This window comes from Melanotaenia boesemani, chromosome 12, assembly GCF_017639745.1.
Source record: "Melanotaenia boesemani isolate fMelBoe1 chromosome 12, fMelBoe1.pri, whole genome shotgun sequence".
NCBI lineage: Eukaryota > Metazoa > Chordata > Actinopteri > Atheriniformes > Melanotaeniidae > Melanotaenia > Melanotaenia boesemani.
The window spans coordinates 7,445,809-7,498,338 of NC_055693.1; the positions used below are offsets into that span (position 1 = coordinate 7,445,809).

The window sequence follows — 52,530 nt, forward strand, 5'->3', positions numbered from 1 at the left end:
TAAAAAATAAGCACAGGGCTAAAAGGGTTAAATGCTGATTTTATATCTTTCACCCAATTTCTTCAGTCCTATTCAGCAAAGACTAATTTTTTTTTTTCCATAGAAAAAGAGAGACAATAGACACAACCAAGACATACAACCATGTATGCTCACATTCACTCTTTGAGTTGAGTTAATCTAACATGCATGTTTTTGGACTGTGGGAGGGAGAAAACCTGGAAATAAGCTGTCCTTGCATTGAGAAAACATGCAAACTAAATACAGAAAGGCCACTGGTAAACAACCTTGATTTTTTAAAATATATTTTATATGTTTTGATCTCACGTGGTTAAATGATGGCTGGGATTTGTGGAACTTATAGTGAAGGTTTTATTGATTTCATTAAACCTGACCAGCGATGCATTTTTTAAATAAATCAATTATACAATTTTAAGGACGTGACGGATACCAAAGGCAGTCTATTCTGATTGGCTATAAAACTTAAATGAGATGGGGAAGCTAAAAATGGGTGCAAGTGAAACCTTTTCACTTGGCAAGCTAGAACTTTACCAAACAGACGTGATGACGAATTAAAAACGATTCAAGAGTGTTTAACAAACCAACAGTGATTATTGTTTTCCCACCTTCTCAACAAAGCATCTCACAGCAGGATAATATGCTGCTGGCGTTATGACATGGTGCAGGTTGGTGTGGCAAACTGATCCTTTGTGGTGAAAGTAAGAGATAAACAAACAAACATTTTTGCCGAATGCCATCGTCTCCCTGCTGGGTGTTTGTTGGTAAGGGTCAAAGGGGTAGAGGGGAAAACAGGAGTGGAAATGTCATAAATCAGAAGGATTTTAGAATCTGATGACAAACCTAATTCCTGTCTGAAAAGAGCCAGGCCGTAACCCCCCCGACTGTCATCGAAGCTGGCCTATAAACATCGCAGCTGTCACCCAAGCTCGCTCGGACTGCGAAGGACATGCCATCGTGCCTCTCACATGCTCTTACCCTGGGCCAATTCTGGATTGGAGGGGGCGGCAAATTCCGCTTTGCATTTTGTCACATTCGGCCACAGTTGGGGCTGAACCAGGACCCCAACTGTAAACCACCACCACCACCACCACCATCCACCATCCCCTGTCATGTCTGACCATCTGTTAAAGGGCATGTACTCCTGCATAATCACTTCATCCTTCTATAACTCTGAAAACTGTTTGTAAAGTCTTAAAAGGGAAGTGTGGGTGAAGCTGAGTGGTGGGGGGAGGGAAGAAAGAGGGCGGTGAGAAAGAAGGTGAGTGGGGGTGGGGGGGCGCACCACACAGTGCTAAATGTTCTCACTGCGAAAGGTGAGTAGAGGAGCTTTAGAGGCCATTTTCCACTCAACAAACTCTCTGACTGCCACTCTCCACCCTCTGTCTTCTCCAACATGCACACATAGACACAGGCACTAGTAACCAGATAGCTCCCTGCGAGCCTGCTCTATAACCTGCACAACTAAAGCTGGCAACTCACTCACTAGAGATAAAAAAAAGAAAAATCTAAAATTACACTGGGGCATCCAAGCATCTGAGCAGCATGTCTCACTGTTCCAAAACTGTTGCTTTAACTTTAACCTAGAGCCAGATTAGATGCTTTTGCATAGTACTTTTGATATCCAGCTGGCATAAACTGTCAAAATTACATTTTCCTGACTTGAAATATACAATTTATGTTAAAATGCTTTGCCTGAAAGCCCCAACAGCATTCTGTGCATACACTGAACAACATTTAATGCAGTTTTTTTCATTTAAAAAAATAACTCCCAATTTTAAGTTTCAGTGAAGCAACCTGGGGTGTAAATATCAAGTTTGGTCACAAAATATTATTTTGAGTCACTGAATAACAATTCAGTGTTTGCAGATATCCAGAATTCTGCCACGATACAATTTTAATTCCTTTAAATTTAGGAGATATTTGTCTATGATGCGATTAGCTAATTAAACCAGTGGATCAATTCTTACCCTCCCTAGCAGCAGCGGTTAATATTTAGCTAGATTACGAATATGAAGCAGATTAAATGACAAATTATAAAGTTCTTTTAGTGATCTTTGGAATGACAGTGAAGCATTTTCTTATCTGCAAGAAAAATGTTTTTTAGTTTCCCAAACTTTGTCAAATCAGTAAAAACATTTATTAGACAGTTTTTGTTTTGTTTTGTTTTGTTTTGTTTTGTTTTTTGTTTGTTTTTTTGCCATGAAATCTGCATGTTATAGTTTGGATAAGATTAACTGTATTGTCTGTCACAGGTGACAGAAATTTATCTTTGACAGGCCCCAGATAAAAACACTCAGATCATCATCAAGACACACACACACACACACAAGATTACATCACACCCAAATGAAAAAGAAAAGAAAAAATTGTGTGGTATCTTTGAATCTCTAAAAGTAGCGTCCAAATTTGGGTTTTGTTGCATTATAAAAAAAAGAGAAATCATCTCCTCACTCACCAAAGTGGCTTTATAAATTTGTTGTTGCATGACTTGATCATTTATTACCTTTTATAAATATGTTTGCTGCTAGAAAGCTTTAGCTGTATTTAAAGCAACTGCTTAATATCAAGTTCTTTTTCTACTACCATGACAACTGTGACCTATTCAGACATGAACTCTGAACAGTCCTGGTCCTGTGGTGCATGGCACCAGGACAATGACAGCAGCACCACTGGTTTCTGTGGGTTGTGGCTCAGGCCTTGCTCGGATGCACAAGGTGGATGCTCGATCTCACTGGAACGTTTGGTGTTTTGTCAGCTGATTAACACCTAAGGTTTTGTGTTATGTTCCTCAGTCCAGACCTTTTCCAGTTTAACAGTGCTCTGCTCAGGGAGATGTTCCATAGGGGAGGGGGTTTGATCTTGCCTGTGATTTATTTCAGAGAATCTTCCAGACAAATGCTGAGACCTAAGGTTTAACAATATAACATTAGATTTTAAGAACGATCAATGACTAGATGGATTCTGAATGCATTTGTTTTTGTTTTCATTCTTTTCACATTAACATAGTTTCCCCAACACAAGTGGCTGACATTCCTGACTAACTGCTGCCCTGGATTTCCCCCTCTTGGATGGTTTAGATGTAAATGGCCACAACACATCATAAATAAGAAGAATGCCAAGGGCCTACTTCCTGTATAATTAAATCAACGTGTTGAACTATGTGTGCCCGTATGTGTGCACACCACATGTATGATAACACACACACACTCTTTGTCTATCTACCTACTTTAAGAAATAAAAAACATAAACTCCCACGGACACACTTAAATGTGTTGTATGCATGAACATAAAACCGTATGTGTATCTTTTAATGAAGACATCTGAATCTTGTTGGCAGTTTTAGGAGCCATTGTGGTTGTTTGCTTTTGCCTTTATAGATAATCAGTCCAGATGACTTTATCAGTTGCATTATTCTTTAAAAACACAGTTTTAAAATAATAGAGTTTTGTCCAAACAAGAATTTTGGGCCCACACTGCTTTTTAAAAGAAAATCTGGTCTGCTGCATTACCATAAATCTCTTTTTTAAGGGATCTAAAACTCAGATTTATCCAACCATACATTTTCTATAATGCTTATTTCGGTACAAGGTTGTAGACTGAGTTATGTAGATGTTAAAATTAGCAAATGTTACAAATTTAGACTCTGGGATGCAGTTAAAATCTACATGTACTGTAACTCAATTAAATAATCATGTCCTTATGGTCTGAACGTAAACTAAGATGTTTTTGAATTGATAGATTCAAAAAGAGCCCTTTATCTTGTGACAGCATCTTAACCAAACCCAACACTTCCCTTATATGTGTTTTAAATTAAGCTGTCAGTGTGGAAACGCTTGATGTGTCTGGACATCAGCCCTTTGACCTCGATGCAGACTTGCAAAACACTTTTGGAAACTCATTTAGCCAAAGTAGGAACTCATCCTTCTACACCTTTTGCCACTCTGTAGCCAAAACAGTAATTATACCAATCACTGCTGCTGCAACTAATGGAGATAAGAGCCACATGGGAGAGAATTAAGTCCAGAAATGTGAGAGACAAGGGAGAGGACCAGAGCTTAGAGCTGGTCCTGCTGCGAGTCACTCCACTACATGTTCCATTGTCATTGTCAGAAAGGCGATCACACTAATAGTGTTGTAATTGGCTTTAAGTGGATTAAGTGCCAGGCAGTGCAGCAGCTTAGGCCAGAAATGCACAGTCCAAAACACAACCTGTTCTCCAGGCACTGACTGAGCATGAGATCTCAATCTGGACAACAGACATGGCTGCATGAGTTGTGTGTAAGACACTGTTTAAAACACAGCTTATGCATCCGACTGGAGTGGTATTGTTGAATAACCAATTAGAACATTCCCATGACCACAAAACAGCAGGCTTACTATTTTTGAAATAACACAAAGTGACCACTTTGTTTAGAAGAAGATAAAGTAAAAAGAAAAGGGATCATCATTTAAAGTATGAAGGTTTTATTGTAGCTTTTCTAGCTGTTAATTCATACTTGGAAAATGAATATACAGGAGCTGAAGCAACTGTGTTTTAAGACTGTTTGAATGTGGTAAATTCTGAGTTCAATGTTTAGTTCAAACAGGTCAAATTCATTTCACCAAAACATACATATAGACATCTAACAATATAATTGTTCCCAACTGACAATACAGGAGAACTATCCAACAATGACTTTTAATGAATCAGTAATAACGATGATTATGCAACCATGTCAAAACATTGCAGAAAAAAACATTCCCACCAGATCTTTTCTAGTATTTGCGAATTAAATCAGGTATTTCTGTAGTAGATGTGAGGAATTACGATGGGAGTGTCATAAACTGTACACATTGTGAGATATTTTATAGATTAATGTATTATGTGTGTTATGTTAAATTATACATTAAGTATTAGCTGGAGTACATTTAAAGACTGTAAAATGGTACATGAGCAGTACTTTGACAACAGGAGGTGCTACAGAAGACCAACGTAGATAAATGGTAGATACAGATAGATTGGTAGATAGATTGGTAGATGAATACTGAAAGGTGTCCATGGTAGAAAACGTTGAAACGTGTCGGCACGCAAGCTTTGGTTGGATATTTAATGCATCTGGCCAAACATAAAAAAAGACAGAAAAAGATATGGATGGACTAGATGTGTTTATTGCCACCATGTCAGTCTTCAGCTGTTCTGGATTCTGCACTGGAACTACTCATGTTAAATAAGGCTTTATATTAAAGCGAGGGATTTAAAGCAGGATCAAACATCATAAAATAAGTTTACAAAAAAGTCGCCAGGAAAAGGTGTTACCATTATCAGTTTAAAGTAACGGCACAATACCATGCAATATGTTCAGTATTTATGTTAATGGCAAAGGTATTGCATTTTTATATACTTGTGTACAGTTTGTCTAACCTTTATTTATTTATTTATTTATTTTTTTTTCTAAAGGGGTTTATCCAGCAAAACATTAAAATATGAACAGGTTATAGTGTGGTCATGAATGACATTTCATTAGCATTTTCATTTTAGCTCAAGTTCTGCTCGTCTTGTTGTTTTGCCTTGAAAAAAAGTTAGGGACTTGAGTACCTGGTTAAGTTTGGGAAGGAAATATATAGCACCTGGTTCACATTTGAACATTGACTAACTGGAAAGGTCATGGAAAAATAAATGGGTTGGCCTTACAAGGACAGAGAATATATGCATACAGTCCATGTGTTTAAGAAATACAAACTAAACTAAGTACAGAATAATAAAAAATGTAGTCATATTTATGTGTTTTTGTAATCTAAAATGCCAGCATTGTTTCTTGCTGCAGCACACCTGAATCAGATCACTGGGTCAACATGCTGGGCAGAACCTACATCAAGTTGTTGGAGAAAGCCATTTAATTTGAATCTGGTGTATTTGAGGATCTACAACATCTAAAACCTGCAGGACTTTGGCCCTTAAAGACCAGAGCTGAGTATCCCTGGTTAAAGAGCTTTGGTCTGTTGCATGCTGCATCCTGTTTCAAGATCCATTCTCTCTATTTCTGATCCAAAAATAGATGCAGCAACATGGTCTACTAGAGAATAGCTAATAGTTAGATTAATTATAACATAATAAGTAGCACTTAAGGTAATAAAAGCTGAAGATAGTATAACCACCCTTCTTTCAAGAATAAATAAAGACTTCAAAGAAAATTTAAGATTATGTAACGAAAGAATTAGTCCAAGAAAGAATACAGGTTTTCATGAAATGTACTTGAGTGCAATACAAAAGCATTCTTATCTGATAAGCAAAGCAACTGTCCATGATTTATACAGTAATACACACCCATAACACCTGTATACTCTCACTCTGCATACTGTTTTTGCCTTTGTGTGTCCTTGTTTGAATACTGTAACTAAATGCTGAAGCCATTCACAGAGCACATACATCCCCAGCCAGCTTTTGTCTTCCAGCTGTGCATGTCAGGGACTTAAAAGCGGATTTTGGCAGAGTTGAAGCAGTTGTTCAGTGTATGTTTTTGACAAAGGTTTCAGGAGCTCTGTGAACATGTGCAGCCACTCCAGATTCCACTGGAGGAAAGAGGGAGGACCTCAGCTTCCTGTTTCCCTTTCTGAGCATACGTCGTAATGTGACCTCAGCCGAGCTGCTGGGCAGTACAATGAGCACGGGTGTGATTCAGCTTTCAACAGGCATGTTACCAGGGATTAACTCACTGTTGTTTAATAGTGCTATCCAGACCATAATAGAATGTTGTTTTATCAGAGTAATAAGTCAGATACTTTGCTCACCGCCGGCTTCAGAAATGTTACCGTGAAATTTTTGCGAATCTGTCCCTGGCCTCTGCCCAGCCAGTGCAGGTGAGGTCCATGACAGAGAGCAGCTGCCACCCTCAAACTTGCATTCAGACACGCACCGGCATGTATGGCTCCCATAGATAGACTGATGGTGATGGTGGGGGGGGGCTAAGGGCTCCGTGGCTGTCCTGAAATCAGGCCAGCTTTAACACAGCGGACACGCTTTCAATCCCACAGACGTAGTAGCATTTTATGTGACAAGCATTATATAAGGTGATTTATTGAACACATGTGTGTTCGGCTGAATAATACCCAGAATATTTAGCTGGGGTCTTAGGTCTGCATTTTCAAAACCGTTTGGTTGTTCACAGCATTGCTACACTGACTGTTAAACAAACTTCCTCTGAAAGTAATGAGAGCTGCAAATGGAAATCTCTCAGAGGTCCCTACAAAGGGAAGCATGCTGTTCCATACAAATATTTAAAAGATTTGTTGTTTTAATAAGATGTTTTTTTTAATGTATCATATTGAACACTGTCTTATTCTATTCTATATCCATGCAAACTTATATTGTGCCAATGCTGCTTCAAGCCCATAGATTTAATGTAAAAATGAGTCCCTGAGTAAAATGAGCCCATCTCTAAGCTGCCTTTGCTCATTCACACATAAACCAAAGAAGCCGGCCTAATCCTGTGCCAGTGTGTCCGTTTACAAATTGTTACGACATTGCAAAATCAGAGGAAGCATGACGTTAACTTGACAGACTTAGCCAGCAATGTGACATATAAAATTGGCGTCTGATATAAAACTCCTTCTTTCTCCTGTTAGCAATAAAAAACACACACTGTTACACTTGATTACCATGTGGTGTAAAATATTAAGTCTCATGGCATTGTAGTTTATATGATTTAGTGCTGATTGTTTATTCTTAAAACCTGAAACATGCTTGTTACATATACCATGTGCCATTAAAGTCTCACATAAGTTGATGCCGACTTGAAAGCTCACACAAGGTGGGCCCGTTTTGCCTCTGATACTTCCTCCCATGCCTCCTCAGAGCTGTGTCAAAGGTGGGTCAACTTTGACCCCCCATTCCACTTCAACCTCTTTCACAAATCACTCTGATCTGCAATAATGGTGCATTAGTCCCTGCTTGAAAAGGTATGTGAATGGGGCTAATGGCTTTTTTTTTTAGATGATGGTACACATAATTAACTCAGATTTGGCTTTTTCTTTTATTGCATATGCAAAGCAGTGAACATGAGCATGTGCACAAGCTGCATTGGTCCACACTACAAAACACAGAAGTTACAAACTAAACGTTCAAACATCTATATCTATATCTATATATAGATATATCTATATCTATATACAGATATATATTGTAAAAGTTTGCTGCACAGGCAGGAAGAATAAGGATCTTAACTAGAAAATTGACAAGAGGCAAAAAAATAAAAAACCCACACGGATGGCTAGACCAAACACAACAAAGCCATGAAGTGGCACTGAACAAAGGAAAACCTGGAGCATAAATACTGACGGACTGATCACAAATGAGATGTAGGTGTAACAATCATCTCCAGGCCATCATAGATGCTGGCTGTAAAGAATTTGGGCAGAGGTTGACTCTCTCTTTTTCAGTTTGTAGGACGCAGTGTCCCTTATTTAAATAAGATCAGATCATGACTGGTCAGATGAAGGAACAATTTTCCACTTTGCCTCAGCACATTAGAGAGACTCTAAAACGTAAATTAGAAAAGCATATCGTTCACTAGCTGTATCCACTTCGAGCCAGAAAAAGATTATCTAATGAGACTGACTGCTGTCTTCCAAGATATGTCATAATATTCTAGATATAGAGGTTAAAATAATTTCTAATCAAGAGCTTTTCTTTCTTTCTTTCTTTCTTTTTTGTTTGTTTTTGTTTGTTTGTTTGTTTGTTTGTTTTGTTTTTGTTAAATAGTGGATGTCCACTTCATTTCTTTGTTTTCTTCATCCATTGGGTTTGTTTCTGGCCAGGACAACTACCCGTGTGACCGTTACGAAAAGCGTTGACTTAAATAAAGAGTTTAAATTACTTTTTTAAACCACTTTATATTGTTTTTATTAACATTTAGACAACATTAAAACTTTTTGGGGGCTTGGAAGTCTTTACATAGGAGACATAAGAGACAGATCTCTCATATTTTATTATGACCAGTTGTAACTTACAGTAAATTAATGTTACTGATATACATTTCAAACAAACATAGCAATAATATCCATGATGTTAAAAAACTGATAAAGAGTCAATGCATTGGAAAAGTGATTGCATGTATTTTCTGAATAAATCCTTGATGTTTAACTGCTTTTATAAGCTCTTAATCAGTTTTGTGACAGACCGCTAAAAGGTTTGTCAGTTGCATTTTGGCACAACTTGACTTGGCTTACCAAGTCAAGCACTGCACACCCTTCTCATTGCCCCCCACTTCAGTTCTCACACTCTAAAATCATGCCTCCATCGGGGTTTCAGTATCCGGGTCACCTGCCCGGTCAGTTATCCAATCCCCTGGATCTCTGAGGGCCTGATGGCACAGCACCACACGGTACCGGACCTCTCTCATTTAGACCCTGCGGGGCATCTTTGTTCTCAGCAGGCACAGCACCATGGGACAGCCCTGGACGGGTCTGTCTCCATCTGGGCCTGAGGTCTTTATCAGAACCACCTGCCTGAGAGGGTGGACCATATCACAAACATCTTTTTTTCCCCCTCTTGAGGAAGAAGAAAAATCAAACTGTTTTCCTGTTGACCTGCATGCCATGGCTGAGGCCCTGTTCTGAGGGAGTGAGAATATTTGTGTGGTTTTGTTTCTTCTCCTTCTTTTTGTCTGTGTGTGGATGAATAAGCAAATAGAAGCTTAAAGTATTTATCTGGTGTAAAAATAAAAATGAGACCTGATTTAAACCCAGGCAAGAGATTAGATTAAAGCCTGTCTTAATTTGTATGTACAAACATTATTTTTTTATTTGATGCATTATAATAAAGTTGCAGCCATGATGATCTGTGTGTAAGTTCCATGTATTATATTTACATCAGACATCAACTAATACTATAAAGAAAATATAGAACATTCGTTCTTTCTCTTTTAATGTCAAATTCAAAGTGTTTTATGTATTTTGAATGTATGTTTAATGTAGCATTTTTAAAGTATAAGTTTAGTTTTTTTTCATGTGAACGTAGCTTGTGTCTTGGAGCATTTTATTGTCTACTGATTGTGCTCATTTGCCCTTATCTGTGGACTCCATGGCATCAACAGGGGTTGTTTATTTCTGTCCAAGATCTACTTCATTTTCACTTTTTTTCACACTTTTTTGTCCTTTGTGCCCCTGTTGCAGCTCTAGATCTGTATTTAGGCATGTACTGCAGCATTAATGTGATCATTGTCCTGTAAAATATGTTATATTTGACTTTCTTTATAGAACTAACTCTATTTCCCAATGCTTCTACCTATAGGTTATCATTCCTGAAGTTCTGTGGTGTTTGTAGAACAATTTTAATTAAAAGTTTGCGTAAGCATTTCGTAAAGTGATTATTTTTTATGTTGATCCAGACCTGATTTTTTGTTTGTTTTAATTTATGACTTATTCAGTATTGGTGAAGAAATGCCATCTCAAACTGCCGTTGTAAAAATAATGATGATATAAACACAACAATGGACATGTGCAGCATTAAAACTAAAGTAAACAAACCAAAGTAATAAACCTGCATAGATCTGTACTTACCTGTGCCATGGCTTTATTCATCCTAGAATAGTTTCAAGATGTTCCTTAGAGGAGAAAGAAATACTTTTGTAAGGTGGCTGAAAGTATATGCAAGACCTTTGCAAAGGATCAATGATTTAGTGCCTTAATACACATGTCAGGCACACTGTAACACCTAAGAAAAATGTTTTTAAGTCTACTGTCAGCAATAATTTATTACGAAGATGAGCCAAGCCAAGGAATCTCAACCATAAGAGAGGATTAAACACAAGAGGGCAATATTTTACCAAGAATTTTTCTGATTGAACTGACTGTTATAAACTCACAGTCAATATCAAAACCAGATTTACAGATCTCAGAAATTAAAGCAGCCTTTCTGGTTTCTTTTGCACATGGTCATGTCAGCTGGACCTCCATCCAGTAAAGTTCCTCGGAGAGCAATTTCTAAGTCTCTTAAAAAGTCTGAAATGTGTTTGGAGGGTCAGATCAATGAGATGGCAGGATAATAGGATACTTTCCGGTCAACGTACTGTCATTCAGAAGAAGCTCAAAGCAGCTTCTCTGTCAGAGGACCTTGTTAAAGTAGCTGGCTCTGGATCTCCTGTTGTTTTAATTTTACAGCAGTCTGGCCACACTCTTCCATTAATCAATCAATGGTGCCATATTACCTATTATGTTTCTAATTGAACACACCACGATGAAAGGCTTAGAGGGGCTGTTACTCAAGCCTAGACATTCTTTTCCACTTGAGGACCTGATGGATAGTACATGGCTTAAAATCAGACCTGCTGTGCATTATGTCATACCACTGCTTTGTAGACTTGTGCTCTGATCCTCTTTACAAATACATATAGATTTCCTAATTTTACAAACCCCAAGGTAAATTTTCAGTGAAGACTGGAGAGGGCAAGAGTGTAGTTTCTAAATGTTGCTGGAACAAGAGATGAGGTGCATATCAGACAAATAATGTGAATAATTATTGGAAATAATGTCCAGATTGATGGAGAACAGCCAAATTATGAAATCATATGTTCATCTCCGGTACATCACCCTGGTCATTATTTTAAGTCATGCTTGGAAAACAGGTGTTCCTAATAGTAGGTCGCTGTCTCCACAGTTCCACACCCGTTTCATTTTCTGATGAGGGTTCAGATATGATATTTCAGGGCTGAAGCTGTACGCATGATAGGAGGTGATTGGGGAGAGCTGTTCAGAAGACATCCGTGTAATGGATGCTGATTGGCCCTGGTTAAATCCCTGGGATCTGTGCCTGTGTAATAAGAGGGGGACCACAAAACTGAAGCAATAATTACCCTAAATGCAGCGTGTTTTCCCTCTCTTGGAGGTTTAAATGATTACAAGGGGATTTCTATGTCTTTTTAAACAGGTGCCATATTTACAAGCATAAAGCACAGCAGCAGTGCAGCTGAGTTCAGTTGGCACAGGAGTTTTTTTTTTTTTTATTCTAATGATAAACAGAACCAGCAGGGAGAAAATTTGTCTTTTTTGAGGGCCTTTTTCTTTTAGTTTGGTTTATGATTGATGCATTGAGTCAGTGTTTGAAGTCTCTGTGTGATGTGGAGCAGGGCAGATGTGTGCATTTTATAAGCAGAAAGCACTCTCTGTGTGATTAATAAACTTGTCAATTGTTGTTCTGTGGCTTCAAGGTTGTGACTGACAGGTAAACCAGCTTCCATTGTTAAAATGCTTGATGCAAAGAAGTTGTACTGGTTAAAAAAAAAAAAAAAAAAAACTTTAAGGTAAAATTTCCAGTGATTTCTGTAACTTAATTTGAGCGAAAGTCAATGCTTCATGACTGCTTGAGTGAATTTTCTTTCTTGCATTGAGCAAAAACATCTACTGAACTGTCATGACCGGGACTTCATACTATCCTTCCCTGCTCTGTTAGAGTTGTGTTTTAATGTCATTAGGCTACTCCCCATTAAAGTACACAGCTTCTTTCTACATGTGTAAGAGGAATTGGAAAGAGTGCAAACTAGTTGGCCCTAGTGTAAAAAGAAGAAAATTAACTTAATTAACTGTATTTTTATTCCAAAATTCCATTGTACCAATTAAACTCTTATCAGGACTGTAATCATTTTTATTGCTTTGCTAGCTCTTCTGATGGAAAGTCAGCATTTGAAAATAAGATTCTGTCTGAAATGTTAACATTGCAAAGTTTTGTTGATAAATTTGTTTCACTGTAAGTAGAATGTAACTGTGGGTCTTGCACACCATACATCTTATAAGGATTTATCTCTTGTTACCACTGCCTGCTGTCATCATTTCGTGGTTAATTTTTGTTTTGTAGGGCTAAAAACAAACAAATGGAGAATGGAGGATTTGTACAGAGTTAAAGGAAAGAAAATGGATCTTATGAGAGTAACTGATTACTGATCATAATTTAACTAGCTGGTAGGCTGATTGAAAATCAGATCTGCTTGCAACAGCTGACTCTTTTGTTAGGCCAATTTATTAAGCATTTGAATTACAGTACTTCAAAATAAATTCAGAAGTGTGTTTATTTCATGCATTGGGTTTTATGAGTGACTATATTGATAATAAGGATCTGTTTAATTTTAGAACTCATTAGAAAAATGGACTGAGATATGATTTGAGAGATTGATCCTACTGTTTGCGTGCATAAAACACAATCTTGGAGATAGAATTCAGAGTGTGTGCATGGAAAAGACATCTTCAGAGCAAAGGAAAATGCACCACGTCACGTTATTTTAACAACATAACAAATTTTCTTGTTTTTACAAGGATGATTTTTTTTAATTAAAAAACACATACCTATCAAAAGAGGAAAACAATCAGATTCATAAACAGGAAGTAAAACGTTTATTGGGTTTTTACGTGCTTGGCACCTTTATTTACATTTGTTTTAAATGCCTCAAAAAAGAATTACTTTGCTAGTACCCTTTTCCACACATTTTTATAACAGACTGGGTGGTAAAACTGCTATATCGCTCAGATCTTAAATACACATCTCTAATACACATCACAACATACTTTACTCTCTTTTGCTATTGCTTATTTTATATATTTCACACAACAACTTTTTAAGCTTATGTTATTGGCTCCATATATATATATATATAAATATATATATATGTATATATATATATATATATATATATATATATATATATATATATATATATATATATATATGTTAAAACCATAATTCACTCAAACATAGTGAAGCCATTCTATTCCGTGAAAAAGTCTCATGGATGAAGTTGTGCAATGCAGTCCTGATCTCTTGTGTCCTGTTCATGTCTGCTGGAGTTTTTAAAAAGTTTATCTGTAAAACAAACCTGCAGTGACACTGTTTGGCACTACAAATGGCCGCCACAGCGTCCAGATATTTCATCTCCTTCATGAATGTGGAGCGGTGAGTCATTCTGTGATCTTGTCCAGTTGTCCCTTTCATTCTAGCCAAAACCTCAGACCATGACAGCAAACCACTGACCTTTTGACATTCCTATACCAAAATGGCACAAGTGCTGCGTGAAGTAAAAACTTCTGGATCACAGTAAAGATTCTTTGGTTACAGGGTGGCAGGAAGACTAGATGGCCTATGAGTCCCTAAAATTAAGAATAAGTCATTTGAAGGGACTGTTGCTATTATTGCACCATAACAAATTGACATACTTTCTGAATCAGAACATAGGCACTCCTTCCTTTTTCTTCTTACACTGATCCGAGTTTGCTCTTTCTTTGCCATCAGTAAGAGTCCAGCTGTTGTACCACTGTTTTTATTTATTAATATGAGGATAATTAAATAGTAGTTTTGACTCACTCTGTATTGTAGTGAGTGGTGGAGTGTTTCTGAAAAGTTTCATGGTACCTCAGCATCTAAATGCTGCATGTAAAAATGCTGGTTCCTCTTCAGTACCATCCCTTACCGATTAAAATTTTGCTTTTCACCTGAAAGACTTTGGTAACATGGAGCTCTGTGAGATGCATTCTCAGTTCTTACACCATGTGCATGGACATCTGAGAAGAGGAGCCATACTGACGTCCATCACAAGAGTTGCTGCCCTGCTGGCTGCCGGTGGAGTTGCTGATCATGTGCATAGTGTCCATGCTACCATTAGACAAGTACTGGCGCTCAGCGAAGGCCCCTGCAGGAGCGGAGGAGCAGAGCAACCCCCCTTGGGGCTTTTCGGGGCTTGCAGCCAGTCGAGGAGAGGTGGGGAAGTTGTATCCATATAAGTTGTAAGGGTTGTGGAGGGAGAAAGCATTGTAAGAGCCCTGCTGCACATGGTGGTGACTTCCGCTAAACATATGGGCAGAGGAAGGGGAGGAACCTGATGAAGAGGACGAGGCAGAGCTGGAGCTACCGCCAGCCTGCATCACGTACTGAAGCTGAGAGGCTGGGAAAGAGCCGAGCTGACTGCTATAGGCATCCATCTTGCTACCTGTGCTGTTGCCACTGCCACTGCCGGTCAGGGAGGCATGAGTGCCACCCTGCATGCCAGCAGCAATCAAGGAGGAAGTCCTCTGTGGCAAGAAGGATTCAGAGGGTTGAGCAGAAGCCACAGCACCCCCTGCAGCTTGGAGGCGTCCATAGGAACTGTCAGCCAGGCCACCATAGCCCTGCAGTGCTGCCATGTTGCTGCGAGCACAGGCGGGGTACTCCGTTAAGCCCAAGTTGCAGAGTTGACTTTCTCTGCAGCCCACATTGAAGGTGTTTGGGGCCAAGTGGAAGGTTGGGGGTGAACAGGAAGGAGACAGGAGGTGTGCTGCACCAGAGGGAGAAGGAGTTCCTGTGCTGGAGGTGGTGGGAGAAGTGCCTGTGCTGCCACCTGGAAAACAATATGCAGAGAGAGTGAGAAATTCTGATTCCTTTATCTGAATCAAGAGCATTTAAATTAATGTTTTTAAATATTTGTTTCAAGACTGGTGGTAGAATGAAAATGTATTAGAAATATCTATAAATAATGATACGTTTAATACATTCTGTTGTTTTTTGTTCAAGAAATTATTGTGGATTCCTTCCTGTCTACCTTTGACCTTCATACTGGGTGGCAAGAAACAAACAAGATTCCTCTGTGGGGGTAGTGAGTGGGGGGGTATTCATATCCATTTGCCAGACCTCCACATTTTTTTCTTCCCTGTGGCAGTGCAGAACAAATCTGCTCCACAATTTGTTGAAAATTTATAAGATTTTATTTAAAACAGGTGTCCTCCACCACATAACGAACCAAGATTTTATACTCTGTGTTTTATGCACAAAGTTTCTGTAAAAATGCTCAAACGTGAGCATGTGTTCATCTTACATTACGACTCTCCTTGTCTCTTTCCTCTTTTACATAGCAGACAGAAGCATACTGCAGACATAATTGCCAATGGAAGCATTTCCAAGTAGTACAAAATCAGACAACTAAAGTAAGCAGAACACACACTGAATTGATCTTCTGCCAGTTAAATATACAACCTTCTTAAACCAGACCGACTTTTCTAAAATACGTTCTTTGCTCTTCATCACTTTGCTGGACACAAGAGCATGAGCAGTAACTTAAAATATATGGCTGCAATGTGAAAATATATTCAGTTTTGACTATGTCTGCTCAACAGAACTGCCCCTTACACATGTACACACATACACACACACATAAATATACACTGTAAACCTCTGTTGGCAAAAATGATATCCACAAGTCAGGTCGTTCAGAGTGAAACGATACGGGGATATCAATCACAAAATTCTCTATTAATGAGAATTTGGCAGGTGTTCATGCTGCTGTTGGAGAAATTAAGTCTGAAACCAGAATGAGAAGGAGGCATAACTAAATAATCCAGGACTCGCTCAGCTGGAGTTCTGATTTTGCACCATATGCCTTCGATAATATCACAGCGCTCTGTTTTGTTCAAGGAGATAGAGAGTTGGTGGATTGTAGGGAAGGAGGGAAATAAAGAAAAGAGAAAAGTAAAAAAGTAAGCCAGTCATATGCGGATAAAGGAAAAAGAAGAGACGATAGAAAGATAGTTTGGTGATGTCATGTTTTCCTGTAGTTAATAAGGCTTGGGGTGTTTTAGTACTGAGGGAGAATAGTCGATTACTTGAAAGGAAAAGGGTGTCTGCTGCCATAAGGGCAAAGCTGCACATGCACATACAGTTATTGCACCACAACACAGTGTCTGAAGAGTGACAAAGAGTTCATTGGCAATGCAAGGACTTTAATTAAATCCTAATCACTGGAGAGGAGTTTCTGGATAACAAACACGTCATCTTGCTCAGACAAAGTATGAAGCATCACGTCATGCTGACCTCCAGAGGTAACCAAGAGAAGGTCAGTTAGGAATCAGAGCTGTTTTAACACAACAAGACCCTTGATATGAGCCATGACTAAGTCCTTGTTACTGACGCTAGAACTGACAAAAAGAGAGGTGGCACGACTGAGGCTGACTCGGGTGTCGGGGCCATCCAAAACCCATAGTTAAACGATTTTATTTTCATGGGCTGCGCATGATGTAAAAAGTTCAGCAGACACAGGCAGACGTGCCAAAGGAACAGCATATGGCCAATCTCAAGTGAAGGACAAGCATGGCTGATTCAGTGTGTGGTGATATATGCAGGGAAAATATGCAGATAGAGTTCAGGTTGGGATAACAAAGTACTGGGGTCATGCTAACTACCATAGCACACTACAATGAGTCTGTGCAGAACCCTGTAAATAATATTAAAAATTAAGGAATTGTACACAAATAAATTCCCATTTAATAAAATACTAAATTAACAACAAGCATAGCTCCTTCATTGTTTGGGATAATACATTTTGTTTGCTACTCTCTTCTTTCCAAGTTATTAAAGCCAGAATGGCTCACTGTAAAATAGGTCATCAGGCATATTTTAGTCGATCAGAATAAAACTAGTGTATTCTGTTTTGGACTTGCCATTATTCTTCCATCTGTTTTTGCTTTTTGCATAAAGGGTCCAGACTTTGTATTGAAGTTTGACTTAAAATTAGAAGGAGACTGGACAGAGAAAGGGATCATTTTCAATTACTTTCACAGAGAGATTATATGCAACTGCATACCTTGCTGTTTCTGCATATTAGTAAAATCTTCAAATGTGAGGGTCCTCACTGGAGGTCTCCAGAAAGCATATGTCTCCATGATCGCCTCCAGGCCGGTCCTGACAGAGAAATATGCAGACAAGGGTATTTCAGGTGACACATGCACACACAAAAAGACATGAAAAAGAGGGGGTTTGATATTCAGTGTGTGACTTTTCTGGCACATGGGCAACATGTACTCCTTCCCTTTTATTACCAGGGTTGATCAGTAATGGAAATTCAAGTTCAACGTTTTCAAACAGGCACAGCCAATGTCATAGCGTAATCTATAATTTATTAAATAATGGATTCCCATTACTATTATTTCACGCTTTATTACTGAGTGAAATGTACATTCATAATTTATTAGAAATGAAACTATTTGTATAAATTTATTCAGATTTTCATTTATGGGGCTTCTTTGCAATTTGACACACCTACTTAGGCACAAAATCACTAAATTTTTATGCATTTTTTCAGTCAAATTCACTTATATTTTACAGCATTTAAAATTGTTTTTCCTGCATCAAACGTTCTTTCAAAAGCAACATTCTTATCCATTCAGATCCATAATAAAGATCTATAATCAAGTATCAAAAGGAGCTTTAAATTTTGTTCTGTAGATAAATAAATAAACATTCTTCCTCCTTTTGTCCCATAAAAACACAGTTAGATACATCTTTCCAGAGACTGTACTTGACTGCAACATCAACTTTATCTGATAACCTTAATTAGCTTAACACTTAACTAGAAGCACCCAGAAAGCGCAGATCTCCACCAAGCCATTGTATTTTTTTTTTAATTTATTTATTTATTTTTTTTTTTTGCCAATGGTTGTGGCCAATATGTTTTAGTTAGAAGCTGTAATGGCAAATTATCTCCATCTCCCAATAGTAAAAAATCCTTTAAAAAAAATCCCTAGATCCAGTCAGTGACCCAGATCACCCCCAAAATTGGATCCTTGCTCCTTTATTGCATTTCTGAGATTTTTTGAAAATTGTATTTCAATATTTAACATATTATTCAGGTAACACATCTGAGGACATTGTGGACTCTGTAAAAAGTGTTTTTTATTGGCAAGTTTGCTGTGTTAGGATGGAACAGATATAATAGGTGTACCAAGGGAGGACTGAATATGGTGTTTGGGGAAAAAAGACTGCATAAGTGATAAAATAGCCAATTGGTGAACATGTTTCATGTGTTTAAAAGATTAAGTGAGAGTGAACTGGTTCATTTAAATGAGCACTACCGGTAGAGAGGGACTGACACTGTGTGACAATGAGGAGACACAAAGGTGAGTAGTAAATGTTCAAGTTTGGGATGGAGCCCGAAAGAGAGGCGGGAAACTACATTCTGGTTGGAGGAAACTGGGGCCATTAAAAGGGAGTAGGTTTTTACTGTGCACATAAATCTGATGTGACGTTTCATCTTGAATCTGTACATGGTTCTCCTTCCTGCTTGATTTACTTCTCTGCAGGCCACTCAGCCTCTTCCCAGGAAACCAGGACCTGTCACTGTTCTTCATGTTATTTTAGGCCCACTAGCTCCCTAAGCGTGGCAGCTCATTAGTGCACCATGCTAATCTGGCCTGCCCTCTCCATCACTGCACTCATTCATACAGTCAAACTGCTGCGGGACCACAACCCAACACAAGTCGTATCCCTCTCTAAAGCTCACTCAGCTGATACAACTTACGACACCACCATTATTTACTGCAGAGCTTAGGTTTGGTCTGTATTAAGACCCAATATGAAATTCATAAAGAGGGAAACAAGATGGTGTTAAATGAAGAATAAGCAGTTCAGATTTGGCCTTTATATTAATTTGGAATTTCCCCTGAATGAGGAACCAGTTGGCAATGTTCCACTGCAAACAAGCTGAGCTGTCGCTTTTCTGCTATAATCCCCCAAAAGATTGCTATGGTTTTGATTTTCTGACTGTGACTGTTTATGTCACTCATATCCGATACCAATATAATGTTTAAAAGACTCACATAGCAATAATAAAGCATGTCACACCTGTTTTTGTGTTTGCAGCTTCTTGTTTCCAACAGTTATAGTTGCAGCTGTTGCCTACTTTTATATTTTGGCTGAATCAACTCCAAAGAGGGCAATCACAGTAAGTCTAGTATTTTAATAGAGATTATGAATATGGGTTTTTGAGCTACTCCAGATATTGATTTTTCCACTTTAAATTCCTGTGAAAAGGCAAGAGGAGTGCTACTGAATGGTCAGCTTCACTGGCCTGATGAGGCATACACGAAAGAGTGATTTTATTTAAAAAAAAAAAAAAAAGCCTTGTTATTTGTTTAATTTTTGGGGGGAATTCTTTTGTCCAGATACTGGTGTACAGAGGATGTTTAATGCAATACAGATCAAATGCAGACCTAATGGTCACTTTAAAGAGGTCAGATTATGCCGTGTGGGTGTTTTATCTTATTAGCCTCATTTACTTTTCTTTTTTTCCCCAAATAAAAGAAAACAGCTATCCTTTGCTACATAAGAATATGTTCCTGACTGCTTGGCAAATCAGGCTACTGTCATATTGAGACTTCTGCATCCATTCAGAGGGAGTCATATTAGGTGACCAATTAAACTCCTAAATCACAGTAATAATGCCAAAACAACAGGATGAAAGTCAAAGGTCAAGGTTTCACCCTATTACAATGTTCACAAATAATAAAAGACAAAGGAGTAGAATGATACATTAAATTCAAAATACAAAAGGAGAATTCAAATTTTTAAGTTTTAAAAGGTGAATTAATCTTGGCATTAAAACTGCTGCAGGGAAGGAATCCCAAGCAGTATGTGACGATAAATTCATTTCCTATTTCTCTACGGACAAATATCTCATTCTGTTATCTTTTCATCTGTAGGTTTTTTTTTTTTTTTTTTTTTGGCGCAAAGAAATTCTAATGCCAGTTCATAAATCAAACGGTCTATTGTTTGAAAAATGAAAAAAGATGTCCCAAATATCTGTGTGCCAATAATGTAGACCAGATGAGGGGGCTGCTTTCATGTGCGGAGGGGTCTGGTAGTTCAATACATCCCTTCTGGTTCCCCCTTCTCCTCCACCAAGATAATTCAACGATGGAGAACACAAATCAAAAGATAAGATCATATTTTGTATTGTTTATTTTTCAAGCTGTTTTGTTTGATTTTAATTTTTTCTTCTGCTATGTAACATAATTCATTCATTCATTTTCCTGCCGCTTCGTCCAATTCAGAGTCGCGGGGAAGCTGGAGCTGAAGAGGCAGGGTACACCCTGGACAGGTCACCAGTCCATTGCAGGATCAACACAGAGAGACAAACAACCATAAACCCTCGCTCCTAAGGAGAATTTAGAGTGACCAGTTAACCTAACATGCATGCCTTCGGATGGTGGGATGAAGCCAGCGTACCCAGAGAGAACCCACGCATACACGGGGAGAACATGCAAACTCCACACAGAAAGGCCGCTGTTCAAACTTCCCCCCAGTCGAGGCTCGACATATTTAACATATTTTGTTTTAATAAGAGAGAGTGAGAGCCGTTATTTATTTTTTTTCTTTTAATTTTCAATCATGTCATGATGATGACTGAATCAGCATCCAACCAGTCACCACTCATCACAGCTGATTTAAAAATGATCTGATCTGTCATGTTCTGTCTGTATGGCATTTACACTCATATAGGCATGGTCACATATAAGAATGTGCGCTCTCTCTTTATGCATATTGCATGACATAAGGTTTATGATTTTGATGGAAGGAGAGGAGCTGCAACATGATTGAAAGAACCCTGAGTTTACGTATGATGCAAGGCTTGCCAGCTTCACCCTGTCGTATGGGCTACAAAAATGTGGGATAAAAAGAAAAAATGAATTCATGAGTCCAGACAGTGTTTATAACCCTGTTAGTGGGGACATGGTGACTTCTAGGTCACAAGATGTCTAGACGTCTAGTGACTAAATTTTGTTACATGTAGCCATTGTTCCAAAAGCATTTTATGACCATATTTTAGCCTCAAGCAGGGCCTAACAATGTGTTGAAATTTTTATGTATTTATATGACTAAATCTTAAACACTTTTTTTTGTGGCAGGTGGGGGGTTAAAGAGAGACACAATTTAAAATTTAAAATGTCATTTAAAACTCTCAACTCTAAGATGTTGCACATGCAGAAAACATTCATCCCTCCATTTTCTTAACCTGTTTCATCCTGTTATCACAGAGCTGCAATTAATATTAAAAGTAGATGAGTCAACTGGCTACAACATTGCAACACAATGTGCAGAGCAAACAAGTCCTCTGAGTGAAACTGTCACATCTGTCATATGTCCATACCCTTAAATAGGACTCACAGTTTCATCCTTTAAAGTACCACCCCTGCATTTTATGTTCTATATCCAACTAGACGTCATTGACAAGTCTATCATTTAACGAGCCACAAAGTCTGCATAAGGAGGAAGGAAGAGGGAGGGGTGCTTGGATGGAGCAGTTAAGTGCAGAGTTTTCAACCATGAGCCTTTGTGTGCCGTGAAACTGAGTCCAACATACAGTATGTACAGAAACACTCTCACCTACTAGTTGGGTTTAGACAAAAACAATACTTCAGAAGAATTAGAAATCTATTCTGGATTGAGCTAAAATAAGTTGTTTTTACATTTGTCATGGGATACAGCTTACAGCTTGACATGGTTATGTGTATTTTTCTTCTAGAAAGTCTAGATGCGGGTAAATACTCTCAATAGTGAATACACTTTCTTTGTGTTAAGTTTAATTCAACTATACCATGTCCATGAACAGTGGTGCAGCCTTGTCACCTCATGGGACGTTTCCTTGTTCTGGCTTCCTCCTACCATCCAAAAACATAAGTCATAAGACTTTGGGAAGAGTGTGAGTGTTTTGTCTTTGTGGTGGACTGGTGACTTGTCCAGGGTGTACCCTACCTCTTGCCTGATAGGGCCAACTAGCATAGACTCCAATAGCTCTTTTGTGAGTTTAGGTGGAGAAAAACTGCTGCGTTTAGGATCAGGCAACAAAACTGCTTAGTTAGAATTTAAAAGATTAGGCTTTCTAAAACTTCATAATGTGACTCCACTATGTCAGTTGTTCCCAACCTTTTTTCCTCTGGGACCCCCTTCATGCATATATTAAAATGCCACGGACTCCTTGCTCCACCCTGTGCTGAAACCATGTTTGGTTTTAGGCTTTCAAAAGTAAGAATCTCACAATAAATAATTTTTTCTGGTTGAGTCCTGTCCTTTGATAAAGCCAAAGTTAAATGAACAACATACAGTCTTAGTTTTTTTCCCTTAAAATAGGGAAAATTTATGGACATTAATCACAATGGTTCTGAATGTTTAAAGCCTCAGGGAGCCCCTGTGCTCTTTGGGGGGCCCCCTTGGGGAGTCCTGGACCCCATATTGGGAACCACTGCACTATGTGATGAAGTAAGAGCAACAATGAGCTCTATTTGGCTGAGAAATTGATATAATACACATCCATAATTAGTAGATACACAAACTGGCAACCTTTTCTTCAGTGACTCGGTTGAGAAGATTCCTGGAATACAGAAAACGCTCTTACAGGATTTATTGTGTACCTGTTTCGTCCTGAATCCCGGAATCCTTTGGCAAATGGGTTGCGGTCAATCTTTAGTCTGGTGATCTACAGAAATGGATGAAAAAAAGTTTTCTTTGTTTATTAGTTGCTTATATGCATAATTAACTTATGCCAACTTTTACAAAGTGCTTTAGTAAAAATAAGACCTTAGATTGGACCTATAAAAAACATGAGTCAATTCAACATTTTATCTTTTTATTTGAAGGAAAATTTACAAATATATTCTTCCTCTGCAGTCTTAAAGCTACAATACAAATAAGAGTTTCATGTGAGTATAAAAAAGAGCTGCTTACCTGCTGGTTCTGGTAGGCAGTAACAGTGGTGAAGACAGTCTCAGGGAAGCTGAAAGTCTTCACTCCCTCCCCACTGGGCACAGGCTTGTTTTGAGACAGTTCGCTGCTGAAGTCCTTCCTGATGACATGTACACGAGGCTGATACTTGTGCATGGAGTGGAGGATGATCTGAAATCACACAAAGTGAGACATGATGGTAAAGGAAGTGTTTTTGTGCTGTTAGTGATGGTGTTTCAGTGTTTGACCTTCAACGGTTTGATGAGTTTGTTAAATGACGGCCTTTGCTATTTAAGAAATAAATCACAAACGATGTGTGCCTGTAAATTTTTAGATCAAAACAGTTTTTACAGTTTCCTCATATCAATTAACTCCACAGATTTTTTTAAAAATTTTTATCAGGACTATGTGACATCCAGCAGAAACTAACTTCACACTGCAGTGACGCTTGATCGAGGATTATTTCACAGCAGAGCAGAGGCGTCAGACAGTGTCGCCCCCCCGCCTCGCCTCAGGGTCTCGGTCTGCTCTTGATTAATCTAAGAGTGAGAGAACCTCCCCAGAGTCAAACACCCTCTAACCCTCCCCACATTGTGCTACAACTGAGGGGGGTCATTTTAAACCAAGGCTGCAGGGGGGGAAAACACCTCTCAAAAACATTGCACTAAATATTCCAGGCCTCAAATCACATGCAGATAAATGCAGAAATTATGTCCAGGCTGCTGCAAGGAGGCACACAGAGGCTGTTTAACAGGCAATCCTTCGTTTTTAAAAACTCATCTTATTCAGCATCCTGTTCAGCATTCGTATTTGTGGTGTTTTGGCATACTCTGCCCACAGATAACTTGTCGATCCAACCGTGTGGGCGGCACTGCGGTGTCTTCTTTTTTCTTTCTCTGGAGCTCAATGAATGTTACCAAAAATTGCATCCCCAAAGAAAGAAAATGTCTCCAGGCTGCATGGCTCACCAGTTCCCCCCCATATTTTCATGTCGCTGTTCTTAAATTGGTGAAACTGCATTTTGAAAATGGAAGTGACAAGATTTAAGAATCCATTTGGGAGTAAAACTAAACACATAACCACTGCAGGCCAGGCATATTTCACAATTTTTACCCCTTTACTCACCACACCATTTCAAGTAAGTGGACATATAATTGCTTCATTATCTAATCAGCCATTGTATTATAAATACTTCCGAAAGAAATATAAATGCATGTAAGATTTTGCTTAAAGAGAGCTTCCAAACAGACATAAAAAAAGCACTAATGGACAGCATCTTGTTGGATTCATATTAACTGATTCATGGCTTTGGTCCCTGGTCAGCCTGAGGTGATATGAAGTCAAAGCAGCTCACACAAAGTTGAACTCACAACTCACGGAGCAGCCAGAGGACAAGGGCTGACAGTTGTTCACGCTCAAATACAATTAGGTTAATACAAGATGTTTTCATTTTCATGGAAGGTAATGACGTCCCTTCAGTCCCTTTTGAAACTCATTAGGGCATACAAACCAGTGACACCAACACATATATGTAACAGATGTCCTGTACAGAGTTCTCAACACTTCAATGACCATAAAAGATCAGTAATCAAAGCAATAAATGACAAGGACTCTGGCTGAACTCCCTTGATTTGTGGGGACACATTGACAAGGTGAAGACTTGCACCTTAGTGAGCATAAAGTGTATGTGTGTGATACTGCTGCACATTTCCTACAAGATGGAAAAGAGAAAAAGTTGCATCTTGAGCCATTTTAAAGAGAAAAAGGCAAACGATCAAAGTAAACAGTTAAAATATTTACTGTGGCGTTTTGAACAATCTTACACAACAGCATCGATATGTTACAATGCATCATTAACAGCAAAGAACAAAAGAGGAAAATTTTTTGGCTGGTTCAGCAAGCTTTAGCATTTTATTAGATTTTCCCACAGACCAGCAAGACAACAACAGAGTGACAGCGTGAGGAAGATCTGAAGCCATGAGGGTAAAGAGAATCCATTCGGGTACAAAAACCTCTGAAGGCCTGTTAGTTAAAAGTATGGGTGATGTGAAAATAACAGGACTGGCAATCACGGAAGCGTGACACTTCAAGCATGAGAGAGAAAGTTTTCCCGTATACATTTTAAGTATGATTTTGAAAGTTAAAAATTTAATTAAAGAATTAAACTGTTTTTGTATGTTTGGGTTATTTTAAGTGGCGGAAAAAAAATACTGGTAGAATATATTATAATTGTACTGTATTCACATGGGTTGCTTATGTTTTTCTGCAATGCCAAACATGATTCATAATACTCCACAAATAGTTGGTGTTTCTGAAAAATGAACTAAAAAAGGACATTTATTATCCCTAAAAGTGAGAATCATTTTAACAGGCTAGAAAATATTTGTTTAAAATTTGTTTTAGAAAATTTTGTGTCTGTAGCTGATTCTAGTAAGACTTCAAATGAAAGTTTAAAAACAATACTTTAAAGAAGCATATTTCACACAGGTTTATCTGTGGGTATGAAGTTCTAAAAGGGCCGTGGTAACTGTAGATTTATACATTTGTTTTACCTATTTTGCTGTACTCCACTATCAGATTATCTCAGAAACTTATATATATCATTTTGTACAGTGCTGCACAAAGGAAATGCAAGGTTTTCCTCATCAGACATTTAAACTTACTCTTTCATTTTTATTATGTTGTCATAACACATCACACATAAGACCATTTGTTTGAGGCGCAGTCTGCACTTGGAAGAAGTCGGACAGGGTTTTGTAGCCTGTAGACAAGGAGGCTACTATTTCAAGTGAGGTGGTGATCAAAAGCTTAGGGTGTTTCTCCAATTTCAAATTGTGGTATTGATAAACAGCATGTTGACTACATGCAAACGTGAGCTACATCGGAAAACATATGTGGGACACGTACAACTGCCTGTTTAGAAAAAAAAAAAAAAAAAAAAAAATTTTTTCAGCATCATATTAATGGCCAATGAATTACTAGAAGTCTGCATTAGTGAGCTGCCTCACTTTTATTTTTGTTTTTGTTTTTTTGTTTTTTTTTTTGTTGATACAGCTGCAAGTGAGTATGTTAAAATGCATAAAATTGCATAAACAGAATCATATGAATCTTGGATTTCTGACAGTATATGCAGCCAGTACACACACTAGTTTTATTGACACGTAAGCTGTAGAAAAATAACAATAGATAAGCATTAGGTGGGCTAAGATTTATATTTAACACATAAAATCATAAACTGCCCAATACTAATTAATTTATTAAATAATTGATAATATAAAGCTACATTAATATGACACGAAGTAATGCATTAGTTATATTAATCCAGCTTGATAATATGATTAAGTTTATTGGGGTACAGCTGATTTTCATAGCTTAAAATAATGAGTGTTGAACCTTAAAGAATAAAAAAATGATATTTTTTCCATCTCTGGCCATGATAGTAATAAAGTACTTGTCATGACTGTAACCACAACAGAGCAAACAACAAAATCCTTATTAATCCTAATCCTAATCAAATGAATGTCATATTTTGTTCTGAAAATTCTTTCATTTTCTCTCTTTAAAGCAAATAAACTTGGATATATAGTGTAACCATTAGAATACAGCACATCTAACTGTGCAGTGGAAGCATTTCACACATTTATGTTTATAACAAAATTTGACAAAAATAAATCCGGATAAATATTCATTGTTGTGTTTTGATATTTATCAGAGATGAGACATGTGCAGTATGTGCAAGTTTTAATTAGTTGGGTCATTTGCCTTTTGCTCTGATGTGATACAAACACAGTCAGCCATTAAACCTCCAAATCTCACACGAAAGAGACACTGTTTTACAGTGTGCTTCCAGATGCATAGTTTTGTTATTTGTTGTCTTTTCCTCAGTCTGTTATTTTTGTGATTTCTGATAAGTCCAACTGTATTTCCTTTACGCCGTCTGTTTCTGATGAGGCACACAAGTCACACCACAAGTTAAAAGGACGAGTGAGAAGCGGTGAGGTTTCCCACACAGGAAGCTCCAAAATCAATTTCATTTGGCCTTTTAACACCCATCCGGGACACAAAGAGCCCTAACTGAGCAGTGGGAGAGGAAAAACAAACTTTGGACTTGCACCCATATGTTCTGACATAGATCACCACCAAGCGGCTGTGATCATCTGCAGAGCAGTGACACAGCGAGAGACCTGCGGCGGAGACATATGAAGCTGCCATTTTGCTGCAGCACTGAAAAACATCACTGTGATGGCGGCGTACTACACCATGTAGACATTACTACACCTACTGTGCTTCTCATCTATAAGTAAGATGATGATTTGTAGCCCAGCATTTCTGACAGCAGCGATGAAAGCGGCCTTCTTTCAACAACAGAGGCATTCAGGACAGACACTGTGCTACATGCAGATGCTTTGATACTGAAAGTATGTGGCAGACAAAAAACAGAACGTGCTCTTCTGTTTTCATCAACTTTGTTTTAGTTAATCTAAGCAAAAACAGGTCACACAAAACTTTTGCATTAGTTTCTAGTTCAACAACATCTATTAATCTGAAACATGTGCTCTAAGTAACTTACTTTTTTTAATTTAGTAAGGTGAGATTAGTTTTTTTTTCTCTAAAACATCCATTTATTTTATTTTATTTTATTTTATTTATCTATAGCTACATGTGATTATTACTTATTGTACTTTAAATATTATTCTTTACACTGTATGTTTATAGGCATTTGAAATAAAAGTTCTTCTCCTGGCATTGCTTTACCCTCTAAAAACTGATCACCACAGAGCAACTTTGCAGCATTTTCAGACATTAGTTGACATCCAAATAACATGATTGTGTTTTTGACTCCCGGGTTACACTCACTCAATAACACAACACTTTACTAATGGTATTTTGTTAATTTAGACAAAAACTTTACTTAGAAAAAACTTTACTTAGTATATGTTAGAAATCAAAACCCATGCTTAATGCTGAAAAGAAGGTTACGATTCAGGCTAAATGCTGAATGAACCATGCTTTTCTAGTTTAGTTGAGTCTAGTTTAGTTTAGATTACCTGAAGGGCTTTTACATGACTACAACATTCAGTCATTCACACTGAATGTTGTGTGAATGACACACCATCTATACACCATTCATACACCATCTATATAGTATGTTATTTAGCTTATGATTTGCTTTCTTCTCTGTAATATAAATACTCATGCACTCTTGAACCAATCAGAACTCTGTGCGGTGCCTGCTGCCTTGCCAAAAGACACTTTGGCATTCTTGACTAGGGAAACAAAGAATGGCTGACCTCCCAGTTGGAAGATGGCTGCTCTGCCTTCTGGGCCACGTGACATCTAAAAGTCATTTTTTTATAAGGCCATGGTCATCTTTATGGACACCATTATGCTGGTTGCCTTGGTAACACTTCCACACAACACATTTCATCTTCAGTAAGCATTAAAATTGTTTGGTTAGAGATTTAAGAAAAGAAAACTTAGTCACTTTAAAGGACACCATCTTGACACTTTACTTGCAGTTGCTCTCATGGCATCTACAGATCACATATTCATTTAGCTTACTTATAGCCAGGCCATTACTGCATGGCCAGACCCATGGGGTTGTTTCTTTGCTTGTTTGGTTTTTAGGAAAACTGTCTCATTTCTGGGAGGGCAGCTGCTACAGGCTCCAGCCATCCCATGCAACTCCCTGGCCTTTAGTGGGCAGAAAACCATGAAAACAAGCTGGAAAATACATTACTTTTTTGTTATGGTTGTATATACTGTTAAATGTTTTGGCTAATATCTATCAGCAAACACTTGCTTCAGTCTTCATATGTCAGTTGGTTTTTGCTCTGCTAACGCTAACAAGTCCTGACAAGAATATCTCTGCTTCAGAAATTCTACAACATCTCTGTGACATTTTTTCAGTGTATTCTGTGAGCTATAATTGAAGGAATTAATCCAGTATGATTTGTAATAGTGAATAGTCTTCAACTAATAGTTTCCATTTCCCATTAAATCTGTTTCTAGCGTATGAAAAGTATGAAGTGCAAATAAGGGACACACTTAAGCTTGCTGTCCTCTTGTTAATTATACATGAGGAAGGTAGTAAATCAGACAAATGATGGTCTAACGTGCTGCATTACAGTTAAATATTTCACTTATGAAACCCACATTAAATATTGAGAGCAGCCAAAAACTATAAGGGACTTACTTAAGCTCACCACTTCTTTTACTGAATAGTCTAATACAAGTAAGGCAGTAAATCAGACAGAATGTGGTCAGATTTCAGATTTAGTTCAGTTGTGTGGCTGCTGGAGAGAACTACAAATCAAACTCAGTCATTAGGTGCCCTTAACAAAACTGTTTCATTATAAAATCCTTCACAGTGCCATGAAGGAAATAAAAGTTAGTATTAAGGGGCGCTGGTTCAAATCCATGACTTGTGATATATTTCCTTCATAATACATAATGTTCAGTCAGAGTGGACGAGGTTCAAAAAGAAATTGTCAGAGTGTGGGAGAGCAGTATGCGGTACAGCAGACAGAAAATCGATTCGAAACTAATCGCTCTGAGTCATGAAAGCATGAAGTCCACGAAGAGCCATGTCAACTTTCCTTTCAAAAAAATGCATCACAAATATCTCCATCCAAGGACTGCAACACAGCTCCGCTCCAAGATCACTATTCATTACTCAAACTCGCCTAAACCAAAAATGAAGGGTGCTGGTTTATGTTGCTGAATGCATAGAAGGGGAGGAATTGTTTTGTGTTGTGTACATGTCATACTGGTTATGTGCAGTGTGCAGCTTTGTCCAGTATTTGTGCTCAAGATAGATTTCCTCCTCCATACAATAAATAACATTAATGTTTATTGAAAGATGCCATTTACAATGAGCATTTTTTTAATTTATTTATTAAGTACCAACATTTAACGTGGTACAAAAGAAAATTTTGAGCAACATAAAATGCAATAATTTACCAAAAGAATATAAATTTAAATTTAAGTTTATGTCAAATCCCTCTTTTTTATGTCACCTTTGCTTGTTGTAAATATCAGGATCAACTGTGCATGAAGAGACGACACAGGCAGAAGGAATATTAGTCTGTCCTGTGTTTTTTTTATCATCTTTTATTAATGGGTTAATTATTTGGTTTATGTGAGCTACTATATGATTTTTACATAATTTATTAGCAGAACAGAGAGGCAATGTACAGTAACTTGAAGATCATCTGTTAAAAATGACATTATTTCTCACCGTTGTTATCCAGGCATAAAAAAGTCAGCATCTAAATCCAAAAATGTGGGTTCTTCCCTTTTTAATGTGTTCTACAGGGTTTGCTTTAATAATTTATACGCTAAAATAAGTTTATCTATCCCGCAGAACTTTGAAATGCCTTAGTTATAGTGCAGAGTTTTCTTCCTTTATGTGGTGACATCATGAAACATGTTAGCGTCATGCCTTTGTGCTGTATAGTCTAACACACCTTCAAACTTGTAAACAAACATGCATTTTTTTCCTTATATTTAAAAGGCAAACTATGCTGCATTTCAGGTAGAAAGTAGCATCAGATGCTGCATTCATATGAAATTATTATGTTTTTTTTTTTATTTACCTCAGATAATGTCAACCTCTGCTATTACGCCCCCTCAATAAAAAGATAAGCCTCTTGTGGTGCCTATTATGGACACTTTAGATATCTAAATATGAATTTTACATACTTAATATTACTATAACTAAATATTCTGTGGTGCAGCATGAAAAAAAATAAATAAAAATTGACCAGCAGATGATTTTAAAAAAGGAGGTTTCCTTACGTGTCCCTGGTCATCTAGCTCGTTGTTTGTCAGTTTGAGTTTGTCAAAGCTGACCACCTGCCTCATCCAGGTGTCTCCTGAGGCCAGAGAGTCCGGGTGGATGTAGACCCGTGGAGGCACTGGAGAGTCTGCATTTCCTGCCACCATCCACTTGGAGCTGTGGTACACATACCTACAAGAAAAGATATGAAAACCACAATGAGGACGAGATCATCGGTTGCTTTGGATAATCTAGTGATGCTTCATAGAGATCTGGATCAAAACTGCTGAGCTCTACCTATTTAGTTTATTTTTTTCATTTTTCTCACATTGGACATAATTGTGCATGAGTGGCATATGACATAAAAGAAAATATAAGAAAAGCATGCTTGACATATTTTCAATTATTTAAATTTATAAACAAAACTTTTGTTGAAACATTTGGTGAAGTTATCCCAGCATCCAACAACTGCTCTATCTTCCTGTTGTGCATGTTACTTACACTTTCACTAATCATGTTTTTGTTCCTCAGAAACTTTGTGGAGGTCTAATATTCCCTCATCACTTCAATGTTTTCAAAACTCACTCGAGGTTCCTTCAGGGTTGATCCAGATTTTATAAAGCTCACTTGGACTTAAAAAGGCTATGTTGTGTCCAATCTTTTTTCACTCCACTGGAAAACAAACTCCAAACAATGAGCCACGTTGCCACAACACCGGCTCTTAAAGCTCATCTGCTGTTTCTTCATTGTGCTTGAACTTTCTAACAAGCGCAACATAAATTATTCCATATGCACTCAAATGCTGGGCTGCATAGTTTCAATTAAGCATAGCCATAATATTTGATGATGTTGTGTGTGAGTTTGGGTACAATGGGGCGTCCCACCCATTAAACAGCAGGAAGAGGGAAGAGAAAAAAGCAAAAAAGACAAAAAAAGGAATTCATTTTTAACATCCTTATTTAAAAAACAACTGACAAACCACCAGTCACATCTGCATGCACTGCTAAAAAACAGAAAAAACATAGTGAAAACAATTAATGAAAGGAAAGAGTGGGAAAAAATAGAAAACAATTAATGCAATAACTTGGAGCAAAGCAGACAAAGCCAGAGAGTCATAGACAAAGAAAGGGAAAGACATGAAGTGAGATTAAGTCAGTGGACAGAGAGGTGAAAGTAAAAGAGGAAGAAGAGAAGAAGAGTGTGAGAGGGAGTGAGTGGAGAAGAACAGCTGTTTGCTTTTAGTTCTGGCCCTGCACTCAGTTGAAAGTGTTTTATCTGCAGCGTCTCTGCCAAAGTCATCACTCACTCCTGAAACATGGACAAAACTCTCATTTGGTCCCTTTGTTATTGCCTTCGAAGGGCTGCACCACCCCATTTTACACACACTAGTTCAGAAACAAGAGAAAACAATATACCCTCAGACCCTCTCGGCCACAAAAAACACACACGTGGGGTATTTCTGGGAATGCTGGCAAACACACCCTCAGGCCGCCATATTGGAGATAAAGTCAACGCGATGCAATGCTGAAAGCCAGAGTTCCATTATTCATAAAAATTAAATAAATAAAATAAAAGGCCTTCATGTTCATCAGGTCAGCTACAAATCCATCACAATTCCTGGTGCTTTTGTTCCTGGATATCAGTCAGCATCAGATGTGCCTGAACATGAAGAAAATGAAAAATCAAAAAAAGACCTGAAGTGCAAGAAAGACTCCTACCTTGTGATATGTGTGTTTTTTTTATATGCAATAGTTGTGCAGTTTTTTTCCATTTGTGACTGATTTGAGTAATGCATAAAATATGTGTTACAATCTGCAAAAAATAAAAAAGGAAAGGCATTTAGCAGTGAAAAACAGTGAAAAATACCATTTTTAAGCATGTGTGTCAGTTTTATGTAATGCAAAATGTTAGCATGTTATAACTCTGAAAAGCACTTGCAGGTATCTAATGATGTCATAGCCCAGAAATGTAGTGATTTGATCATTTTTGAGAATTCACTGTAAAATTACTGTAAAATTTATGATGTGGGCTAAAGTAGCTGCTACAAATTTTCTGGAAAGCAGAAAAAAGATTTAAGATGTGTTCAATGGCTGCCTTTCTTGTTTGTCAAAATAATAATTGTGTTTCTAAGCAAAACATTCTGTCAGCATGCACAAGTGCACAGCTGGAGTAGTGTGCACCTAATCCTGCATAGACAAATGAGTGGACGTTAGTATTGTCTTGTTACAGCATAGTTCGAATCTCAGTAGAGGCCTTTCCCCTCACAGTTTGGATGTTCTAGGTACTTTGCTTCCTCCCACCACCCATAAACATGAATGTGAGGTTAATTGGTGATTCTAAATTGATCATGTAATGAATGAGCTGAGCTAAGCTGCCTTCACTTGATAGTATCTGGGAGAGGCTTCAGCCCCTCCAATGACAGAAAGGGTTGAAATAGGAATAGAAAAAAGAAAAAACATGCTCTCACTCATTATTTGCAAGATGGGTGTGACACATAAAATGGTTAAATGTTACACTATGTTGAGATTGTAATTGTTTCTATCTGTCATACAGAGAGCGTAAAAAGGTGTTTTTCTTCTCTTTTTGTTTCTGAAAACAGCTTCCTCGTGTGGCTAAAAACAAAGCATTGAGAGAGGCGAAAGTGAACTAAAACAGTAAGGTCTAACCCCTAACCCTCTTATCCAGACATAAATGTACTCTACAGCCACACAAAGCCAAGTGGAACAGCAGAAAATGCAAGTTTATTCCATAAAGTCATAAAGATAAATAAATTAAACAATAGGCCATTGATGAAGCCCAATAATATAAATTTATTTCAAGGGTCTTTAGATGACATCATTTTAAGTCTAGTTAAAGGTATTAGTTCAAGCAAAATATGTAAAACAGGAATTTAGTCCAATTAGAATATCTGTGCTTAATGTTGAGATATGAAGCTTGTTTTAACTGTAATGTCATAGACATAGACCTGACCTTTGACATTAAGACACGCTCACACATGCATATACACTCACAAAGGGTGCCAGGCGTTTCTGTAATTTCCTGTTTGGAGCTCTGTTTAGGGTTATGCTCAGCGTAGCAGGGAAAGTGTTAAGGAACGAGGAAACTTTAGCCCCAAACAGGACTGGAAATCTGATTAGTCCCCCGCTTTCATCTTCCATAAATCTGCCATCTGGCATCGGCACGATCAATAAAGACTGGACTTTATGTGACACTCTTACTGGACGGATGGGGGTGAGAGGAAGAGGAGGGGGTTCATTTTGCCTTCTAAGCCAACCCCAAACCACACAGCTGACAAAACTGAACTGCAACGCACCCTCAAATTCTCTGCTTATTTCACACACACACACACACATCGAAAGATTGGCAACACATTGATCATATGTGTGTGTGGGGGGGGGGGTACTATAACACATAAGTACACAGTGACACACTTGCCAATCTGAGGCGGTATATTGAGTTACTGTACTGACAGTAAATATTCCTGTTGGATCATCGTTCAGGGTTGACTTCCTTATGGAAACAGTTAAAAAAAATGGTTGAAACGAGGATAACAGTTGGTTTAGGTTTATCAATTCAGAGAACCTGGATTGTAGGAAAAGTCAGGTTAAGAATAAGACTCAAGGGCTCAATCCCAACCACTCCATGACCCAACTACATAGCCCCACCCCTCCATTTTACAGGTGTAAAGTGCCTCCTTTGTCTAAGTAATCAAGGAATAGTGGTCATGTATACAGCCAGGGCCCTGGTTGAAAGACTACATGACCACAAGTCCTTGATCCCCAAAAGCAAACGGACACCTTACCCCTGCAAAACAAAGGGTTGGGGTAAAGGAATGAATGACTCTGAGTGCTTTGTGTGTGAGTGTCTACATGCCTAAAGTTAAGACTTAATTTAAAGGGATTAAGGTTAAAATGACAGTGAGGTTAACATGCAGTTTAAGCCCAGTTACATGTAACAACATGGGCTGGCAAACAGGTGTAAGTTAGGGATGTATTGTTCGTGTTGGAATACTTCCTGCATTCAGCATATCTGTTTGAGGTGCTCTCTGAATAGGATTGGTAAGCTTTAATGTGAAAAAAAACTTGAGAGCATCCTCTTTAGAAAGTTGTTTTAAATTGTTTTAAATGACTTTATTTCCATGGCATACTGAGCTGCAAAGCACTGACAGGTTTCTGTTTATTAGCCAAACTTCAGGTAGTCAAGCAATGCGCATAGCCTTATATCTGTAAACTAAATGTCCAAGACACGTTTTTTTTTCCTTCAACAGAACTAAAAGGCATTTATAGGACAGCTGTGTGAAGCACAAATATACAATTTGTACTAATAATGTCAGCTATTCTATTAGCGGACACTTCCAGGAATCTTAACAGTGATCCATCAACATTACGAGCTTTTTGAGTTGAAGGGATTCCCTTTCATATTAGAACAGCTGATTAACAACAACAGGTGATCAACAATGAAAATTAACAAAGGGGCTTTTTTATGTTTTAATTACAGTCCATAAAATATGCAGGCCTGAATAAAGTGATAGATTTAGCTGTTTTTTGTAAAAAAGATTTAATTTTTTTTTCTTTTTCTTTTTCTTTTTCTTTTTCTTTTTTTTTTTTGAGGGGGGGGGTGTTTACATTTTTGTTGAGTGATTTTTCATTATGATGTTTGTTTTCTTTGTTTTTATGTTTTGCTTTTACTACTGCTCTACTTGTCATTTCCTGTTATAGTTGTGCTCATGCATCTATTTAATGCATTCTCTACAGGAGGAGGAGGATTCCTATAGGTGGAATTCCTATGGGACTCCATTAAGTCTGTTTGACTCCTTGAAGTTGGCTATTAAGCTGAAACACATCAATGTTTTACAAGTCATTATGACTATGCCATGATCTTATTTTAATGTTAAATTAAAGTTATGGCTGCGATTTGGACGGAAAGAGCATGGATTGGAGAAATGACTGTACTCAATTACGATCTTAATTTTATATCACTGAAGATGCATTTGTGACAAACGTGCGATCTGATATTCATTTAGGGACAGTTTCAGAATAAAATAGTTTCTTGTTTGTTTGTTTTATCTCCAGCAAGTTTTGCTTTCATATCACTGCACTGGCTTTCCTTAGTTAATTGTGAACAGCTCATTCTTATAGAAATCTGTGTAGTTAAACTATTTAAATGGTTTCTCATTGGGTCTAAGAGAAGGTTTCTTCTCTCCAAACTGAAAAGAAGTGACAATAATTTTATACCAACAAATTGAGCATAAAGTCAAGGAAAATGTTTGCTCAGGGAAGGTCACTTCTTAACTCTTCAGTAAGAAATGTACATGTGCATGCTAGTTTGTTTTCTCTCACTGTGTCCTCACAAAAACAGGTAAAAATCTGGTTAGAATGATGAGATTTGGATTTGCTCATTCTTGTGACTTTAGGATGCTTTAAATTAGGCTGAGAGTTTACATGTATAGCAAGATAGAGTAAACCCCTGTGGACATGTTAATGTGACATGTTATCCTTTCATTATGTTCTGAAATGAGTAAAGGTGTCTGTTGGTGTTAAAGCAGAATCACACACAGCCAGACAGCCCCCATCTTCAGGTGAGCAAACTGAGCGACAGTCCACATAAAAAAACTGTGACATATGGAGATTTCATGTGTGTGGTACCAATGAGACGCTCCTAAAGAGGGGCAAAGAGCCCAAGCAAAGAAAGTCGATTCCAATAAAGAGCGTATTTCCAGACCCCAGACTCCCAAGGACTGTTAGACACACCAGTGACAGCTCCCAGCTCAGTTTGCAAAGCCCTGTGGTAAATTCCCCAGCCAGGAAGAAAATCCTATTTAATTTAACAAGATCTTCTGGCCTCTAAAAATCCTCCATGATGTCTTGGTTTGCTGGTGGGAGAGCAGAGAGAGGTGGCAGGGCAGAACGTCTGCTAAACGCTCTGGTGGAAAACTTCACATTTTTAGACAATGATATGAAATGAAAGCTGCAGGAAGGTCAAAGCAAATATGTGGACAGCACAACTCACATCGTTTTAATTTGTCATGTGTTTTTATAGAGTCTTTCATTTCTTCCCTGGACAATCTGGTTTATATTAATATGTTTTTCAGAGGAAGGGGGGACATATCTGTGCTTCACAGCCTTTAAATAAACTTAAGCCCCACACATCAACTTCTAACACAAAACTTTCCCCCTGCAATCATGTTTTATGTCACTAACCTGAACTCTCTGCTTTAAGTTGCGCTCAACAGCTGTCAAGAGAGGTCATGCAGTCCTTTAAAACAGTCCTGATACACCACAAAAAAACACAAACACATCTCTACTGAATTTGATGTGTTTATTTAAAATCTCAATATCTGTCATTTTATTTACAGTTTCTCCTGCAGGTGTACGAAGCTTTATCCCCACGTCACGGCAAACTCCCATATCTGAGCACAATCGCTGCTGAAACTGAAATTTAATTAACCACGCAAAAACTGAAATGGCTCAAATTGGCACCTTATTAACCAGAATATATAGAATATTGATCTGCTCTAATAAGACGTGCCTTTAACCTTCACCTGGTGATGCTTACAATACCAATTTACAGTTTACAGGGAATACAAGCCCAGCTCTTTTTAGGGAAGGCTGCATTTTACTGCTGTAACTATTGGACTATATTTGAATTATTTTAACATCAATCCCTTCATTGTGGATTAAGCTGTGGATCGAGATGACCAATCACAATCCACATAGCTAAACATATGGTTCCACTGCAGAGAAAGACAGATTCAGGGCAATGATCAAAACATTTTAAAAATTTGTGTTGTTTTTCTGTTAAATATTTTTTTCTGTTCATTGTACAATTATTATAACAATGTAATTGTCTATTTATAGCCAGTCTACTACAATTGTTCTTCTCCTAATCAATGGAAACTGTGATTAGCAGTGACAGAAAAAGATCTGAAACCAGCATAAGTTTTAAAGTATTATGACATATAATTGTGGCTATCACAACATGAACAAACTGTCTCCGGAGCTGTTTTTAGTGTAGTCTCAGTAAATTTGCTTCTCAGTATTGTGGCAGAAAACAGTATTTGTAAATGAAAATAATTGTGGTATGAACACAGGAGTATAAACGGGTCGTGGTTTGATATCAGGCGTGATTCCTCAAATTATTGGTTCCAATGTTCAAAAATCACCTTGAAGAAGCAGAAACTTTTACTATGAGATCATTTTATATTTAGATTGTTTAGGGATGCAGCGAGACATCGGCATTGTATTCCTACACATCCAGACAGAATCTTTGTTATGCTATATTTTGTTTTGTTGGAATGTGTTCTGTTTGGATCACAAGAAAACCTTTGCGAATAAAAGTTTTTACTAACAGATTGAAAAAAAAAAGACTTTATTGATGTGATGAAACCTTTTCTCAACCGACCACAATTTCTTGATTTGTCATCTGTGCTTTAGTGCTGAAAAATTGCTATTAAAAATGTGTCACATGGGGAAAATAACCCTTCAGAAATAGCCTTTTGTCTCCTTCAGTATTTTTTTTTAAAGAAGGCAGTTCTTTTTAAAATAAATCCATTATGAAAAAATGTTTGCATAAATTTCTGGAATTTTTTTTTTGGAGAAGAGATCTGATTATGCAATTCAAACTGTTAGGAGAAGGTGGAGTGGATTACTACATAAAACATGTGTTTCTTGATACACACACAGCAGCTTAAAAAAGCACGGTTAATTAATTTAGATGCAATGATGCATGTTGGGGGTATTTGTTACATTATCATCACAGCAGTAGCTTCTAGCAGTAAAAAAAGTAAAAAAAAAAACAGACACAGTCACCAAATCTGCAGGTGAACATCTTGCATTTTTCTCCATATTTTTATTTCTAATGAGCCATAAAAACAACGCTATAAAACATCTGCAAACTAACAACAGCAGGCACACACAGCTTCACATTTTCCTACCATTCCAACCTTATTCTTCCCCAATTCCACCATGGATGTTGAGAGTTATCCTATTTGCAGACAGGATCTGGCTCTGCTGCTCATTCACTAGGATGATGAATACATTTCAATCTCCCCTCTCTGGCTCTGACTTCAGGGACCAGCACTGTGAGCCAAGATATCGGTCTTATGGCTTATCCAGAGAGATCCGTCATATACAATCCATCCACCAGCACACGCATACTTTAATCACTCTCCCTTCACTGATGTAAATGATGAGAGGAACTACTTTCCCTGTATAGACGTTGCAGTACGAGAACTGTGAAGTGGGGAAAAACAGCAATCTGAATGTTTAATCCAAATCCTGTGACTCCAGCATGATAAATGTTCTGTAGATGGGACAAATCCAAGTAGGGCAGATGTTTATGCAAAGTCCAATAATTTGAAAATCATTCAGGAAAATAAAGTGATGAGTCCAGGTATAGTAACGGCAAGGGTGCATGCCTGGGTGCATTTGCCCACAGACATAGCTTTGTAAACTGTGCTTACTAAAACCTCTACTGAAAGCCGATGCAACAATTTTCAGACTGAAGTTGAGTTCTTTTGAGCTCAAGCAGCATTTGACAGAGTTTCATGCATGAAAAACACATTTATTGAGTTTTCTTTATATTTTATTCTTTTTTTTTTTTTTTTTTTTTTTTGATCCAGAGTTTTATTGTTGAGGCTCAAAAGAGAATGAAACATCATGAAGGCCATCGGGGGAGATCCAGCTTCGAAATGAAAGCCAAGAAAATTAATTCACTTTTGATTTAACAACCGTTTGGTTGAGAAACTCTGGGACACATTTATATATTTGGAGCTAGATAAAATGGCATGGGATGTAAATAAATAATAACTTAATGCCAGACTAAACACTGAGAAGAACTGCTGACACTCTGTAGCAGTCTGGCATTTTTGACAGTGAAATTTAAACCCATATCAGTGCTTCATATATCAGGAAGGTACCTGTATCTCTTGTTGTCCACTGGCACTATGTCCATGGCAATGTAATACTGCTGATGGGGGTCCAGGCCTGCAATTTTTACTCGCATAGCAGGAAACATCCTCCTACAGGGAGAACAAGCACATTTAATGAAGTGTTGCTCAGTTGTATCTGGACATGTTTAGATATACTTAAAAATAACATGAGAACCAAAAATTATTAGAGGAGAAATATAAGGCAAAAAATTCAACTTCACAATGAGACAATGCTCACAAGCTAACTAAATCAAGCTATGGAGATATTTACAGAATTAATTAAAAATGTAGAGGACAGTCTGACATCAAATTAGTTTATGTTATTGTGCTCAGACAGTTAAATATTTCATTTTACTCAGTTAAGTCATTTCAGCTTCCTTATTTCAAACAAAAGTAAAAAAAAAATGTATTTCTGATACAAAGATTCAGAGAAATTATAATTAAAAGGAAAACACAATTCTATATATATATATACAAAAAACACAAATTGTTGTTTTCCTCGATTTGCCTTAAGCTGAGGCTTAAACTGATGTAAACCTCATGAAAATTACTCTCCAAAAAGGGAAAACCCGTCTCCTATATCCAGTACCAGTGTGTATATGAAGACCGAGACATTTCAGTTTAATTCCACGTTTTGCACATCAAACGCAGCATTTACCCTTTTTCATTTAAAGGTCGTAAATCCGAGGCTGCCTAATGAGAAAAGAGGGCTGTTTTCTTGCTTCCCTTCTCTTCTGGATTTATAGGCTTATTATGAGCAGGGCCGTGAAATACACACGGCGACGGTCGTGTCCGCCTTCACTCCGCTTCAACGCAAACTGATTGTTGCTTATTTATGAGCTGATTACCAATTGAAGCCCAATTCATAAAAGCAGGCGAAGGCAGTCTGTAACGAGTACAGGGGAGCGACATTAGACCGTATTTCAACCTGAAGTCAGCCTAAATAGAGAGGAAGAAATTGCTTTTGGTCGTATTTGACGCAGGGGAAGCAAATAAAGTCAGTTTTTTTAAAGTTCTGCAACAGCAGACAATAATAAACTGAATGCAAATATATAGGGAGCTATAAAACGATTACATATTTACTGCAAACCGAAAAAAAATGTTGTTAAATTAGTCTGAGAGCTTATTTAATCTGAGATCCGTATTGGGTGGAAGCTGGGTCGAGAAGGGGTCATTTTAGCTGCTACATAACTGAGAACTCGCATAAAACCAGGCTTTTGCTCGTGTGTAACAGAGCCAATCATGCAGCGGAAAGCAAAGCAATTAAATGTCTAAACTGTGCTTGTTATCCTCATCATCAACAAAGACATATGAGGTTAGCCTTGCACCTATTCTACACTTTATCCGTTTTTCTGCTTAACAATTCAGTATTTTATCCGCTATTTTTAAGCTAATACTATATCATAATCTAGGCCTATGAAATGGTAAAGTTGGTAGTGATCAGTCCTGCAGACTGACGGACACGCAGAGAGGGGAAGAGGCGGTGGAAACTGCGGACGCACCGCTCGGAGCGGGCTGCGGGGAAAGGTCCTTCCTCCAGGATCCACAGGTCAACCTCCTGCTCTGGGTTTTGAATGTGCCCGAGAGAGCGAGAAAAGCCACAGTATGTTACAGAGGAATTAATTAGAACCAGCTCTCCCTGTACTCCTGCATAACCTGCAACGTCATGAAGGCCTGAACGGAGCGGAGCAGTCCGCATGTGCAACACATTAACACCCTCCAAACAGAGCTAAGATGTGTGTGTGTGTGTGTGTGTGTGTGCATATGTGTGTATGTGTGCGTTCTTTGCGTCCTTCAGAAAAGCAGTTTTTTTTTAAAAAATGATGCATTTATGTGTTTTGTTACTGAACATTTGCTAAGTTTATGCGTAAACTTGTTTAGGTGGAGTTGATCACAAGAACAAAATTAAGACTTTTCAAGTGTGCAAATCATCTTTTACGCAAAGTCTAAACTTCTGGTCAAACGTGTGTGTGTCCAGCCTACCTGCCAGCCTTAGTGATGATCATCTCTGTACCGATATCGTGGAAGCGCTTCCACAGGTCTGCGCACTGCAGCTCTACCTGGATCTCCTCCATGGAGGCCTGGGGAGAGGCGTCGCAGGGGCCCGGGGCCAAATCGGCAGGTGAGCCAAAGGAGCAGGACGTCCTCTCGGCCAGACCCTCTCCGTCCGAGCCGGGACTCGCCTCTGAGTCTGGAGGAGAAATGAGAAAGATGATGATGAGGCAGCCCTGAAACAGTGGAATTAATGCGCTTTACGGCTTTATGCAGGAAACTTGGCGAGTGAGTTGAGTCCTCCCCCCCAACCCCAGCTTCACATCACCTGCCGTTTGCAGTTTAGAGACGAGCCGAGCTTGGCTCAGCTGGCTCAGCTCGTCATGGAGCTCTGGGTTGATGTCAAAACCAGAATAAATGCTGCGTTAAGCCTTTGAAATGCGATGAATGAAATTATTCAATATTAAATTGGGCCACACAATGAAGAATTCCGATGGGAAACGTTCAGCTAATGAAATTTCCCTTCAAGTGATCCGCCTGGGCCCAGTTAAACAGACTGACCATTCAAAGTCATCAAAAGGGGCAAAGTCAGTAGATAAAACCTTATTCTATCCAGGGGCAAATCCAGACCTACCAGGGAGGTTTCCATCCATCAAACAGTATGACCTCAGCTTCCTTTAAATGTGCTTCTTTTCACATTACTTGAAATCATTTCTAGAGGTTGAGCAGGAGTCTGGTGGACAACAGACATCTCAACAAAAACCTTGCATGACTTTTGTAAGGAAGGCAGTTTGCAATATTTAAATGCACCCTAAATCTTCACCTTCTCAAAACCCCTCAATTTAAGCATTTCTGTAAAAGAACATTACACAAATTGCACTCTAATCTAAATCCAAGCAGCTCTTTCAAACATTAACATTCACTTCCACTACAAGAGGAATGCAGAAATTCCCAACCCAGAACTATTCAGCCTGACTCTGTAATGCTTCTTAACACACATGTGGTGTTATTTGAAAATAAAATTAAATCCTTTGGGGGGGTGAAATATCAAAATGCATCACCATTTTTCCAGCTGGGATGTCAAATCTTTAATGCTTAAACAAAAAGAAAAACTTGCAAAATCAACACACAGCCTTTGTTTTACTTTTCTCAGAAATACTACACAAATGATACGCTCCCTCCAAAGCCAAAAGCTTTTTTTAAAGGCATCTAATAGTGTATTATTTATCGAGGGCCCTGACACGAGGAGGGTGGTTGGCTTGGCAGATTGAGGGTCCACAAATACGGCTATGCAAATGCAGATTTGCTGAGAGACTGGACAGCATCCCAGGCGAAACCGCTGCAGCGAAGGCTGAGCCAGCCCTGCTGGAAAGGAGAGAACCAAGGAAGGAGATGAGTAAGAAGAGGAGGGGAGAAGTGATGATGAGAGGGTGTAAAGACCACAGAGAACCAGAAAGAGTGTTTCCATCATCTTCCTTGGAGATCCATCCAGTGTCCCTGAAGCCAATGGGGATTGTCACACATGATTAGTCTCCTCTGTTTTCCTTCCCTTTTAACTGTCTGGTGCTCAACTGCCTCGCACTTTATAAACACACACAGATTAAGAAGGGGCTGTTTTTATATAATCAGTTTTTATGTTTATTTGAACCAAAGATGTCTATATGTTTCTAAACTATTCAATCTGATTATTATAGTCTTAAGATGTAACAAAAAAACTGAAGTTAACTTGTTTTCAAGGTTTTAATCAAAGTCATGAGACATGTTTTACTAAAACATCCACACTGATGTGGGTTACCTGAAATGATAACCCACATCTGTGTATTATTCTGAACAGACGTGTTTTTATTTGTTGTTGTTGTTAATTTGTTTTGTTTGTTTGTTTGTGGAATTACCTAAAATATTAAATCTGAAGATTTTGGGATCAAAAGTGAAACCTGTTCGGATATTTGCAGCAAATATATCCTTAAAACTTATAGGAACATAGTCATAAAGGCAGGAAATAGCAGCTAGTGGTGAGCAAAGAGAGGCGTTTGGAGGAATTAGAAGCATTAAAATCAACAAATGTTGCTGGATTAAATGAAACATTTAGGGAGGAATGAGATGTGAAACAGGGAAATGCAGTCAAGCAAGGGGACAGTCGACTCTGCTACCCTGTCATCAGGCTGAAGGACCTGTCTTCTGACACTCAGCAGCCACACACACAAACACACTCTCAGAGGTCTAAATCAAGACTCAGATCAGCAGAGACACAAACAGCTCCAGAAATCACATGCATCTGTTTTGCCATGTTTCAAGTTAAACATCTGATCTGCAGTCAACTCGTAATTCAAAACTTTTATCACAGCATCCAGTTTATGTCTCTGTTTCTAAGTCAAAGCATCAGTTTCAAGCTGAACAGACATTTATTGATGAAGAAAAATTTGCCCACTCAGCAGAATACTTCTCTGACATTAACTGTGGTTAGCTTCAAACACACACACATAGTAACACATTCATATTTGGCCCTGAATGAATGTGAATTTAATCAGGTCAGTGCAGCATATCCAACTGTTCCCACTTTTCTCCTTTTGTCCCCCACAGCAGTGACAGGCAGCTGGAGAGAAGCTGAAAGTAGTTTAGAAATGTGTGGAAATTAAACACAAAGAGAGCCAGCTTTGAAAACAAAATAATAAAAAAAATAAATAAAAAATACAAAATAAAAGCTTGATTTGATCATTTATTATGGTGCTGCATTTCTGATAGAAAACATTATTATTATTATTATTATTATTATTATTATTATTATTACATAATTAGTTTTAAACTACAGAGCAGTTACTTAAAATATATAAAGATTATCAATTTTTTTAAATCATAATTTGAATTAGATGGGTGATTAAATGCTGCTAAATATCAATTTAATGGGCCTTGCTTTTTCATAAGTTTGGCATATTTTTCAAACCTATATTTTTTAGAATATGAAACAATAAAATAAAATATTTAATACAGAGCTCCGTGTTGGAGCTTCCTTAAAATTTTGAAAAGCCAGGTGATGCTGAGAATTATACACTTCAACACAAATGGTTTCCAAATAAGACAAGCTGGAATTTAGGACACATGGTATTTCTGTTTTGATGATGAGGAGCAGTAAAGAGAAATTCACTTTCTTGGTTTAAATATCTGAAAGTATAAGAACGTCACGTAGGCGACATCAAAGTGTCAGCGGAAATTCAGCATGGCTTTTAAACTATATAACAAATCAGCTGTTACAAATGAAGTTATCAGATTACTAAACATGTTCAGTCTTTTTTTATATATATTTTTTTTAATGTTAATACATTTTGTGAAGCTGGTTTCTGAAGAGGACGGTAGATTGCCAGCTCCACAAAGAGAGCACCTGTTCCTCGCTGAAGGAGACTAAAGCACGAAGATGGAGACAGTAACACCGCCAGTCCCGAGCAAAGCTCCTTTACCAGCCTGCATGCCGAGACTGAGAAATTACTGCTGACAAAGAGATTGATTGTAAAGATTGGTTTATTTCAAAAGTGTTTTTGGTAAATGTCATCTTATGGATATTAACAGAAGCTGGGTGAAAAGGTCAAGTGTTTGTAGGAAGTTGCTTCTGTGCGTTAAAGAGAAGCTCAAAATGATCTAAGTGTAGTTTAATGTGTTAATTTTGCTTTAACAGAAATATATGAGGGATATGTGGAGGTAAGAGTTTTGTGAGGTCTAACAAAACTACATTTTCTCTGCTAACTGGACTGTTGAGCTCTTCCAGGCAGGCTGTAAAATGCGTGCCTGCTGTAGAGTATGTGCATTTCTCAGTCCTGTCCTTGTCTTTGAGGCTAATAAACGTGTTATACGACCAGCCGGCTTCTAGCTTCGCCTGGAGCTGAGTAAAAAATAAAATCACTCCGTTAAGGATTCCTCTAAACCACATAATTTGACCACAGAGACTCGCTGTTCTCGGTCACAGCGCCCGACGCGACACAGTGGAGGCTTTAGGACCCGGGCAGGACCCCGCTGAACCTGCCAGGAACTCGCCTGCTAATGAGTGAGGAGCGGGGGTCAAACCGGGAACTGGATTATTTATTCAGCCTGCAAATGCTGAAAACTACACGAGATAAAACTTGATTGTAAATAACTTTATTTAACTCACTGAGGCCAAACTTAACTATTTTGATGAATTGTTCAATTAAGTCTATGCTTTCTTTTTTTTTTCTTAATTAGCTTATCCCCTCTTTCCTCCCCTTCTTTGTTAGAAAATACACCAACCGACTGCTTCTCATATTTTTTAGTTTTACCTCCCCTCATTTAACCACAGCGCAGACAGCTCTACACATTAACAACAACCTCCCCATGAGAGGTCCTGGGACAGCCTCCCTCATTAAAGTTTCAATTCTATTTACTTTTTGTGGATAAAGTTTGAAATAGGTGCTGAATAAAAATGGTCAGATTGCAACTTCTGCCTCCTTCCTGGTTTATACACATATTTAATGACCCGTACAAAGCATGATTTAAAGCAATCATTTCAAGGAAAATCATAAAATCCATTTTACTTCCAAGAAGTCTAGAGTTAACCAATGCTAGCAGTTTGTACGTTAAAGATCAATAAACAATGTTTTGTGTGTATTATTTAAACCATAAATGTAAAACTGAAGCTCGGACACGTTCCCGTCTGAAATCAAAGCAAAGCGCTCGCGGCTGGAAGTAACTTGAGGCCTGAAGGTGAAGTTACTCTTCAGCGGCGCAGCAGGTTTATCTCGGAGTCTTTAATCTGTTCATTTCCAAACACTGAACTCGCCGGAACTTAACGTAAGAAAGCAAGAAGCAGGTATAATTCATCGCACGTTTAACTCACGGTTTAGTTAACTTTGAAAAACAAATGTGTCTGAAATAAAAAAAAAAATGACTTTAGGATTAAACTTAGATAAGACTTTAAAATTACATAATTGCGTAAATTGATATTCCACGTACAAAATGTAAAAGAAAAAGTTTCTCTTTGTATGTTTCTCAAAGGGAGTTTTAATATAGTTTTTATTGTTCTCACGGTTATTTATTTAGTTGGTCATCTTGAAAAGTATATATTCACTGTTCTTTTGTTGTTAAAGAGTATAGCCTACTTCATAATTTACTCGTTGAACAATATACTTTTGAGAATACATGACTCGTGTTTCATCTTTAACTCACATTCTCTCCGAATGGCCTCAAAACCTTGATGTTTTGCGTGTGACGCATTTGAAGCAATTTTTTTTATTTATTTGTTTATTGTTCAAATTGCGGTGTACAACTTGGAAATATATGTATCTAAACACTAATTCTAAATATCTGAAACCTGTTTATCGTTGAGAGTGAAAAACATTGGATTAAGGGGGTTATTTGTTTCCGTTGCACATCTGTGCTGTGCGTCGAGGCCTCGTTGTTCTGCAGGTCGGAGGCCAAATTTATGCTGAAAGCAGAGTTCAAACTTTATGCTTTGACGCGTTAAAGTCTTTAGATAGCTTATATGTATTGGTGTTATATATATATATGATCCTCCGGTCCGGAGTCAAAACTCGGTTTAAAAGTGTAAATTAGATTCTGTAAAAAGGACTTTTTAAATTATTTGCTTACAGTGAGTGAAAAAAAAAACTACAGGCCTGTGCTCGTCATGGTTAAAACAATTTGTACTACAGTAAAACGTTGTCTTTGTTGGTGGTAGCAGAATGAAAACGCTGAACAGAATCTCTTACTTAGGTATATAAAAAAAGAAAAGAATCTGACTCCAGATTCTCATGCAGACAGAGGAACCGTACGCGCCCTGTGTTGGGTTGGGTCATCGAACGTAGAGCCATGTTTTGACTCGGGACTTGTGTGCTTTCATTGCGCTGCATTGATTTAACAGAAATCCGAACATTTGAACGGTGTTGTGCATGTCTGCGCACTGACCCGGGTCCATATCCAGACAGTGCGCCGGATCCTCTCCGTCCGTGGCGAGGCTCTCCATGGACAACTCCAGCTCCTTCTCCTCCCAGCCCCGGAGCTTCCTCTTCTTGTTAGAGCCGATCAAGGCTTCCACGGAAAAAGCGTGGGCTCTAGAGCTCAGAGCTGCGGCAGATCGCCTCCTCTCACTCATTTCTCTCAAATCCACCCGAAGGGGGGACGCGGCGAAAAACCCACTCCGTCCGTCCAACGTAGTGAAGCAAAACAATAGGAAAAAAATGCACACGTCAGTGTTTACAGCAGGGCGCAAACTCACCAAGTGTCCAAAGTAATCCCAACTTTGACTAGAAACGATGTGTGAAACTTTTCAAGGCAGGCTGTGCCATCCTAGCTGGCGCGCGGGATCAAGTCCTGGACTGATAATTTTGATGCAGTCTGCCGCTTTACGCGCCTCTCCGTGCTTCTTCTTCTCCCCTTCTTTCTTTTTCTGTTTCTGTCCCCCCAACTTCTCTCTGATTGATACTCACTTCTGGAGGAGTTTTTTTCAGTGGCAGGGGGGCGGTCCCCCTGTGCCTTGTCAAAACCGCGTGTCCAATCAGAACCTAGAAGACAGAGCTACAAAAAGTGCTTTATCCAATGGCAGAAGAAGGGACACTGAAGTTCTGGAAGAGAAACCACCTAACGGGCGGCAGCAGCTTAATCATCTCCATAATGAATCCCACTGAAACAAACATGTTAGAATTTTTCTGTTTAATCCGCGTTAAATTGGTTTATTTGAAAATAGTCTAAACAAATAATAAAACCTTGTTAGTTTAATTTCACAGGTTTATATCAATCTCACCTAACACTCGGACCTTGCAGTATTTCTGCAGTTTTAAGGGCTGATCGTGAAGTATATGGTAGTCAGACGAGGCCTATGCAAACATCCAGAAGCCATTCCTAATATCTGTCATGTCCCCAAGTGTCTATACCGTTTGTTCAGTAATTACCAGAGACTGTGAAAGTCACATTATATCTTTATCGTGTCATCCATCAGCTGAGTGGACAGGGCAGGTGGGCTAAACTCAGAGATTAACACGGTGAATTTTTCAGCTCTGCTTGGCCTGTTGAACATTTAATTCAGCCGGTCCACAAGTCCGCAAAAGAAAAGAAAGAAAACCAGCAAGACCTTTGTAATACTGTCACCATTGAACTAGAATAATTGGGAAAGATTTCATTCATATTTTAGTAAGGATTTTAAGATCAGAAAGAAAGAAAACTTCTAATAACTTCTAAGATTTCATTTTATCGTCGTGTTAGTTAATAAACAATGTAATGTGCTGGTTATAAATCTGCCTAATTATATTTCTACTAGAATCAAACCAAATAACGGCTCTAAATAAATCTCCAATAATTTAGGCTACATCTTTGTTTTGATTATTTATTGGCCTAAATTAGTGACTAATATGTTGAAAAAGAAAACCCATCTTTCTTTCGTTCTTTCTTTCTTTTTTTCTTTCTTTCTTTCTTTCTTTCTTTCTTTCTTTCTTTCTTTCTTTCTTTCTTTCTTTCTTTCTTTCTTGCCTAAACAAAGACAGAATAGAATAGAATAGAACTTTGTCACTGCAACAAGTGCAACGAAATTACAAAGACAGAGCATATGCAGCAAACCACTTCTTGAAGGAGCCTGGATATAAAAACAAGATCCTGACAAGTGGCTTACAGCTAAATGAACTAAACTCTCTGTTGTCCGCTCAAAATAATAATAATAAATAAAAGGTATAAAGTTTTTTCGACCATGACTTGTCGCTTTTTATTCAACCGAGGCGGGAGATTGCGGAAAGTTATGTGTTATCGGTCGGTTTGGGGGCCTCCAGCTCAACGCATAAAAACGGACCTGGGATGAAAGACTGATCACTTTCTAAAACGAGTCGGGGGGGTTCGGGCATGAATTAGGGCCAGCCGAGGATCGCTGCTGGTTTGGTCCGTCAGGCGTCTGTCTGCACGAAGCTGATAGATAGATAGATAGATAGATAGATAGATAGATAGATAGATAGATAGATAGATAGATAGATAGATAGATAGATAGATAGATAGATAGATAGATAGATAGATAGATAGATAGATAGATGCAAATTTTCCACATAATGTGGATGTGGGAGGTGTTTAATCCCTGTGGGAGGAAACTCGTTAAACACGTGCAGTAAAAACTAAAACCAACTGTTTAGACCCCAGTTAGAGCCCCAATAGCATCTGATTATCCCAAAATAAATAAAGAAATAAAAATATCACCAAGACACCTAGAAGTAATTTCGTACCACTTCTTATGACGCTTGATACGTTGGCGCCAGGCCTCCTAAACTTTTCTGACTGAACGGAGGACTATGTGCTGGTTCGTTGTGCATATTTTCGTGCAATTAAAAATAGAAAGAAAACGATGAACATCGAGAAGTAAACAAAAAACTGTTCAACCCAGCGCCAACGGCGAAGCAAGCGGACAGATCCGAGTTTTTTTCTTAGGCCGATGACTGGGCTTCTCTGCCGGACGCAACTCTTCAATGCTGAGTTGCAACAAACCAGCTAAACACTGGATGGAAAGATTGATCAATTACATGTCTGCAGGTGGCTGAAGTCAAAGTCCTGTCGCTTTATTTTCTATTAAAAATATATTAAAAACTTTTTTTTTTAAATACTTCCTCTACATCCCACTGAAATGCTTTTAATGTTTTATGTAAAACACTTTGAATTAGGATAAATACATGAAATGTTATATACTAACAAAACTGCCTTACCTAAAACTTTTATGTACTTATTGGAAAAATAGTTAACAAGAGGTCCTCAGACAGAGAATTTATAATATATTAACAAGTTGGTCTGCTTTACGAAATAAAGACTGAAAACTATTCGAGCTGAAACAGTATAAACACAAGTGCGCGCGAGAGGAAAAAATAGATTTTTTTTCTTTTTTCTGTTTTGTTGTTTTGATCACTGCTATGGCGGAGATCTTTATAGGTAGTTATGTAAGTTTATTACAAACCATCATCCCACACAAAGGCCTTTTAAACAGACATAAAAAATGACTAAACTGGCATCTTTTGTTTTCTTTTGTGAAATTGAATGAATAACAACATGGTTTAGCACCTATTTATGAGAACTGACCGCCAAAACAGATGCCAAGATTAAACAAAACTTATTATTCTTTTAGGATAATCATTGCAGTTATTCTTCTTGAATAAATTTCTTCATATTCATTCTAGTGTAAAAATAGAAAGCAAAGGGGCGAGAGATGTGCATTTTCCGTACTTCTATGAAAACAATGTGAAAAAATAATTTATATTCGGCCATTTATACCATCTGACTCCAAAATATTGCAACTCATAACTTCATACTGAAAACAGGCCTTCGGCTAAAAGCAGAACCTTTTGCATCTCCCCAAAGAGAGGAACGGCCAACATGTCCTCAGTGCTGCGGACTGCAGGTCTGAAACCTGCGTTTACTGGAAAAAAAAAAAAAAAAACTTGTACAAAGACTGTCAAAAAGTCCACACACTTTTTTTTCATCCCTTAATTAACTGCGGTGCGAAATAGCGCAATGGAAACGCCGTTCAGACAGGTGATTATTACTAAAAGGTAGACGTGTCATGACACGCAGCACACATTCCCTTTACACAAGTAAAACTGCTATAACGTCTAAAGTTTAAGAGGGTTTAGGTTTACTGGTTTCCTATTCTGCTCGCTGCTTGGGCTCTCTCTAAGATCAACAACAGTAAAAAGTCTCCTTTTTATATTAATTTCTTCTCTCGCAGGACCTAAGCTGTTTCCACGTGACACGGTCTCCATTTAATGCGATTCCCCTAGAAAGTAAAAAGTAACATTTATTACGGCTGTTTTAACATTTTAACACCTTTTTCGTGCTAAAAACAGAGCCCTTGATAACCCGCAGTCATATCAGACTTGTCTCAAACAAAAACATGGATTTGTCATAATGCTGCGGATCGATAGGTCGCAGAGATTTACAGCTCCTGCGCTGAGTAGCCTAGTGTATGTAGTCCATATATTTTTATTTATATTCCATCAGATGCTTATGCCAACAGAAAAAGACCATTAGGGATTTAAACTAAGGACACGGTCTGTTCCCAGGTAAACAGCGAGATGGAAAAACTAAAGCCCAGTCCAGTTCCACATATTGTGTGTGTGTGTGTGTGTGTGTGTGTGTGTGTGTGTGTGTGTGTGTGTTTGTACAGGCCCCGTGCTTACAGCGCCGGTCTCCGCAGAAATGTTTTAGGACGACAGATGTGCATTTTCAATTAGAGAAAAGCAGCTGGACATGAATTGAGGCGGACGGGGAAATGGAGAGATGCATTAGTGAATGCAGGGATGAAAGAGAGAGAGAGAGAGAGAGAGAGAGAGAGAGAGAGATGGAGCAAACTGAATAAAAAAAAACTCATTAAGA

At 38.1% G+C, this 52,530-nt stretch overlaps 1 protein-coding gene across 1 annotated transcript; it reads right to left on the reverse strand.

Annotated features, from left to right (window-relative positions):
* Window positions 1–13,397: 13,397 nt before the first annotated feature.
* On the reverse strand, window positions 13,398–48,584 carry tbx15 (T-box transcription factor 15). Its single transcript, XM_042000913.1, has 8 exons — window positions 48,106–48,584; window positions 42,190–42,397; window positions 40,195–40,296; window positions 31,298–31,469; window positions 23,501–23,668; window positions 23,188–23,252; window positions 17,586–17,683; window positions 13,398–15,350 (listed from the first exon to the last, which is right to left on the reverse strand). The coding sequence occupies exons 1-8, from the start codon at window positions 48,290–48,292 to the stop codon at window positions 14,518–14,520; spliced, it is 1,833 nt and encodes a 610-aa protein (XP_041856847.1). The 5' UTR covers window positions 48,293–48,584; the 3' UTR covers window positions 13,398–14,517.
* Window positions 48,585–52,530: the final 3,946 nt, after the last annotated feature.

Bases quoted from the DNA above. Each gene is read 5' to 3' on its own strand.
- tbx15 (XM_042000913.1), bottom strand. From the start codon at position 48,292: ATGAGTGAGAGGAGGCGATCTGCCGCAGCTCTGAGCTCTAGAGCCCAC. The intron at 23,253-23,500 runs GTAAGCAGCTCT...CCATTTCTGTAG, and splicing joins CTGCCTACCAGAACCAGCAG to ATCACCAGACTAAAGATTGA. The intron at 15,351-17,585 runs GTATGCAGTTGC...ATTGTTTTCCAG, and splicing joins TAATATGCAGAAACAGCAAG to GTGGCAGCACAGGCACTTCT.